This window comes from Bos indicus x Bos taurus, chromosome 18 (assembly GCF_003369695.1).
Source record: "Bos indicus x Bos taurus breed Angus x Brahman F1 hybrid chromosome 18, Bos_hybrid_MaternalHap_v2.0, whole genome shotgun sequence".
NCBI lineage: Eukaryota > Metazoa > Chordata > Mammalia > Artiodactyla > Bovidae > Bos > Bos indicus x Bos taurus.
In genome coordinates, this window is record NC_040093.1 from 14186816 (window position 1) to 14258904 (window position 72089).

The following is a 72089-nucleotide window of genomic DNA, read 5'->3' on the forward strand; positions in this document are numbered from 1 at the left end:
CCATCCTAAAGAAAATCAGTCCTGGGTGGTCATTGGAAGGACTGATGTTGAAGCTGAAACTCCAATACTTTGGCCACCTCATGCAAAGAGCTGACTCATTTGAAAAGACCCTGATGCTGGGAAAGATTGAAGGCAGGAGGAGAAGGGGATGACAGAGGATGAGATGTTTGGATAGCATCACGCACTTAATGGACTTGAGTTTGGGTAAAGTCCGGAGTCAGTGATGGATGGGGAGGCCTGGCGTGCTGCGGTTCATGGGGTCGCAAAGAGTCGGACACGACTGAGCGACTGAACTGAACTGAACGACCCCATGGAGAAATAGAGATCTGAAGAGGTGGTCTCTAGTCCAGAGTTTCAAAATGAATTAAGTGGTGGGCCCAGGATTTGAACCGACAGCAATCAAGAATAACTCGGAGCCATTGTGGGAATTTTAAGCCAAGAAGTCAGGTTGGTGTTTTGAGAACGCCCTCTGGTGGCTGGGTGGAGCACGGTCAACTGAGTTAGTAGCTACACTGGCCCTGATCTGAGGTGGGGGTGTAGCTCAGTGGTTAGAGTGTATGCTTAGCATGCACGAGGTGCCAGGTTCAAATCCTGGCACTTCCATTTAGGAGTTCCTGCTTACTAGGAGCCTTTGGAGAAAGGCAGAAGAACCCACCTTGGTACTCTTTCCTGAGAAATCCCCCGAACGTTAGTTCCCTGGCTCTGCAGAGTACTCCTGTTTTAATATTTGGCTAATGCAACAAAAACATTCAAGTAAATTCTGCTGTATAACATTCAACTAAATTCAGCTGTGGACACTGCTTGGGTTCCAAGATGTCTTCTTGAAGGAGGTGACATTAGAGCAGAGCTTTAAAGGACAAGTAGCCAAGGCCTGAGGGAATCCCCCTTGTTCTGGGAAAAGGGTGCATCTTTGTGTGGGAGGGAGCCTGGCCAAGCAGGCTGGGGAAATAGGTCAGGACCCATTTGGGAAAGTACTCTGGCTCTGGGACTTTGTCTTGAAACTTAGTTTGGACCTGCAGATTTCCTATACCATTTAGCTTCTGCTGTAACAATGCGTGTGACAAACCAGCCCTGACCCTCAGTAACATTCATTTAGCTCACAAGTCTGTGGTACCAAAGCAATTTAGGCTGAGCTTGGCTGAACCGTTTTCCTGGGCTCAGCTGTGCTTACCCACAAGTCTGTCTGGGGCAGGGTTGGGGGTGGGGGTGGGGTGTCAGCTGTTGGCTGATCTAGCCTGGTCTCATGGCAACGTAAGTACAGGTTCAAATGGGTGGGGGCCCCTCAGTTAAGACATAGGCTGGAGATTGGCGCTCTGTCACTTCCAACTCATCCTGCTGGTGAAAGCAGGTCACACAGCCAACTCAGAGTCATGTAACTACAAAGTTACATGGTAAAGAGCGTGAATACAGGGAGGGGTGAGTTATCGGGGGCCAACAGTTATCATCAGCTCAAAGATCTTGGGCTCTGCTCCCCAGGAGGAGACATCAGAGCTTGTCTGTGAGAGGACCCCAGAGGGCTCCCGTGTCATGGCTCTTTGCAGAAAACTCTCAGGCTCAGGGTGGACAGGGTTTATGTGGCGAAGGGAACAAAATAGAGAGAATGGCAGGGGGAAGAAGCTGTTGTGTCTGCATTTCTCATTTGGGTGCGGCTGTCTAGAGGGAGCTGGCGGGAAGCTTGGAAGCCATCCACATTTGCTGGCTGTTGATGCCTTATTTTATCATATCATTGCATTATCTGTTTTCTAAAAATATTTATTTATTTGCTTATTTTTATTTGGCTGCCCTGGGTCTTAGTTGCAGCCTGAGCAATCTTTTACTTGTGGCATTTGAACTCTTGGTTACAGCATGTGGGATCTAGTTCCCTGACCAGGGATGGAACCTGAGTCTTAGCCACTGGGCCACCAGGGAGGTCCCTGAATTATCTGATTTGAGGTTTTAAATCTAAATGTATTAATTTAGATCTATTTATCAATCAATTATACATGGGCTATGTTTTTCTGAATTTTTGTCTTCAGCTATGAAGGCTTGCTTTGTAAATAAAGGTACAGATGAGGGATTCATGCATCCTAAGATCTTTGGAGTCATTTCGAAATCTTTCCTCCTAGTTCTTGTGTAAGCTTTGAGCTCTGCAAACCCGCATTCCTTCCTGTGTGCCCTGTGGAAGCCACTGAATCATCCCAGCAGTTCCCTATAGCCAGATATGATTACCTCCGTTTGACGAGTGAAGAAAATTGCGTGGTTTCCACAAGTAAGTTTCCCAGAACTTTTGCTGCTTATAAAAATGATTGGACCCAGATGATTCTAGAACATCAATTTTTTTTTTTTTTTTAAAGCGAGGCTCACTGGGCTGTCACCCGCAGAATGGAGACAGCTGTCTGGGCACAGAGGCCTGACCAGGATGCAGGCACACTCCCATCTCTCTGGCAACAGTTTGTAGAACGGAGGGGCTGGTCTTCTCTGCAGCTCTCATTCTTACAGGAATTGCGGGTGTGGGTTTTTCCTGACTCTTGATCTGGAGTAGCCTCCCTATTCTCAGGGCTCATAGGCTTTGAGAAAGTCAAGTCTGGAATAACAGCAATCCTTTTACAGCTAATCTGGCAAGCCCAAGCCCAGTCTTTCACAGTTGGAAGCTGTATCATGCATTTGGCCTTTCCAAGTGGCCCTAGTGGTAAAGAACCCAGCTGCCAATGCAGGAGACGTGAGACTTGGGTTTGATCTCTGGGTCAGGAAGATCCCCTGAAGGAGGGCATGGCAACCCACACCAGTATTCTTGCCTAGAGAATCCCATGGACAGAGGAGCCTGGTGGGCTGCAGTTCATAGGGTCTCAAAGAGTCGGACAGGACTGAAGCAACTTAGCACACAGCACACATCATGCATTTGGAGTATTAATTATTTTCCCTATGTTTTACCATCTAGATGTTTTAACATCTATTTCTGCTTTATTGACTATGCCAAAGCCTTTGACTGTGTGGATCCCAATAAACTGTGGAAAATTCTGAAAGAGATGGGAATACCAGACCACCTGATCTGCCTCTTGAGAAATCTGTATGCAGGTCAGGAAGCAACAGTTAGAACTGGACATGGAACAACAGACTGGGTCCAAATAGGAAAAGGAGTACGTTAAGGCTGTATATTGTCACCCTGCTTATTTAACTTATATGCAGAATACATCATGAGAAACGTTGGGCTGGAAGAAGCACAAGCTGGAATCAAGATTGCCAGGAGAAATATCAATAACCTCAGATATGCAGATGACACCACCCTTATGGCAGAAAGTGAAGAGAAACTAAAAAGCCTCTTGATGAAGGTGAAAGTGGAGAGTCACTTCGTGGGAAATAGATGGGGAAACAGTGGAAACAGTGTCAGACTTTATTTTTCTGGGCTCCAAAATCACTGCAGATGGTGACTGCAGCCATGAAATTAAAAGACGCTTGCTCCTTGGAAGGAAAGTTATGACCAACCTAGATAGCATATTCAAAAGCAGAGACATTACTTTGCCAACAAAGGTTTGTCTAGTCAGGGCTATGGTTTTTCCTGTGGTCATGTATGGATGTGAGAGTTGGACTGTGAAGAAGGCTGAGCACCGAAGAATTGATGCTTTTGAACTGTGGTGTTGGAGAAGACTCTTGAGAGTCCCTTGGACTGCAAGGAGATCCAACCAGTCCATCCTAAAGGAGATCAGCCCTGGGATTTCTTTGGAAGGAATGATGCTAAAGCTGAAACTCCAGTACTTTGGCCACCTCATGCGAAGAGTTGACTCATTGGAAAAGACTCTGATGCTGGGAGGGATTGGGGGCAAGAGGAGAAGGGGACGACAGAGGATGAGATGGCTGGATGGCATCACTGACTCGATGGACGTGAGTCTGAGTGAACTCCGGGAGTTGGTGATGGACAGGGAGGCCTGGCGTGCTGCGATTCATGGGGTCACAAAGAGCCCGACACGACTGAGCGACTGATCTGATGTTTTACCAATCAGAACTCAAGTTTCTTGATCCTTATCTCAAAGCAGTGGGAGGTACAGGGGAGGTCCCAGCCACACAGAGATATTATTCTGGCCCAGGGCCAAGGACCTGGGTTCGGTGTTGGGCTTTTGTAACACTGATGATGTTCCAGGCTCTTCCCACTCCTATCACTGCACCCAGCTTGGAGCTGGAAGGACATTATCAGCCCACACCCTGGCACCCTCAGCCTGTGCCCAGCAACCTCCTGGGAAGGCTGCCCATGTGCAAGGACAGCCCAACGATGAGAAAGTACTTCCAGACAGAGACTTGAGCCAGGGTGAGTTCTGAGAGTCCCATATGTCCACTTTTTGGCAACTGCAAATATTGCTGCCAGGAACATTCTTGTCAGAGTCCTTTGGTGGACATACTATGCACTCCTATTCAGTATGTAGGCAGGGCTGCAAGTGCCAGGTTAAAGGATATGTATATATAGCGGAATACTGAGAAACAGTTTTCTCAAGTGGTTGTATACACTTACTGAATTTTGAACCAGGGGATTGTATTTCCTGTTTAAATAAGAAAAATTGAGATGTACAGCTACAAACACCACCAAATTGCCCAGACATTGCTTACATTGAGTGTATTAGTTTCCAATCGCTGCTATAACAGATGACCACAATCTTAATGGCTTAGAATAACACAAGTTTATTATCTTACAGTTCTGGAGGTCAGAAATCTTAAATAGGTTTTCTTGGGCTAAAATCAAAAGCCATTTTCTTTCAAAAGGCTTGAGACTTCCCTCGTGGTCCAGTGGCTAAGACTTCATGCTCCCGTTGCAGGGGGCCCATGTTCAGTCTCAGTCAGGGAACTAGATCCCACATGATTCAACTAAGAGTTTGTGTGCTGGAACATGTCGCAACTAAGACCCGGTGCAGCCAAACACATAAGTATTTTAAAAATGAAAAGAAAAAAAAGGAGGTTCTAGGAAAGAATCTACTCCTTGCCTTTTCCAGTTTACAGAAGCTGCCTGCGTTCCTTGGCTCCCAGCCACATAACTCTGATTTCTGCTTCTGTCAACACATCTCCTCTGACTCTGACCCTCTTGCTTCCCTTGTATAAAGACCCAAGCAGTTACCCTGGACCTTTCCTGACAACTGTCAGGATAATCTTCCCATCTCAAGATACTTGAGTTAATCATACCTGCAAACCTCCTTTTGCCACACTGGATCACATAGTCACAGGTCCTAGGGATCAGGACGTGGAAATTTTAGGGGGCATATTCTATCTCCTGGGCTTCCCAGGTGGCACTAGTGGTAAAGAATCCACCTGCTTAATGCAGGAGACAAAAGAGACATGGGTTCAATCTCTGGGTCTGGAAGAGCCCATGGAGTAGGAAATGGCAACCCATTCCAGTATTCTTGCCTGGAGAACCCCATGGACAGAGGAGCCTGATGGGCTACAGTCCATGGGGTCACAAAGAGTCGGACATGAGTGAAGCAGTTGAGCCCGTGCATATGCATTCTATCTCCTACACTGAGCCACAGAGTTTTGATACCAACAGAAAGACTCGTGTAGCCCTCTGGGTCACAGATCTGAATCAGCACTGGCTGTGTTGGCTGTGAGTGGGCCATCAGGCTCTGGCAAAAGAACACAGAACCCAAAATGGCATCTCCTGCTTGGCAAGGCTCTCCGTACCCAATTGGTCCCTACAGAAGTGGGTTGCCAGGTCTTCCCCTATTCATTACTGAGATTTCATCTCAATATTACTCCGATAATGACTTTGAGCTCTTCTTTTTTTGGGGGGGGCCACACTGCCCAGCTTATAGGAATCTTAGCTCTTCGACCAGGGGTCAAACCTGTGCCCCTGCAGTGGAAGGGCAGAGTCCTAACCACTGGACCACCAGGGAAGTCCCTGAGCTCTTCTTCTGTACAAGGTGATGTTCTAAGAGCTTCATGGAGACTAAGGCATTTCACATGAACGAACAACAACAACCACACTACAGGTTATGATTATTCTACTGTACAAATGAGGATACTGCGGCACAGAGAAGTTAATGAATATTTCCAAGGTCACACAGCTAGGAAATGACAAAGCTGGGATTCAGTCCCTTGTTTTGAAAGGGCTACAGTCCTCTGTAATGAGGCCAGCATCGATGCACAGCATTTCTACCCTAGGCCTATGCTCTCCTTTCTGGGGCACACAGCCCTCCACCTCCAGGAATATTTCTAAGTGAGCAATGTCATCTTCAGTTGCTTTTCCCTTCCAGAGACTTGATCAGAGTCTTGAGGGAGGAGAGAGCCACCTTGTGGTGAGACAGGACATCTGAGAACCTGGGCCCCAATTCTCCATGCGTGCTATCCACTGGACCAGTCCTGCATTCTGCTGTTTCATGTCTTGAATGTACCAACGTATTAGTTTATTCTATTCATTAAAATTTGTTTTAAATTTACATTTTTAATTATTGTATAACTTAGAGCACAAAACTGACGTGTACAGCTCAATATATACATATACTTATAAATACAAAATAGACTGTAGCCTGCCAGGCTCCTCTGTCCATGGAATTATCCAGGCAGGAATATTGGTAGCCATTCCCTTCTCCATGGGATCGTCCCGACCTTAGGATTGAACCTGGGTCTCCTGCCTTGAAGGCAGATTCTTTACTGTCTGAGCCACCAGGGAAGCCTGGTTATATATTACATTACATAAACATATTATATACTAAATATGTATATTACATATTATATACTATATAATTATATATCATATTTTTATAGTTATCTCTATATAATTATAATTATATAATATATTATACTATATCATATAATTATAAATATATAATATATAATAACATACTTAATATACAATATTTAATATATATTATATAATATATTACATGTAATAATAAATGTAGATGTATAATAAATAATATATTATATATTATAAATATATAATATAATATAATACATATAATTATATATATTATATATAAATGTATAATTTATATATAAATAAATATGAATATATAATAAAATATATAATACCTAGATATATAATAAACAATATATATAATATGCTGCTCCTGCTGTTAAGTCACTTCAGTCGTGTCCGACTCTGTGTGACCCCGTAGATGGCAGCCCACCAGGCTCCTCTGTCCATGGGATTCTCCAGGCAAGAACACTGGAGTGGGTTGCCATTTCCTCCTCCAATGCATGAAAGTGAAAAGTGAAAGTGAAGTCGCTCAGTCGTGTCCGACTCTTAGCGACCCCATGGACTGCAGCCTACCAGGCTCCTCCATCTGTGGGATTTTCCAGGCAAGAGTACTGGAGTGGGGTGCCATTGCCTTCTCCGATATATTATTTTATTGTATTATTTTATATAATTAATTATAATATGTTATTATATATTATAATATATAATATTAATGCATTGTATATTGTATATTATATAATTATATTATTTTATTTTATTATGTATTATATTATATAATATATATTATAATATAAAGAATATATTTATAACATATTATATAATATGTGATATTAGTGCGGTAGCAGATTGGAAAAAAATGTTCATTTTCCTTCCCTAGGAACCCAGGAAATGCAAACTAAGAATAATATATTACCTTGGCAACTTTTCAAACAAGGGAGGAAACTAGTCAGAAATGAGCAAACTTCATTCAAGACAAAATTTTATAATATGTTATAAATATATTCTTTATATTATAATATAATATATATTATATAATATATACATAATAAAATAAAATAATATAATTATAATATACAATACATTAATATATTAATATTATATATTATAATGTATAATATAATAACATATATAATTAATTATATAAATAATACAATAAATAATATATAAATATATCAAAATATATCATATATAAAGTATAATAAAATAAAATAACATATAAAATAATATAATTATATATATTAATATAATATTAATATATTATATATAATGTATAAATATATACATGTATATTATATAAGTATATAATATTGTATAATTATATAAATATATAATCATATACTTATATAATTATATATTTATAATTATAATTCATATTTATTATATATATAATATATAAATATATTTTTATATAATATAATTGATATATTAATATATAATATACTCTAATATATTGTACATTATATAATATATATTATATTACATATATTATATAATATAATACAACATATAATATATTATATTATATATAGTATTATATATAAAATAATACATATAGTATTATATTATATAGTATTATATATATATATATACTATATACTTATGTTCATTCATGTCACCACCGCCGAGGTCCAGATGTAGAACATTCTAATCATTCCAGAAGGTTTCCTTGTGCCTTCTTCCAGTCAGTAACACCCAGGGGTGACTTTCTGAGTTCTATCACCATGAATTGGTACTTATATAAAAGGAATCATTCAGTTATGTAGTCTTCTGTCTCTGACTTCTTTCACTCAACATTATGTTGTAAGATTCAACCATGTTATTGCATGTAGCTGTACTGTTATTTTTTAAGTTGCTGTGAAGGGAATTCCCTGGTGGTCCAGTGGTTAGGACTCGTTGCTTTCACTGACAGGGACCCAGGTTCAATCCCTGGTCGGGGGAATAAGATCCCCAAGCTGTGAGGTGAAGCCAAAAATATACATATTTCGGTGAAGCATTTCATCTTATGAATGTAACCACATTTATCTACCCAAGTCTATTGTTGATGGACGGCTTCCAAAGTAGCACTAGTGATAAAGAACTTGCCTGCCAATGCAGGAGATATTAAGAGAAGTGGGTTCGATCCCTGGGTTAGGAAGATAACCTGGAGGAGAGCACGGCAACCCACTCCAGTATTCTTGCCCAGAGAATCCCATGGACAGAGGAGCCTGGAGGGCTGTCCATAGGTTCCATAGGGTCACAGAGTCGGGTGCAACTGAAGCGACTTAGCACACATGTACACACTGTTGATGGATATTTGGGTGGTTTCCAGTCTTTAGTTATTATGAATAAAGCTGCCATGAACATGCCTTGTCCATGGATATAAGCATTCATATTTCTTGGATGTATACCCAGATGTGGAATTACAAAGTCACAGGGCAAACACACGTTAGTCTCAGTAGATCCTGCCAAACTTTTTTTCCAAGTGCTTACTAGTATTTTTCAACTCCACAATGTAATTTTTTTTTTTCTGTGACATGCGGCATGTGGGGTCTTAGTTCCCTGACCAGGGATTGAACCTAGGCCCCCTGCGGTGGAAGCTCGGAGTCTTAACCATTGGACCACCAGGGAGGTCACCTATTATTTCTGTCTTTTAAAATGAGCCAGAAACTTGAGCCATGTGTCTTGAGACATGCTGAAGAAATCAAAACACTGCTTTAAAATTTTGTCTTGAACTAAGTTTGCTCATTTCTGAGTAGTTTCCTCCCTTGTTTGAAAAGTTGCCAAGGTAATATATTATTCTTAGTTTGCATTTCCTGGGTTCCTAGGGAAGGAGAATGAACATTTTTTTCCAATCTGGTACCGCACTAGATCATTTATTTGTTGTTGTTCAGTTGCTAAGTTATGTCCAACTCTTTGCGATCCCACGGACGGCAGCACTCCAGACTTCCCTGTTCTTCACTGTCTCCCAGAGTTTGCTCAAATTCATGTCGGTTGAGTCAGTGATGCTATCTAACCATCTCATCCTCTGCTGCCCTCTTCTCCTGCCTTCAATCTTCCCCAGAATCTGTTTTTTTTTTTTTTTTTTCCATTGAGTCGGCTCTTCCCATCAGGTGGCCAAAGTATTGAAGCTTCAGCATCAGTCCTTCCAGTGACTATTCAGGACTGATTTTCTTTAGGATTGACTGTTTTGATCTCCTTGCCATCCAAGGGACCCTCAAGAGTCTTCTTTAACACCACAGTTCAAAAGCATCTCAGCGCTCAGCCCTCTTTATAGTCCAACTCTCACATCCATACATGACTACTAGAAAAACCATAGCTTTGACTATATGGACCTTTGTTGGCAAAGTGATGTCTTGTGCTTTCTAAAGTGCTGTCTAGGTTGGTCATAGCTTTCCTTCCAAGGAACAAGCGTCTTTTAATTTCATGGCTGCAATCACCATCTGCAGTGATTTTAGAGCCCAAGAAAATAAAATCTGTTACTGTTTCCACTTTTCCCTCTTCTATTTGCCATAAAGTTATGGGGCCACATGCCATGATCTTAATTTTTTGAATGTTGAGTTTTAAGCCAACTTTTTTACTCTCTTCTTTCCTTTTTATCAAACAGCTCTTTACTTTCTCTTCACTTTCTACCATTAGAGTGGTATCATTTGCATATGTGAGGTTGGTGATATCTCTCTGGGTAATCTTGATTCCAGACTGTAATTCATTCAGCCCGGCATTTCACCCCGATGTACTCTGTATATAAGTTAAATAATCGGATTAACAGTATATAGCTTTGTCTTACTTGTTTCCCAATTTTGAATAGGTCTGTTGTTCCATGTCTGGTTCTAACTGTTGCTTTTTGACCTGCATACAGGTTTCTCAGGAGACAGGTAAGGTGGTCTGGTATTCCCACCTATTTAAGAATTTTCCACAGTTTGTTGTGATCCATGCAATCAAAAGCTTTAGCATAGTCAATGAAACAGAAGTAAATGTTCTTCTGGAATTTGTCTCTATCATCCAAGGAATGTTGGCAATTTGATCTCTGGTTCCTCTGCCTTTTCTAAACCCAGCTGGTACATCTCAAAGTTCTTGGGCATACTGCTGAACCGTATCTTGAAGGATTTTGAACATAACCTTCAGTTCAGTTCAGTTCAGTTCAGTCGCTCAGTCGTGTCCGACTCTTTGCGACCCCATGAATCGCAGCACGCCAGGCCTCCCTGTCCATCACCAACCCCCGGAGTTCACTCAGACTCACGTCCATCGAGTCAGTGATGCCATCCAGCCATCTCATACTGGCATGCAAAATGAGCATGATTGTTCAGTAGTTTGAACATTCTTTGCTAGTTTGAACCTTTATGGGTAACGCCATTGTTCAAAGACCTGGGTCCACCGCTAGGGGGCACCACCTGACCAGGTGAATTCACAGAGTTCTGCTCCAGGGCTTACCATTTAGGTGCAAACCTGTAGACTGTAGTGTTAAGACTCTGCCTCTCTTCCCTTAGGATAATTTTTTTTTTTTAATCAAGACTTTCTTTCCTAAGTGTCTCATCTGGATTTAGCACATAAATTTGAACCCTGGAGGAATCATGAAGTGGCCGAGGACACGTTATGGAAGGTGACCTTATGATGGTGACCAAAGTTATTGAATAAATATTTCCTGAGCACCTACTCTGTTCCAGGCACTCTTCCAGTCACTGGGGCTACAGCAGGGATGGAATAGACAGACATCCCTGCTCATGTGGGGGTTGTTTTCCCAGGAGGGAGATGCTAAATACTGTGAGCAAGTATAAACAGATGGGGAAGCAGGAGTGCCTGGGTTGGGGAAGATGGTTGCAGCTTTATTTTATTTTTTAAAATAATTTACTTTATTTTTTATATTTATTTGACTGAGTCAGGTCTCAGTTGCTTTTGTTGCTCCATAATAATTGTAGCGCTCAGGCTTATTTGGTCCGCGGCATGTGGGATCTTAGTTCCTTGACCAGGGGTCAAACCTGTGTGCCCTGCATGGAAAGGCAGATTCTTTTTATTTATTTCTTTATTTGGCTGCACTTAGTCTTAGTGGAGAAGGCAATGGCACCCCACTCTAGTACTCTTGCCTGGAAAATCCCATGGGCGGAGAAGCCTGGTAGGCTGCAGTCCATGGGGTCGCTAAGAGTCGGACATGACTGAGCGACTTCACTTTCACTTTTCACTTTCATGCATTGGAGGAGGAAATGGCAACCGACTCCTGTGTTCTTGCCTGGAGAATCCCAGGGACGGGGGAGCCTGGTGGGCTGCCGTCTATGGGGTCGCACAGAGTCAGATACGACTGAAGCGACTTAGCAGCAGCAGCAGCAGTCTTAGCTGTGGCATGTGGGATCTAGTTCCCCAAACAGGGATCAAACTCGGGCCTCTTGCAGTGGGAGTGTGCAGAGTCTGAGCCACTGGACCACCAGGGAAGTCCCTGCAGTTCTAACTAGGGTGGTCAGAGAAGGTCTGCTTGAGAAGGGCACATTTGTGTGAAGATGTCAAGGAGGTGGAGGCGTGGACCAGAAGGAACACCGAGTGCAAAGGTCGCGAGGTGGGAGTGTGCCTGGTGCCTTAGAATGGGAGGCAGGCTGGTGAGGCTGGAAAAGAGGGACCCAAAGGACGCGACTTAGGAGAGGAGGGCAGAGAGAGAAAAAGTTAGCACAGAGTGTGGGACCTTGCAGGCTGCTGCAAGAACTTTGACCTTGACTCTGTTTAGACTTTTTTTTTTTTTTGGCGGCACTTCTTGTTTTGCAGGATCTTAGTTCCCCAACCCGGACCCAGGCAGTGAAAGCGCTGAGTCCTAACCACTGGACCAGCAGGGAATTCCTTAGACTTTTTGTTTATTTTTGGCTGCACTGGGTCTTCGTTGCTGCGCATATGGACTGTCTCCAGTTGCAGCGAGCAGGGGCTACTCTTTGTCTCGGGGCTTGTGATTCTTACTGCAGTGGCTTCTCTTGTTGGGAAGTACAGGCTCTAGGCACACAAGCTCAGCGAGCTCAGTAATTGTGACTCCCAGGTTCTAAAGCACAGGCTCAGTAGTTGTGGCCCACGAGCTTAGCTGCCCCACAGCATGTGGGATCTTCCCGGACCAGGGATTGAACCCGGGTCCCCTGCTTTGGCAGGTGGATTCTTATTCACTGTGCCACCAGGGAAGCCCCCTAGACTTATTTATTTATTTATTTTCCCGGAGATTGGAGAAAGATTTATTGCAGGGCCAAACAAGGAGATGGGTGGCTTGTGCCCCTCCCCCAAACCCCAAACTCCCTGGAGGCCTTTCAGCAAAGCATTTTTAATGGCCAGGTGAGGGGGTGTCACAGGGTATACAATCAGCTTGAGGACAATTCTCTGATTGATGGTGAGGTAACAGGATCATGTCACAGGGATTAACATTATCAGTCCTCAGACTCCAGTAGACCTGGGGTCAGTGTCATCAAGTGGTCAACATCTTCCACTTGGTGGGGTTTTTATTTCTGTAGCACAACTCAGGAAATGTGCATCAGATACTATTATCTAGGTACTTCAGAGAGGAGCTAAAGCAGAGGACATGGGGAAAGGGCATGCTCCCCCTCAAGGCCCCATAGTGTCCTGCTTGGTTATAGAAGCAAAAGGTGAAGGGTGATTTAACAAATTTTAAACTTGATATGCAAAAGTCTATGGCCAAATATACAATGTATTTTTTTTTATCAGTACCTTTGCTCATGCTGTTTCCCATCTGAAGCATCCTCTCTGGTTATATAATTCCTATACATGTTTGAAGGCTCAGTTCTAGACTTTACTCAAAAGAGCCTTCCATGACCTCTGTAGGACCCCTCCCTCCCTTCTGTTGCATAATCAGATGGGTAATCTATGCTAAAAAAGATTAGACTTAGTTTTTAAAAGGGTCTCTCTCTCTGGCTGCTGTGTTGAAAATAGAATGGGATTGGGGAAGGGGTAAGGTTGCAGCATAGAGATCGCTACAATAATCAAGGATCAAAAGGGTGGTGAATTGGACCAAGGAATTGGCAGTGAAGGTCATGAGAAGTGGTCAGATTCTAGAGGAAACCTGATGGTTAGATATGCTAATCGACTGCGTGTAGGTTAGGAGAGGAAGAGAGGAGGGTCAAGCATATCTCCAGTGATGTGGTCTGAGCACACTTTGAAAAACTTTTATTTTGGATGATTTGAAACATATACATAAGTAGACAAAAATAGTATAGGAAACTCCCAAACCCGGACCCAGGCCATCAAAGCACTGAGGCTTTCACTTCAACAATTGTCACCTTATGATTCCTTTTATTTCTTATATGCCTCCACCCGTCTCTATCCCATATTACACTGACGCAAATGTCAGACTTCGTTTCATGAAATTTGTAAATCCTTTATTCTACTTATTTCTTCAAAAATGTGAGCTCCCTGCCTTTTTTGTTCTTTTTAAATTGAAGTACGGCTCATTTATAACATTGTGTTCATTTCTGCTGTGGAGCAAAATGATTCAGTTACACATATACACGGTTTTTCGTATTCTTTTCTATTATGGTTTATCACAGGATAGTGAATACAGTTCCCCACGCTATACAGTAGGACCTTGTTGGCTATCTATCCATTCTATATATGATCATTCGCAACTTCTAAGCCCAAACCGCTACTCCATCCCACCCTGCCTTTCCCCTGGGCACCCGCAAGTCTGTTCTCTGTGGGTCTGCTTCTGTTTTCCAGCTGTGTTAATTTGTGTCATATTTTGGATTCTGCATGTAAGTGATATCCTGTGATATTTGTCTTCTCTTTCGGACTTTGTTCCCTTAGTATGATAATCTCTAGGTCCATCCATGTTGTTGAAAATGGCATTATATCATTCTTTTTTTATGATTGAATAATATTCCATTGTCCCTGGAGTAGGAAATGGTGACCCACTTCAGTATTCTTGCCTGGGAAATCCCATGGACAGAGGAACCTGATGGGCTACAGGAGACTGATAGGGTCGCAAAGAGTCGGACCCAACCTTTCGACTGAACAACAAAGGGAAAAAGTAGGTGATTAAATCGTGAATCCCACTTGGGGATTGTAAGTAGAAAAAAGATGGGAGACCCCTGTAAGTTAATGATTACTCAAGAAAGCAGGTTTGTCCAGATATGTTAAGCTCCTGTCCCTTTAAAAATAAACATGCCACACAAAATTATTAAATATTTATTATAACATACAATATTATTATATTATCAATATTATTATACATAATGTTGACTATACAATAACAACAGTTGGTTCTCACAAAGACCACCAGAGTCTCAGTAGTGCCACAAAAGAGAAAATTAAGTAAGGCTATTTGCGATGGGTTTTTCTAAGCAAGGAAGTAGCTAAGATTAAGCCAAGATTATGGCACAATAATTTAGGGTTGGTGAACACAAGGAAACGACAATCTTGCAACAAGCCTTGATAAGCAAACTTTTGTGTAATAAGTGAACTCGTTGCCTACATGAGCGATTGTTATCCTGAAAAAGGACCTGTTTGCCCAGGTGAATAAACTGTTTACTTAGATAAAGTGGTTTGCATGAATTTCCTGGGGGTAAATAATGAGTTATGTATTATTTTACAGACATCCTTCTGGGTAAGATTTTCTTGGAACAAACCATTAAGTCACGTTGAAATGCATAGTTCCAAATGCATAGTCTAAGAGAATTTAAAATATTTACAGGTTAAATAGCCAATCAAGGAATGGATTTCCTTACCTGTCTCATAAAAGTATTTTTCCTGGTTTTTCAAGTCAGGAGCCAAGTGAGTTTTACATACTGCACTTGATCTTGTGTGTTTAAGTCTCTTTTGGAGGTATGGCTTCCTTCCTCTCTCTCCTTTAATCCCATTAAAATTGTTTTTTTTATTTATTAATATTTATTGCTGCGGCTGCACTGGGTCTTAGCTGCAACATGCAGGATCGTTAGTTGTGACACGCAAACTCTTAGTTGCAGCATGTGGGTTCTAGTTCCCTGACCAGGGGTTTAACCTGGGTCCCCTGCATTGGGAGCTTGCTGTCTTAACCACTGGACTACCAGGGAAGTCCCAAACTAAAATTAATTTTTGACAAAGCCGGTCACTATCTTTCAGAGTTTCTGCAGTCTGGGTTTTGCCGATCATATCCTGTGCTGTTGTTTAACATGACGCTTTGCCCCGTGAATTCCCTTTTACTTGGCAGTTAGAAATGCTGATCTAAGCCACTTAAATAACTCTGGCAGACAGTGGAAACGTGACAGAGTGAGAAGCACCAGGAATCTGTCTCTCCAACCTGACAACAACTGCACCTGCAGAATCTGCCTGATATAACTATTTTGGAACTCTGGCTTCCCAGGTGGCTCAGTGATAAAGAATCCGCTGGCCAATGCAGGAGACGCGGCTTCAATCCCTGGGTCGAGAAGATCCCCTGGAGGAGGAAATGGCAACCCACTCCAGTATTCTCTCCTGGGGAATCCCACGGACAGAGGAGCCTGGCGGGCTACAGTCCAAGGGGTCGCTAAGAGGTGGACACGACTGCGCATGCTCTCACCACACCAGCGTCTGTCGACAGGCTTAACAGCTTCCACGGGAAGGCTTGATGTAAATTGTGGTTCATTTCAGTCGATTGCACAGTAGCAGCTACTCATCCACCACCCCCACTCACGCGACAGGCTGCTGTTCCTGTGTTCCTGGAGCTATTTGCCTGCTTGCCCTCCAGATAGCGGAGATCTGTGTTCTGATCGCTGAGCGCTGCTTCCCCCGCCACCCCACCCCACCACCTATTTCAAAAGACTCTTTAATATTTTCTTTTACATTTGAGCCTATTTTTTCTAAGTGCAAGTGTGACTGATAAAAACCATTTTAAGACCCACTCGTGGGTTGTGACCCACAGTTTGAAAGCCACTGTTCTTCTAAGCTTTCATGATCACTTGCTTGAAGTACTGCAGTTTCTTCCCAGCTTGCCTCCGTGTCTCCTGTCCAGCTTCCAGGCAGCTATCTTTCTAAAAGGGACAAACCGAAGGCTTTCTTGTTGACTCAAAGGTAAAGAATCTGCCTGCAATGTGGGAGACCTGGGTTCAATCCCTGGGTGGGGAAGATGCCCTGGAGAAGGGAATGGCTACCTGCTTCATTGCCAGGGAAATCCCACAGACAGAGGAGCCTGGCGGACTACAGTCCATAGGGTCACAAAGAGTTGGACACGACTAACACTTTTGAATACACAACACCCAACACTGTGCAGATGAGATTGATGGCAGTGTATGAGCCACATATATTCACAGTTTTGGGGAGGAGGACATTGCACATCACGTGGGGTTTGCACTTTGGTGCAGAGTGAATAAGCAGGGGCTGCAGGAGGCAGGCTTTGTAGTAACAAGAGGTGGCAGTGTCCCCTGGTTCTTTGGTTTGATGGAAAAATCCGGTCTTGAAAATTCATGAAGTTGATACAGGGGGGTAATATGCATATAGATGAATCCCTGGGAGATGTCTGGGACTTTCTGATTAGTATCAAGAACATTCAGTCTGTAAAAGGGAAGAACTCATTGTCCACCTCTCCTGCTGACTGGATAATAGGCCAGACTAGGGGACCCAGTACAAGCACCCAAGGAACTTACCGTAATACCCTCCAAGTCCAATCATGTTGTTGCAAACAACAACATTTTATAAAAATGCCCGAGTACTATTCTATTGTATATACATCCCACATCTTTTTTACCCATTCATCTGATGGACATTTAAGTTGCTTCTGTGTCTTGGCCACTGTAAGTAATGCTGCTGTGAACACTGGGCTGCAAGTATCCATCGTTGGCCTTCCTGTTGGAATGAAGAGGGATATCACTGAGATTTTCTTTATGTCTAATGATACTGAACATTTTTTCACGTGCCTATTGGCCATTTGACGGAGAAGGCAATGGCACCCCACTCCAGTACTCTTGCCTGGAAAATCCTATGGACGGAGGAGCCTGGTAGGCTGCAGTTCATGGGGTCGCTAAGAGTTGGATATGACTGAGCGACTTCACTTTGACTTTTCACTTTCATGCATTGGAGAAGGAAATGGCAACCCACTCCAGTGTTCATGCCTGGGGAATCCCAGGGATGGGGGAGCCTGGTGGGCTGCCGTCTGTGGGGTTGCATGGAGTCGGACACGACTGAAGTGACTTAGCAGCAGCAGCATTGGCCATTTGAACATATTCTTTGGTGAAGTATCTAGTCAACCTCTTAGAAAGAAAAGAAAGAAAGAGTTAGTCACCCAGTCGTGTCCTACTCTTTGGGATCCCATGGACTGTAGCACACAAGGCTTCTGTGTCCATGGGATTCTCCAGGCAAGAATGCTGAAGTGGGTTGCCATGCCCTTCTCCAGGGAATCTTCCTGACCCAGGGATCGAACCCTGGTCTCCTGCATTGCAGGCGGGTTCTTTACCATCTGAGCCACCAGGGGAGCATCAGTCTCGTAGCTTAATTTTAAATTGGGTTATTTTTCACTTTATTATTGAGGTGTAAATGTTCTCTACATGCTCTAGTACAAGTTCCTTATCGGACACCTGACCTGCAAATACTTTCTTCCTGTTCTGGCAGTTTTCTTTTCAGTTTTATGAAAACCAAAGCATAAACAATTTAATTTTATAAAGTCCAATTTACAAACATTTTCTTTTGTCGTGCGTCCTTTTAGTGTTATATATAAGAACTCATTTCTTAACCAAAGGTCTTAAAGGTTTACTCTTAAATTTTCTAAGAATTTTACAGTTTCACCTTTAAAAATGAAATCTATGGCTCATTTTGGCTTAACTTTTGTGCATGGTGTGAAGAAGGTATCCAGCTTACTTATTTTGCATACAAATATGCTTGTCTCAGCACCACTTGTTGCAAAGATTATAATATTATTCCTGACACGTTGAACTACCTTTTTTTCCTTGGCCGTGCATGGCAGCATGTGGGATCTTAGTTCCTTGACCAGGGTTTGAACTCCCACCCCCTGCATTAGAAGTGTGGAGTCTTAACCACTGGAACGCCAGGGAAGTCCCACATTGAACTATCTTGATAGGTTATTGAAGATCAGTTGCAAATGGGAAGGATTAATTCTGGACTTTCAATTAGATAGAGTTCCTTGATCTAAAAAATAAAGACTAATAATAACGTTCATTTTTTTTTTCTATAACTTATTCTCTACTTTTCCTTGTCATAGCTGGTGATACCTAATATTTCAGACACATCTGAGATGTGCTGAATTTTTGGTTTGTTTTTGGTAAAAGTGTCAAGATGGGTTTTATTTTAATTTTTTTAATTTATGTCTTGGCTGCAGCACACAGCATGTAACATCTTAGTTTCCCCACCAGGGATTGAACCCGGCCCTGGCAGTGAAAGCACCTAGTCCTAACCACTGGATTGGCAGGAAATTCCCTTAGAGATTGGTTTTAAATCTTTTTTTTCTGCCAATGCTGTAGACTTGTCGTTACTCCTCAGCTAGGAATGCATGTGTGTGTGTGTGTGCATGTTTGTGTATATGCTACGTGTGTGTATAATTGGGCCCTTTTTCACTTGTGTAAATTCAGTGCCATGAACAAGTCTGTGAAGGGTATGAGAATGGACGTTCCCCAAGCGCAATATTTCCTTAAAATCTACTTGGAGAGTCAAAAAAGGAGCCTTCTTTGCTGTTTCTCTGGGACCAGAAGGGAACATCTTCTGATTCCCATTAACTGCATAGCTCTTACAACGTCCCAGTTTCCTTTTCTAAATTTTTAATATCTATTGGTTGGTTTTGGCTGCGCTGGGTCTTTGTCGCTGTGTTGACTTTTCTCTAGTTGTGGCGAGCAGGAGCTACTCCCTAGGTGCGGTGCCCAGGCTTCTTTCTCATCGTTGTGGTTTCTCTTGTTGCAGTATACGGGCTCTGGGCCCCACGGGCTTCAGTAGTTGCGGTGTGTGGGCTCAGGAGTTGCAGCTCTGGGGCTCTAGAGCCCAGGCTCAATATTTGTGACGCTCGGGCTTAGCTGCTCTGTAGGGTGTGGGATCTTCCTATACCAGAGATGGAACCAGTGTCTCCTGTATTGGCAGGCAGGTTCTTCACCACTGAGCCACCAGGGAAGCCCCTGGTTTCCTTTTATTTGTTTTTAATGGAAGTCTTTTTAATTAAAATACTTTTTATGTTTTAAGTTTAAAATTATTTATTTTATGTCCTGGTTTCAAGTGAGGCTCTGCGTCTCTGGCCTTAAATCACAGAGGACAAATATTCTATCAACACGGCCTTCCTGCGCAGTGATTAAACACCTGTGTACCTCTTCCCTGGATGGTGAACGGAAGTCCGTCACTAGGTCTCGTGGATTCCTTAGGCACTGGGTGTTTTTAACCAGGATAAAATTGAGTGATCAGGACCTTTCAGGCCCTTCATTATTTCTAACACACGTAAATTTAACCTTCTTTCAATCAGGCCCAGTTAGCGACGGAAACGTTTGTCTAAAATTCCTGTTTGTTTTAAAAAGGAGAGTGGTCCTGTTGATAAATACCAAGGATGTGTCAGATTCTGTACTAGTACTGAGGTCAGGGAAAACACAGTCCATCCTGGCCCTTCTCCAAATTACTGCCCCACCATGGAAGGTAGGCAGTTTAATTTTAAGGAAAGAAAGGATGAACTGGAAAGAAAAGACATGATCCAGACTGCTTATCCTATGGAGTCAGAGAACAGGTTCAGGAAGGAATAACAACATTTCAGCTAAGTTGGGAAAAGACAAATCTTTTATGACAAGGAGCAGTCCTCCATACCTTTTGGGACCCTCCTCCCCCCACCTCAGATCTTACCACCAGGTCTTCATCTGTCAATCAAGCCCCCAGGAAGGACAATTGTGATGTGTATTGATTTTCCACTGGGACCCCAAGGAACGGAAAGGAAAACAAGAAGATCCTGCCTGGTTAACCTGAGCACGTTGAGACCCTCCCAATCAGGTTTCTTTGTGGACGAAAAAAAAAGAAAGACCACCCCTGCTGAGAAAGTGGTTTATTGATTGGATCCACGCATAGGGGGAACATGGTGGAGATGTAGGGAAAGGATTTCACCTCTGGCTTTCAGAGCATCATCTTCATGCTTGAGAGTTCTTGATTTTCTTCACTGAGGTTTCAAAGGCTGGATTGCATCCATGGCCAAGGGTGGATGCACTGGACAGTGACTGAACATAGCTTTGGGGTCAAGGTTAACGAGTCAGTTTTGTTTCTCAGTCAGTCCCACGGAGGGCAAAGGTCTATGTCTCCTTTGCTCTCTGCTCTTTCTATCTCGATTCCTGCTGTCTCATGCCTGCTCCAAGATTATGTTGTCCTGTCTCCGCCCCTCTCTCACTTTCTCTTCCACCTCATCTTGGCAGTGATCCTCCCCAGATCCTCCTCCTTCCATTTGTCATCCTGCAAACTCTCTTTCTCCTTCCCTGTGGGACTCTCCTCTCTCCATTGTTTGCAGTTTGCCTTTGTCTCTCCCTCTGTTTCCATCTTTTGTCCCCTTTCTCCTCTTCATCCTCTCTGCAAGCTTCTCCTCGTGAAACTCTGCTCCTCACTCTTCCTCCTGCGTTTTTCTCCCTCATCCCCTCCCTCCACCTGCCTCCTCTCTCCTCAATGGGCATCTGACTCCACCTCTTTATCCAGCTCTGTCTCTTCCCTGCTCACCCCTGTCTCTTCCCACCCTCCCCAGATACTCTTACCTCTTTTTATGGCTAGCAATACTTCCAAGCTCTGTCCTTGTCGTAGTTTGGAGAGAGTGAGCACCAAGACATCCACATACTCCCAATTTTTGTGCAAGTCTCATATTTCTTGCCTCCATAGATAAAGGGGAAGACACATTTAGCATAGTCTGAAAAACAGAAGGAATGGGTGAAACATTAATTGCGGGAGGGTTATTTTTAATCATATCAAGAGAAAAGGGGGCTTCCCTGGTGGTGCATGGTAGAGAATGCCTTGCAACGCAAAGGACATGGGTTCAAACCCTGGTCTGAAAGATCCAGCAGGTAGAGGAGCTGTTAAGCCCAGGCACCTCAACTACTGAGCTGACACCCTGCAACTACCGAAGCTTGTACTCCTAGAAACCTGTGCTCCCCAACAAGAGAAGCCACCGAAATGAGAACCCCACACACCAATGGAGAGTAGACCCCACTCACCGCAACTAGAGAGGAACTGGGCATAGCAACAAAGACCCAGAGCCGCCCAAAAAAAAAAAAAAAAAAAAGGAGAGAGAGAGAGAAAGGGACATGAATGGAACACAGGGGGCTGGATCAGGAGACACCTGAGACTACCCTCTCAGTTCAGTTCAGTTCAGTTCAGTCACTCAGTCGTGTTTGACTCTTTGCGACCCCTTGGACTGCCACATGCCAGGCTTCCCTGTTCATCACCAACTCCCAGAGCTTGCTCATACTGGTGTCCAAGGCTTCCCTCTAGGAGGCAATTTGGACTTTCCCCCTTCATCTGGGAAGCCAGGTGCTTCTCACCCGAGGACAGGCTGCACACTTACCTCTCTGAGCACAGTATTTCCATCTTCCTACATAGTCTGCATCGAGGGAACACCACGGGAATAAGGAACCATGCACTGTGCAGTCAAAATGCTTTCTGTTTCTATAGACGAATGGGAAAACGCATTCTTCGTCTGAAAGAAGAAAGGCATCGTTCCCTTCTTTCGCACTTAGGGCTTCATGACGTCTGTGGTAACTCTGGCAAAATCTCCATCCAAGCCTGCCCATCAGCCCCAAACCTGCTGTGTACAGAGCCCCTCCTAAGCATCGGGGATGCCAAGGTCAATGTGGCGTGGTCCCTCCCTCAGGGACTGGGAAGGCTTCTCTAACTTTGGACAGTTTCTACTTTATTTATTTTTTGACAGTGAAGAAAATTTTATTTAGAAATATAAGCCTGTCTACGTGCTGTTCTGTGCTTAGTTGCTCAGTTGTGTCTGTCTACAGATACAGAGAAAGTGGTATAAACAGTGACTGCTAAGTTGCTTCAGTTGTGTCTGACTCTTTGAGACCCTATGGACTGTAACCAGCCAGGCTCCTCTGTCCATGGGATTTCCCAAGCAAGAATACTGGAGTGGGTCGCTGTTTCCTTCTCCAGGGGATCTTCCCCACCCAAGGATCGAACCTGTGTCTCTTAAGTCTCCTGCCCTGGAAGGCAGGTTCTTTGGAGAAGGCAATGGCACCCCACTCCAGTACTCTTGCCTGGAAAATCCCATGGATGGAGGAGCCTGGTAGGCTGCAGTCCATGGGGTCGCTAAGAGTCGGACACAACTGAGCAACTTCACTTTGACTTTTCACTTTCATGCACTGGAGAAGGAAATGGCAACCCACTCCAGTGTTCTTGCCTGGAGAATCCCAGGGACGGGGAGCCTGGTGGGCTGCCGTCTATGGGGCCGCACAGAGTCGGACATGACTGAAGCGACTTAAGCAGCAGCAGCAGCAGCAGCGACACCTGGGAAGCTGTAAAGAGTGACTAGCCGACATGTTAAAAAGATATAATTTGGGAGGTTTTGTGTACTGAGATGAATTTGGGGGAGTTTCTACTTTAGCACCTGACACCAGCTCTGAAGCCTGGGCCCTATGTTCAGAGTCCAATCCCACCATTTACAAGATGTTCACCCCCGATGCTGGTTTGGATGCCCCTGGGAGTATGTGTGCGACTGAGGGTAGCGTTAGCTCCTGCTTGTAGTGTATCTTTGGAGAATCCCCGTCACGGTTCCCCTGCCACACACGTTAGCTTGTTGCACTGGACTGTCCTTTTGTTGTCATTCTCTCCCCTTGTTGATTGTCTTGGGTATCTGCCCCAGGAACACTACCTTCAGGTAATTCAGCAGGACCGTCTTGGGTAGGTTCAGTAGAAACACCTTCGTCCTGATCTGGAAGAAAAGCAGGAGAAAAGGAGACTGCTGGAGGAGGAGCAGGAACAAAGCAGGGTCAGGGTTTGGTGGGACAAATTGAGAGAGTAGCGTGGACATATATACACCACCGTGTGTAAAATAGATAGCCAGTGGGGAGCTGCTATACAACGCGGGGAGCCCCTCCCAGCACTCTGCTGTCAACCGAAAGGGATAGGATGGTGGGTGGGGTGGGAGGGAGGCTCAAGAGGGAGGGGACATATATATATACATATATATGCGCATATGTAAGTGTGTGTGCATGCTGAGTCGCATCCAACCCTTTGCAATCCCATGGACTGTAGCCCTCCAGACTCCTAAATCCATGGCATTCTCCAGGCAAGAATACTGGAGTGGGTTGCCATCTCCTCTTCCAGGGGATCTTCCCAACCCAGGGATCGAACCAGTGTCTCCTGGGCCTCCTGCATAGGCAATCGGATTCCTTTACCACTAACCCCAATGGATGCCTATATGCATATATAAATATATATGTATATATGCGCACACACACATATATATGGGCTTCCCTCCTGGCTAAGATGGTAAAGAATCTGCCTGCAATGCGGGAGACCTGGGATCAATTCCTGGGTTGGGAAGATCACCTGGAGGAGGGCCAGGTAACCCACTCCAGTATTCTTGCCTGGAGAATCCCCATGGACAGAGGAGCCTGGTGGGCTACTGTCCATGGGGTCACAAAGAGCTGGACATGACTGAGCAACCAAACACACACACACACACATCTATCTATCTATATATATATATGCACCTATGGCTGACTGGAGACGTTGTATGACAGAAACCAACAAAGCACTGTAAAGCAATTATCCTTCAATTAAAAATAAAAAACCAAAACCATGATAACAGAAAAATAACAACAACCAAAAAAGAACGAAACAGGGCCACAACTGGAATATCATCTGTAGTGGGACCTGCCCTGCATCTCTAACTTTTATCTTCTTGTATATTTTGAAGTGCTTGTTCACCCTGAACAGATAAACTTGCTGACTAGAAGGCTAAGAGAACAGGTGAGGGAGAGACTGACCCGTTCTCACTGCTTGCCTATGGACCCACATGGATTCAGCTACGAAGCACAGACACTGCTGTAGCAGACAATGCACAGGACCAGCCTGGAGACCACACTGTCCTTGTTTCCCATGACATTACAGAAAAAGTCTGAATGGACTTTTTGGCCAACCCAGTATTTCAAATAGTTAGCTCTACAAAGATAGAAATACTCATTTGGACAAGATAACCAACCCTGGTGTAGGTTGCCCATGCCTGGGACAGTGCAATGGAGATTTAGGAATGAGGCAGCTCCCAAAAAGGCCTTTGGCTTTACTGCGAAACTCACCTGGGTTTCAGTGTCACGGAGTTGGTGGAAAATTAATAAAATGTGAAACTCTTCATAGCGTCTTGCCCTTGGAATATACTCAAGAAATGCGATACATATTTGTAACCACTATTATTATTATCATAACTTTTACACATCAATCCACATCTGGGGCAGGCTCTCTCTCACCAATTCTAGCCCATCTCCCTTCTCTCACCTCCATTCACAGGGTCCAGTTGTAGAAACACAGACACGCCAGCCCAAATCAGAAAGAGCCTCAACTGCAGTGCCATGGTAGCTTGCTCTCCTGAGACTGACCAGCATCCATCTGCTCCTTTTGTAACCGGTGACCTCAACATCCTTCAACCTGATAAGAATCAAGCTCACCTGGATGATGCTTGATCATTCCCCAGCCTGAGAGCATGAAGTTCAAGTTTATCTCTCAGATGGAAACTACAGGACATTGGCTGGCAGTTTAATGTCTCCAAGCCTCAGTGGTTTGAAAGGCATTTAAAAGGAGACCTAGGTCCAGTGGTTATGAATTTAACGAGGCAGCAGTGAGCGATAGCAGGAAGCGAGGTCTTAATTCTCTGCCCAGGACTTGAACCTGGGGAGCCTGGATGAGAACCAGGAATCCTAGCCATCTGCCAGCAAAGGGTAGACTCTAGAAGCAATTTTTCCCTGGATCTTTGCTCCCAGTGAAAAATGCATTTGTCATGGAGGCAAAAACTTTGAATGCAATACAAAGTTTATTGTTAGAGACACAGCACAACAAGTGGGAGAGCACACGGAAAAACAGTTTAGTTAAGATAGAAGCAAGGCAGAGACACACAACCAGAGAGAAAGGGTGTGGGTGTCTGCTTTAGTGAAGAGGAGCAGCAAAGAGACTAAGTCATTTATATAAGTGAATTCTTCAGGGTGTGTGTTTATCTTTAGCCAATTATCTGGTTTCCTTTTCTACACCTAACCTACCCTGGGGCCCTCCCCTGGGTGCTCATGCACCCCCTCAGCCAGGATGGATCTCAAGTGAAGGCTTCTGGGAGGAGCAAGACTCATTATGGCCTCCTGTTATCTCCTGACTTTTGACCCACAAGGAGCCTTTCTGTGCACATGGAGTGGCTCACTTGTTCCCAAAAGTGGAGGGTTGGGAGTGTGGAGATCCCTTAATCCTTTACTCAAATAGGGTTTTTCCTGTCTTTGTCCTTGCCTTGATTATTACCTTGACAATTGCCATGAATCTTAAGGTGTTTACAAGAGACAAAGGCTGGCTATTAACCTTGTTTCTATTGTTACTTCTATTCCTGAGGGCAAAAGGCGGTTGATGGTAAGTGCCTTAACTGGAGCTCATCTGTCTCCTGTCTCAGAAAATGCGATCAGTTCTAAGTATCCAGCCTGAAGCCCACTTCTTCATATCCCATGAAATGCAAACAGGAGGCTAGTTGTAAATATCTAACCTGGAACTCATTGATCTCCTGCCTGAGTTAAGGCTCCATGCTTCCGCTGCAGGGGACATGGGTTCAGTCCCTGCTCAGGAAGTTAAGATCCTGCCAGCCACATGGAATGGCCAAAAAAAGAGACAAACATGCTACTGACTTCCCAGTTGTAGAGACGACTGATAGTACATGGTGTGAACTGTTTTAGAGTCAGGTAAAATATTTGTTCAGTTCAGTTCAGTTCAGTCACTCAGTCGTGCCCGACTCTTTGTGACCCCATGAATCGAAGCACGCCAGGCCTCCCCGTCCATCACCAACTCCTGGAGTTCACGCAGACTCACGTCCATCGAGTCAGTGATGCCATCCAGCCATATCATCCTCTGTTGTCCCCTTCTCCTCCTGCCCCCAGTCCCTCCCAGCATCAGGGTCTTTTCCAATGAGTCAACTCTTCGCATGAGGTTAGGTATGCCTAATCAACCAGTTAAAGCAAGCAGAGTGCCGTGTGACTCTGTAGATGATACTTTTGGATATTTTTTGAGGGAAACTAAGAAACATAATGACTTGATTGGTTGCTCCTAATGTCACCGTACTAAATGGTGAAAGAAGAAGGTGAGCTCAGGAATTCAAACTTTCAGCCCAAGTGCTGCCTAAATGACTTGAGAGTTTCTTGACGCCTTTCTCCTAGAGCTGCATGGCTGAAATCTGGAAATCAAACATAGAACCTCATCGCTCAGTCGTGTCCAACTCTTTGCGACCCTACTCCTTGGAAGAAAAGCTATGACCAACCTAGATAGCATATTCAAAAGCAGAGACATTACTTTGCCAACAAAGGTCCGTCTAGTCAAGGCTATGGTTTTTCCAGTGGTCATGTATGGATGTGAGAGTTGGACTGTGAAGCAAGCTGAGTGCCGAAGAATTGATGCTTTTCAACTGTGGTGTTGGAGAAGACTCTTGAGAGTCCCTTGGACTGCAAGGACATCCAACCAGTCCATTCTGAAGGAGATCAACCCTGGGTGTTCTTTGGAAGGACTGATGCTAAAGCTGAAACTCCAGTCCTTTGGCCACCTGATTCAAAGAGTTGACTCACTGGAAAAGACTCTGATGCTGGGAGGGATTGGGGGCAGGAGGAGAAGGGGACGACAGAGGATGAGATGGCTGGATGGCATCACTGACTCGATGGACGTGTAGATTCCCAGTATTAGGAGGAGGATGGAGGTAGGCAGGCTGCCCAAGAAGTGGACCATTGACTCTACCCCTTACCATTCGGTAGTACTGGGAGGATCAAGAGAAACAGCCATGCTCTTCTGATCATCCTCTATCCAGCCCACCTTAAATATTAAAAAAGAACCCAATACATAACACCCAACACTGCACAGATGAGGTTGACAGCAGTGTATGAGCCACATGTATTCACAGTCTGGGGGGGAGGACATTGCACATCACATGGGGCCACCCAGGGTTTGCACTTCGGTGCAGAGTGAATAAGCAGGGGCTGCAGGCTTACTATTACTACAAAGCAGGCTTTGTAGTAACAAGAGGTGGAGGTGTCCCCTGCTTCTCTGGGTTTGAAGGAAAAATCCAGTTATGAAAATTCATGAAGTTGATGCAGGGGGGTAATATGCATATAGATGAATCCCTGGGAGATGTCTAGGACTTTCTGATTAGTATCAAGAACATTCAATCTGTAAAAGGGAAGAACTCATTGTCCACCTCTCCTGCTGACTAATCAATAGTCCAGACTATGGGTACCCAGTGTGAGCACCCAAGGAACTTTCTTATATTCTTGTTTTGTATTTCTTTTTAAGCATATGTATTTTTTCTTTTTGTTTATTTATTTGGCTGCTTCAGGTCTTTTAGTTGTGGTGCACAGGCTTAGCTGCCCATCAACATGTGGGATCTTATCTCCTTGACCAGGAATTGAATCCAAGTACCCTGACGCTGAAGCTGAAGCTCCAATACTTTGGCCACCTGATGGGAAGAGCCAACTTATTGGAAAAGACGCTGGTGCTGGATAAGATTAAGGGCAGGAAGAGAAGAGGGAGACAGAGGATGAGATAGTTGGATGGTGTCACTGACTCAATGGACATGAGTTTGAGCAAACTCGGGAGACAGTGAAGGACAGGGAAGCCTGGCATGCTGCAGTGAGGCTCCAAGTTTCTGGCCTTAAATCACAGAGGACAAATATTCTATCAACACAGCCTTCCTGCACAGTGATTAAAAGTCTGTGTACCTCTTCCCTGGATGGTGACCGGAAGTCCATCACTAGGTCTCCTGATTCCTTAGATAGGCACTGGGTGCTTTTGAATAGGATAAAATTTTGTGACTAGGCCCTTTCAGACCCTTCATTGTTTCTGACACTTGTGAATTTAACCATCTTTCAGCCAGACCCAGTTAGTGATGGAAATAATATTCGTTTAAAATTCCTGTATGTTTTAAAAAGGAAAGTGGCCCTTTTGATCAATACCAAAGGTATGTCAGGTTCTGCACTTAGGAGTGAGGCCACCCACGATGAACACAGTCCATCCTGACCCTCCTCCAAATTCCAGTCCCCCGTGTAAGATGGGCAGTTGAATTGTGAGGAGAGAAAAGATGAACTGGGAAGACATGATGGGGACTCCTTATACAGGGGTATCAGAGAATAGCTCCAGGAAGGAATAACATTTCAGCTAAGTCTGGAAAATCTTTATGACAAGGACCAGCCCTCTATACCCTATATGGGATCCTTCTCCCACCCGACCTCAAATCTTACCAATGGGTCTTCACCTGTCAATCAAGCCCCCAGGGGGGACAATTGTGATATATACTGATGTTCCACTGGGACCCTGAAGAAGGGAAAGGAAGATGAGAAGATCCTGTCTGGTTAACCTGAGCACACTGAGACCCTCCCATCTGATACACAGGTTTCTTTGTGGGACAAAGACCACACCTGCAGAGAAAGTGTTTATTGATTGGAACCACGCATAGGGGGAACATGGTGGCGATTCAGGGAACGTATTTCACTTCTGTCATCAGAGCATCACCTTCATGCTTGAGAGTTCTTAATTTTCTTCACTGATGTTTCAAAGTCTGGGTTGCACCCATGGCTGTGGGTGGATGCGCTGGACAGTAACAGCATGGTCCCGGGGTCAGTGGTAATGAGTCTAGTTTTGTTTCTCAGCCAGTCCCACAGAAGGCAAAGGTCTGTTTCTCCTTTGCTCTCTGCTCATCCCATCTCAGCTCCTACTGTCTCATGCCTGCTCCAAAGACTCTGTTGTCCTGTCTCCGCCCCTCTCTCACCTTCTCTTCCACCTCGTCTTGGCACTGATCCTCTCCAGATCCTCCTCCTTCCATTTGTCATCCTGCAAACTCTCTTTCTCCTTCCCTCTGGGACTCTCCTCTCTCCATTGTTTGCAGTTTGCTTTTGTCTCTCCCTCTGTTTCCATCTTTTGTCCCTGTTCTCCTCTTCATCCTCTCTTCGTGTTTCTCCTCGTGAAACTCTGTTCCTCCTTCTTCCTTCTGCATCTTTCTTCCTCATCCCCTCTCTACACCTGCCTCCTCCCTCCTCACTGGACATCTGACTCCACCTCTTTATACAGCTCTGTCTCTTCCCTGCTCACCCCTGTCTCTTCCCATCCTCCCTGGGCATTCTTACCTTATTATTATTATTATTGCTAGCAATACTTCCAAGCTCTATCCTCATCGAAGTTTGGAGAGAGTGAGCACCAAGACCTTTTAGTAACACTCCCAGTTTTTGTGCAAGTCTGATAAGACTTGTTTCCATAGATAAAGGGAAAGACACATTTAGCATAGTCTGAAAAACAGAAGGAATGGGTGAAAACATTAATTGTGGGAGGGTCATTTTTAGTCTCATCAAGAGAAAGGGAGGTTTCCCTGGTGGTCAATGGTTAAGGATGCCTTGCAATGCAAGGAACATCAGCTCGATCCTTGGTCTGAAAGATCCCATAGGCAGAGGAGCAATCAAGCCTGGGCATCTCAACTACTGAGCCAACCGGATGCACCTAATGAAGCCAGCACCCCTTTAGCCTGTGCTCCTCAACAGGAGAAGCCATTGCACCGAGAAGCCCACACACCAACGTAGAGTAGACTCCACTCGCTGCAACTAGAGAAAGCCCTTGCGCAGTAATGAAGACCCAGAGCAGCCAACGAGAGAGAAAGAGAGGAAGGGATGTGAATGGAACACCTGGGGCTGGGTCAGAAGGTGTCTGAACTTTCCATCTAGGAGACAGTTTTGACCGTCCCCCTTCACCTGGGAAGCCGTGGGCTCCTCCTATGAGGACAGTCTGCACGCTTACCTGTCTTAGTACAGTATTTCCATCTCCCTGTGTAGTCTGCACTGAGAGAACACCAAAGGAATATGGAATCACGGGATGTGCAGTTGAAAAACTTTATGCCCTTATAGGTGAACGGGAAAACACATTTCATATCTGAAAGAAGAAAAACAGTGTTCGGTTCTTTGTCTCTTAGGGTTTCGTGATCTCGTGGTAATTCTGGTAAAGTCTCTGTTTCAGCCTCCCAGATACAGAGCTCCCTGCTAAGCATCAGAGATGTCAAGGTCAGTACGATGTGGTCCCTCCTTCAGGGATTAGGAAGGGTTCTCTAACTTTGGGCAGTGTTTGCTTTATTAACTTTTTTTGACAGTGAAAAAATTTTATTTAAAAAGATATGCCCATTTATAGATACAAAGAACTAGATGTAAAGAATGACCAGCTGGCATGTTAAAAATATATAAATTGTGAGGACAGGTGTACAGGTGTGAGTTCGGGCAGTTTCTACTGCAGAAGTTTAGTGACGCCAGCTCTGAAGCCCAGACCCTGGGTTCAGATTCCCGCCACATTATCTACAGATGCCTCAATCCTCATGCTGTCTGGGGATGCCCCCTTGGGGGACGTGCACAGAGGCCCCCTCCCGTGACTGAGAGGGTGCCTGTAAAGTACCCCTGGAGAATCCCCATCACAGTTACCCTGCCGCACATGTGAATTTGTTGCACTGGACTGTGGTTTGTTGTCGTTCTCTTCCGCTGTTGATTACCTTTGGTTTCTGCACCAGAAGCAATGTCTTCCATTTCTTTAGGAAGAATGAAGTAGTCCTCAGACAGTTGCTGATCTGGAAGAAAAGCAGGAGCAGAGGAGATGGACGGAGGAGGAGCAGGAACAAAGCAGGGTTAGGCTTAGGTGGGGCGAATTGAGAGGATAACTTCGATACATACACACCACCCTGTGTAAATTAGATAGCTAGTGGGAAGCTGCTGGTATAACACAGGGAGCCCAGTGGAGCACTCTGTGTTATCAACATAGAGGGGTAGGATGAGGGGTGGGGTGGGAAGGAGATTCAAACAGGAGGAGATGTATATATCCCATATGTATATATAATATATACATATTTATATATACATATATATATATATACATATTTATGGATGATTCACGTTGTGGTATGGCAGAAGCCAACACAACATCGAAAAGCAATTATCCTCCAATTAAAAATAAAAAAACAAAAACAAGATAACAGAAAAAAGAGCAACAACCAAAATAGAACAAAGCAGGCCACAACCAGAATACCTTCTGTGGTAGGACCTGCCCTGCATCTCTAACTTTTATTTTGTTTTATGTTTTGAAGTCCTTGTTTACTCTGAACAGATATACTCAGTGACTAGAGGGCTAACAGAACAGGTGAGGAAGACGCTGACCTGCTCTTATTGCTTAGCTACGGACATACATGAAATCAACCACAAGGTCAGACTCAGCTGTGTCACGCTGTTCATAGGCTATGCCCTGAGCCCACACTGTCCCTCTTATTTCATACGACGTTAAGGGAAAACACAGACCAAACTCAATATTTCAAACAGTGAACTCTTCAAACATCAAAAACTCTTCATTTGAACAATGTAACCAACTCTGGTCTAGGTTGCCCATGTCTGGGACAGTGCCATGGAGATTCAGGGGTGAGATAGCTCTCAGAAAGGCTTTTGGCTCTGCTGGCAAACTCACCTGGGTTTCAGAGAGTTGCTGGAAAATCAAATAAAATGTGAAGCCCTTCATAGCATCTGACCCTTCTGGCATATTTAAGAAACGGTAGATGTATTTGCCATCACCATGGCCACATGATGTGAACAGCTGACTCTTTGGAAAAGGCCCTGATGCTGAGAAGGATTGAAGGCAAAAAGAGAGGAGGACGGCAGAGGATAAGATGGTTGGATAGCATCACTGATTCAGCAGACATCAACTTGGGCAAACTCTAGGAGACATTGAGGGACAGGGAGGCCTGGCGAGCTGCAGTCCATGGGGTTGCAAAGAGTGGGAAACCACTTAGCGACTGAACAACAAAAAGATTATTGTTATTATGACTTTTGCACATCAATCCACATCTGGGGCAGGGTCTTTCGCACCACTTCTAGTCTGTCTCCCCTCTCTCACCTCCAATGACAGGGTCCAGTTGTAGAAACATAGACGCGCCAACCCAAATCACAAAGATTCCCAAACACAGGGCCATGGTAGCTTGCTCTCCTGTGGCTGACCAACATTGATCTGCTTCTTATATAACCGGTGACCCCAACGTCTCTTCAACCTGATAAGAATCAACTTCACCTGGACGGGGCTTCATCATTCCCCAGCCTGAGAGCGTGCTGTTCAAGTTTATTTCTCAGATGGAAAGTACAGGACATTGGCTGGCAGTCTAATGTCTCCAAGCCTCAGTGGTTTGAATATACATTTAAAAGGAGACTAAGGTCCAGTCCTTATGATCTCAAGGAGGCAGCAGAGGGTGCCAGCAGGAAGCGAGATCTTAATTCCCTGCCCAGGAATTGAAGTAGCCTGGATGAGAACCTGGAATCCTAGCCATCAGACAGCAAAGTCTAGACTCTAGCAGCAATTTTCCCCTGGGTTTTTGCCCCCAGTGAAAAATCCGTTTAACAGAGGCAAAAACTATAAATGTGGGTGCAAAGTTTATTGTTAGAGACACAGCACAACAAGTGGGAAAGCACACAGTGAGAAAGTTTGTTTGATTAAGACAGAAGCAAGGCAGAGATGCACACCCAGAGAGAAAGCGTGTGGGTGTCCCCCTTAGCGAGGAGGACTGCGGTAAAGAGGTGGTGACGTCATTTATATAAGTCAGTTCTTCAGGGGCTTTGTTTATCTTTTGCCAGTTATCTGGTTTATTTTCCTACACGTGACCTACCTTGGGATCCTCCTCTGGGAGTGCATGCACCTCTCAACCAAGACAGATCGCAAGTGAAGGCTTCTAGGAGGAGCAAGACTCATTATGGCCTGCTGTTATCCCTGACTTTTGACCCATAAGGAGCCCTTTTGCACACCTGGAGTATCTCCCTTGTCCCAAAAATTGAGGGAGGAGAAATCCCTTAATCCTTTACTCAAACAGGGTTTTTCCCCTCTTTGTCCTTGCCTTGATTATTACCTTGAGTATTGCATCACTGTTTTCTCAAGGTATTTACAAAAGACCAAGACTTTCTATTAATCCTGTTATTTCCGTTCTAGAGAGCAAACAGGAGGCTGATGGTAAATGCTTAACTGGAGTCCATCTATCTCTTGTCTCAGAAAACCTAACAGTTCTAAATATCCAGCCTGAAGCCTTCTTCTTCATACCCCATGAAATCCAAACAGGAAGCCAGTTATAAATATCTAACCTGGAACCTATCTCCTGCCTGAGTTAGGGCTCCATGCTTCCACTGCAGGGGGCATGGGTTCAACCCCTGGTCAGGGAAATAAGATCCCACAAGCAGCATGGTGTGGCCCAGAAAAGACTCTACTGACTTCCCAGTCATAAACAGACCACTGATAGTCCATGGTGTGAACTGTTTTAGGATCAGGCAAAATATCTGTTAGATATGCCTAGTCAATCACTTATAACAAACAGGGTGTTGTGTGGCTCTGTAGATGATGATTTTGAATGTTTTGGGGGAAACTAAGGAGGGCTCAGAGGTTAAAGTGCATGCCTGGAATGCGGGAGACCCGGGTTCGATCCCTGGGTCAGGAAGATCCCCTGGAGAAGGCAATGGCAACCCACTCCAGTACTCTTGCCTGGAGAATCCCATGGAGGGAGGAGCCTGGTAGGCTACAGTCCATGGGGTTGCAAAGAGTTGGACACGACTAAGCGACTTCACTCACTCACTCACTCACTCACTCAAGGAATACGATGACCTTGGTTTGTTGCTCCTGACATCAGCACACAAAATGGTGAAATAAAAAAGATGAGATCAAGAATTCAAACTTTCAGCCCAAGTGCTGCCTAAGTGACTTGCGAGTTTCTTGACCCCTTTCTCCTAAAGCTGCAGGGCTGAAATTGCTGGAAATCAAACACAGAGCCTCATCCGGCCATTGGCTGATTTGGCAGCTTGATTACAATGCAAGTTGAAACCTCAACCTCTCAGGGTGCCTACTCTTTTTTTTGTTGTTGTTGTTTGGGTTTTTTTTGGTCCCCCTTTGTGGCATGGGGGTTCACTAGTTCCATGACCAGGGATGGGACCCAGGCCTGCAGTGGAATCCTGGAGTCTTAACCACTGGACCACCAGGGAAATCCCTCTATACGGTTTTTATTGTTGTTAGTATATAGGATTTATGATATATATCTTATTTATTTTTTTATTAAATAACTTTTATTGCAGTGTAGTTGCTTTGGTCTTCCTTGGTGGCTGCTCAGTGGTAAAGAATTGTCCTGCCAATGCAGAGGACATGAATTTGGTCCCTGGGTTGGAAAGGTCTCCTGGAGAGGGAAACAGAACTCAGGCTAGTATTCTTGCCTTGGAGATCCCAAGGTCTGAGGAGCCTGGCAAGCTACAGTCCATGGGGGTCACAAAAGAGCTGGACACGACATAGTGGCTAAACAGTAACAACATAGTTGGTTTGCCATGTTGTGTTAGCTTCTACTGCAAAGCAAGAGGATATATATGCATATATGTATGCATATGCATATGTATATATATATATATCCCCTCCTTTTTGAATTTCCCTTCTCCTGAGCCATGAAATTAAAAGACGCTTACTCCTTGGAAGGAAAGTTATGACCAACCTAGATAGCATATTCAAAAGCAGAGACATTACTTTGCCAACAAAGGTTTGTCTAGTCAAGGCTATGGTTTTTCGTGCGGTCATGTATGGATGTGAGAGTTGGACTGTGAAGAAGGCTGAGTGCCAAAGAATTGATGCTTTTGAACTGTGGTGTTGGAGAAGACTCTTGAGAGTCCCTTGGACTGCAAGGACATCCAATCAGTCCATTCTGAAGGAGATCAGCCCTGGGATTTCTTTGGAAGGAATGATGCTAAAGCTGAAACTCCAGTACTTTGGCCACCTGATGCGAAGAGTTGACTCATTGGAAAAGACTCTGATGATGGGAGGGATTGGGGGCAGGAGGAAAAGGGGACGACAGAGGATGAGATGGCTGGATGGCATCACTGACTCGATGGACGTGAGTCTGAGTGAACTCTGGGAGTTGGTGATGGACAGGGAGGCCTGGTGTGCTTCGATTCACGGGGTTGCGAAGAGTCGGACACGACTGAGCGACTGATCTGATCTGATCTGATCTCCTGAGGACAGGAGTCCCTGTCTCCTGTTTTCCTCTTTTTTTTAATTTATAATTTTTACTTATTTACTTGTTTTTGTCTGTGATGGGTCTTCATTGCTCCAGCAAACAACAACAAAGGACTTTTCACTAGTTGTGACAAGCAGGGTCTACCCTCTAGTCCCAGTGCTCAGGCTTCTCCTGCTGCCACGCACAGACTCTAGAGCACAGATCAACGGTGGTGGCGCACAAGCTTAGTTGCTCCGAGGCATGTGGGATCTTCCCAGATCAGGGATCCGTCTCGTGTCTCCTGCATTGGCTGGCAGGTTCTTTACCACTGAGCCACTTGGGAAACCCTTCCTAGCATCTTTGAGTGTTAAAAAAAAAAAAAAAAAAAAAAAACTTGTGAAATTCCCCAGCGATGGAATGGTTAAGACTCCGCCCTTTCATTGCCCTGGGCCTGGGTTCAATCCCTCGTCTGGGAACTATGATCCTACAAGCAGCAAGGCAAAAAACCAAACCAACAACCAGACCAGAAACCATCCCAAACAAAACAACAACCAAAAACCTCTTGTTTTTGTGTGTGAAAACCTGGACTCATCAAGAAATTTATAGCAGATCTGAGTGATAGAGACAGATGTAGACAAAAATAGAAACAACGGGAGTAAGGGAGAAATAAAAAGGAAAAATAAGGCAGGTTTTTTTTTTTTTTTAAGTGTGGAATGTGGGAATAAAAACAGTGAGAGTCATAGCAGACTGCCAGTATTAGGAGGAGGATGGAGGTATGCAGGCTGCCAGAGAAGTGGACCTCCTGCCCCTTGCAGCTCAGTAGTACTGGCAGAATCATGAGGGAAAAAGCCATGCTGTTCCGACCATCCTCTATCCAGCCCACCTTAAATATTAAAAGAGAACCCAATACACAACACCCAACACGGCACAGATGAGGTTGACAGCAGTGTATGAATGAGCCACATATATTCACAGTCCGGGAGAGGAGAGCATTCCACATCAGGTGGGCCACCCAGGGTTTGCACTTAGGTGCGGAGTGAATAAGCAGGAGCTGCGGGAGGCAGGCTTTGTGGCAATAGGAGGAGGAGGTGCCCCCTGGTTCTCTTGGTTTGAAGGAAAAATCCAGTCATGAAAATTCATGAGGTGAATGCAGGGGGGATAATATGCATATATCCTGGGGGATGTCTAGGACTTTCTGATAAGTATCAAGAACATTCAATCTGTAAACGAGAAGAACTCATTGTCCATCTCTCCTGCTGACTGGATAAATAGTCCAGGCCATGGGACCCAGTGTAAACACCCATGGAACTTCCTTTTATTCTTTCTTTTTTTAAGTCTATATTTTTTCTTTCTTTCTTTTCACTTATTAATTTGGCTGTTTCGGGTCTTCAGTTGTGGCATTCAAGTTGAGTTGCCCATCGACATCTGGGATCTTAGTTCCCTGACTAGGGATTGAACCGGTACACCCTGTGTTGCAAAGCAGATTTTTAGCCCCTGGACCATCAGGGAATTCCCTATTCTAGTTTTTAAGAAGAGCTTTTCTGAGTATAGTCTGCATGCCTATCAAAAACCCACCTGTCTGATGTGTACAGAGCATTGCAGAAAGAAATTAAGAAGACATAAAGCCATAGAAAGACATTCCATCTTCATGGATGAGGAGACTTAATGTTGTTATGATGGCAATACTCGACAAATTGATCTTACTATCTTTTCTGCCCCTTTCTTCTCCTGCTGATATTCCTATGTGTGCATGTAGCTAAACGGGATAGTGGCCCATGGATTGCCAAGGCCTTGTTGAATTTTCTTCATTCTTGTATTTTTTTTTAAATTGTGCTTAGTCGCTCAGTCCTGTCCGACTCTTTGCGACCCCATGGACTGTAGCCCACCAGGCTCCTCTTTCCATGGGGACTCTCCAGGCAAGAGCACTGGAGTGGGTTGCCATTTCCTCCTCCAGTTTTTCAGATTGGATTGTCTTTATTGATCTATCACCAAGCTCACTGATTCTTTTGTTAGCTCAAGTCTGCTGTTGGGGCCCTCTAGTGAGTTTTTTTGTTGTTGTTTTTGTGCTTTCTAACTAAGGAATTTACATTTGATCCTTTTGGGAAAAAATTCTAATTATTGGTATTCTCTATTTGATGTAACAATATCATTAAATTTTCTTTTAAATCTATTTGTTGTTTTGTTCAGTTGCTCAGTCATATCCAACTCTTTGTGACCCCATGGATTGCAGCATGCCAGGCTTCCCTGTCTTTCACTATCTCCTGGTTTTCTCAAACTCATGTCCATTGAATCGGTGAGGCCATCCAACCCATCTCATCCTTGGTTGCCCCCTTCTCCTCCTACCCTCAATCTTTCCCAGCATCAGGGTATTTTTCAGTGACTCAGCTCTTCACATCAGGTAGCCGAAGTGTTGGAGCTTCAACTTCAACATCAGTCCTTCAAATGAATATTCAGGGTTGATTTCCTTTAGGATTGACTGATTTGATCTCCTTACTACCTGAGAGACTCTCAAAAGTCTTCTCCAGCACCACAGTTCAAAAGCATCAGTTCTTCAGCCCTCAGCCTTCTTTATGATCCAACTCTCACATCTGTATATGACTACTGGAAAAACCATAGTTTTGACTATATGGACTTTTTATTGGCAAAGTAATGCCCCTGTTGTTTAATACACTTTTATAGATTTGTCATAGCTTTTCTTCCAAGGAGCAAGGATCTTTTAATTTCATGGTTGCAGTTACCGCCCACAGTGATTTTGGAGCCCAAGAAAATAAAAGTCTGTCACTATTTCCAGTTTTTGCCCCATCTATTTGCCATGAAGTGATGGGACCTAATGCCATGATCTTCATTTTTTGAATGCTAAGTTTAAGCCAGCCTTTTCACTCTCCTCTTTTCACCTTCATCAAGAGGCTGTTTAGTTCCTCTTCATGTTCCGCCATTAGGGTGTCATCTGCCTATCTGAGGTTATTGATACTTCTCCTGGCAATCTTGATTTCAGCTTAAGCTTCATCCTGGCATTTTGCATGATGTACTCTAGCCTCAGATATGCAGATGACACCACCCTTATGACACTAAGATGCTTGTTCCTTGAAAGAAAAGCTATGACAAACCTAGAAAGTGTATTAAAAAGCAGAGACATTACTTTGCCCACAAACTTCTGTATAGTCAAATCTATGGTTTTTTCAGTAGTCACGTATGGATGTGAGAGTTGGACCAGAAAGAAGACTGAGTCACGAGGAACTGATGCTTTAGAACTGTGGTGTTGGAGAAGACTCTTGAGAGTCCCTTGGACTGCAAGGAGATCAAACCAGTCAATCCTAAAGGAAATCAACCCTGAATATTCATTGGAAGAACTGATGCTGAGGCTGAAACTTCAATACTTGGGCCACCTCATGATGAAACAACTGATTCATTGGAAAAGACACTGATGTTGGGAAAGATTGAAGGCAGGAGGAGACGGCGAGATGGTTGGATGGCGTCACCAACTCAATGAACATGAGTTTGAGCAAGCTCTAGGAGATGGTGAAGAACAGGGAAGCCTGGTGCACTGCAGTCCATGGGGTCACAAAGAGTTGGACATGACTGAGTGACTGAACAACAAAAACTCTGCTACAAGTTATAAAAGCAGGGTGACAAAATCCAGCCTTGGTGTACTCCCTTCCCAGTTTTGAACATGTCCGGTTCTAACTGTTGCTTCTTGACCTGCGTACAGATTTCTCAGGAGACAGGTCAGGTGGTCCGGTATTCCCATCTCTTTAAGAATTTTCCACAGTTTCTTGTGACCCACACAGTTAAAGGTTTTAGGGTAGTCAATGAAGCAGAAATAGATGATTTTTGGAATTCTCTTTCTTTTTCTCTGATACAACAGATGTTGGCAATTTGATCTCTGGTTCCTCTGCCTTTTCTAAATGTAGCTTGTACCTCTGGAAGTGCTCAATTCAGGTACTGTTAAAGCCTAGCTGGAAGAATTTTGAGCATTACCTTGCTAGCATGTGAAATGAGTGCACTTGTGTAGTAGTTTGAGCATTCTTTGGCATTGCCTTTCTTTGGGATTGGAATGAAAACTGACCTTTTCCAGTCCTGTGGCTACTGCTGAGTTTTCCAAATTTCCTGGCATATTGAGTGCAGCACTTTCAAAGCATCATCTTTTAGGATTTGAAACAGTTCAACTGGAATGCCATCACCTCCACTAGCTTTGTTCATAGTGATGCTTCCTAAGGCCCACTTGACTTCACACTCCAGGATGTCTGACTCTAGGTCAGTGACCACACCATCGTGGTTATCCGGGTTATTGAGACCTTTTTTTGTGTAGTTCTTCTGCGTATTCTTGCCACCTCTTCTTAATCTTCTGCTTCTATTTTGTATATCACTGGTATTTTCTTTATGTCTAATGATGTTGAACACTTTTTCATGTGTCTATTAACCATTTGTACATATTCTTTGGTGAAGTATCTATTCAGTTGCTTTAGCTCATGTTTAAATTGTGTTGTCACTTTATTATTGAGGTGTCAGTATTCTCCACATGTTCTAGATTCAAGTTCTTTATCTGATACCTGACCTGCAAATACTTTTCTCCCATTCTGTCAGTTTTCATTTCTCTGAAAACTAAAGCATAAATTTAATTCTGATAAAGTCCAATTTATAAACCTTTTCTTCTGTCATTTGTCTTTTCAGTGTTACATATAAGAACTCATTTCTTAACCCAAGGTCTTGAAGATTTACTTGTATCTTTTTTCTAAGAATTATATAGATTCAGCTTTTAAAATTAAGCGTATGACTCATTTTGACTTTACTTTTGCATATGGTATGAAGTAGGTATCCAGTTTATTTAGTCTGCATGCAGATATACTTGTCTTGTAGAGAAAGGATTGGCAACTCACCCCAGTGTTCATGCCTGGAGAATTCCATGGACAGAAGAGCCTGGTGGGCGATGGTCTATGGGATCGCAAAGAGCGAGTGACTGAGCAACCATCACACACACACACAATATGCTTGTCTCAGCACCACTTGTTGCAAAAAGTATAATATTATTCTTGCCATGTTGAGCTATCTTTTTTTTTTCCTTGACCACACCTCGTGGCATATGGGATCTTAGTTCCCTGATCAGGGTTAGAAATCGCACCCTCTGCACTGGAACTGCAGTCTTAACCATTGGACCTCTAGGGAAGTCCCCACATTAAACTACCTTGATGTGTTGTTGAAGATCAATTGCAAATGTGAAGGATTATTTCTGGACTTGCAATTAGAGTTCACTGATTTAAAAAATAAGGAATGAAAATAAGGTTCATTTTTTATATAACATTTTCTATTTTTTCTTTGGCATGGCCAGTGATATCTAATATACCAATTATTTAGCATGTATTGTCTGAGATGTGCTAGTTTTTTGGTTTGTTTTTGGTAGAAGCATCAAGATTGGTTTTATTTGTATTTATTTATTTATGTTTTGGCTGCACCAAGCAGCATTTGAGATGTTAGTTTCCCCACCAGGGACTGAACAGTGAAAATGCTGAATCTTAACCACCAACTGCCAGGGAACTCCCTTAGAGATTGGTTTTAAATCTTTTTTCTGCCTATGCTGTAGACTTGTCTTTATTCTTCAACTGGGAATGCATGTGTCTGTGTATGTGTGTGTGTGATCTTTCCATTTTTCAGTTGTGTGATTTCAGTGCCATGAACCACTGTGTGAAGGGCTTGGAAAAGACTTCACCCAAAGGCCAGTATTTCTATATAATCTGTTCAGAGAGTCAAAAATGGAAGCTTTTTTGCTCTTTATCTAGGACCAGGAGAGATTTTCTGATCCCTATTAACTGCATAGCCCTTACATTGTCTGGCTTTCTTTTAAAAAAAATGTTTTTTAAGTTATTTATTTTATTTTTGGTGTGCTGGTTCATCCTTGCTTAGCAGGCTTTTCTCGAGTTGTGGCGAATTGGGACTACACTCCAGTTTCGGTGGGCAGGCTTCTCAATGCAATGGCTTCTGTTGTTGCGGAGCACAGGCTCTTCTGTGGTTGCAGCACGTGGGCTCAGTAACTGTGCTCCCGGACTCTAGAGCACAGGCTCAATAGCTGTGATTAGGCTTAGTTGCTCCAAGGCTTCTGGGAGCTTCCAAGACCATGGATCAAACCCATGTCTCCTGTATTGCCAGGCAGATTCTTTACCACTGATCCGCCAGGGGAAGCACTGTTTTTTACTTACTTGTATATTTTTATTAAGCATTTTTTTAACATCTTAATTTATTCATTTTTAATTGAAGCATAATTGCTTTACAATATTGTGTTGGTTTCTTCCATACATCATCACGATTGTTTCCTTTTACTTATTTTTATTAAAACATTTATAATGAAAACTTTTTATTTATTACCTTAAAATGTATTTATTTATTTTTATGTCCTGGTTTTAAGTGAGGCTCCAAGTTTCTGGCCTTAAATCACAGAAGACAAATATTCTGTTGATACCTCCTTCCTGCACAGTGATTAAAAGTCTGTGCATCTCTTCCCCAGATAGTGACTGAACATCCATCACCAGATCCCGAGGATCCTTAGATAGACTCTAGATGTTTTTGAAGAGGATAAAATTTAGTGTTTAGCCCCTTTCAGGCCCTTCATTATTTCTGACACCTATGAATTTGACCTTTGTTCAGTCAGACCCTGTTAGTGATAGAAAAAATATTTGTCTAAAATTCTATTTGTTTTTTTTTTTTACAAAATTCAAATCAAATTTAATTCTCCCACCCAGATTATTCACTTATTTTGCAGCATTTCCTTTTGATTTTAAAAAATTAATTAATTAATTTTAATTGGAGGCTAAATACTTTCCAATATTGTGGTGGTTTTGCCATACATTGACATGAATCAGCCATGGGTGTACATGTGTCTCCCATCCTGAAGCGTCCTCCCAACTCCCTTCCCATCCCATCCCTCAGGGTTGTCCCAGTGCACCGGCTTTGAGTGCCCTGTTTCATGTGTCGAACTTGGACTGGTGATCTATTTCACATATGGTTATATACATGTTTCAATGCTATTCTCTAAAATTCTTTTTTTGTTTTTAAAAGGAGAGTAGTCCTTTTGATAAATGCAAAGGATGTTAGGACTGAGGCCAGGGCAAGCACAGTTCTCCTTGTTCCCTTCCTGTCAATTATAGTCCACCTGGAAAGATGGGCAGTTTAACTGTAAGGTGAGAAAGGATAAACTGGGAAGACTCCATTGGGCCTCCTTATACTGGGGAATCAGAGAATAACTCCAGGAAGAAATAACATTTCAGCTATGTTGGGAAAAGACAAATCGTTTATGACAAGGACCGGCCCTCCATACCCTCTGGGACTCTTCTCCCACCCCACCTCAGGTCTCATCACTAGGTCTTCAGCTGTCAATCAGGCCCCCAGGAGGGACAATCAATTGTAATGTGTATTGATGTTCTAACAGGATTCCGAGGAAGGGAAAGGAACACTGGAAGATCCTGCCTGGTTAACCCGAGCGTGCTGAGACCCTCCTATTTGATTCATAGGTTCTTTGTGGGACAAAGAAAGACCACATCTGCAGAGAAAGTGGTTTATTGATTGGACCTATGCCCAGGGGGAACATGGTGGAGATGCTGAGAAAGGATTTCACCTCTGTCATTCAGAGCATCACCTTCATGCTTAAGAGTTCTTGATTTTCATCACTGAGGTTTCAAAGGCTGGATTGCATCCATGGCCAAGGGTGGATGCACTGGACAGTGACTGAACATAGCTTTGGGGTCAAGGTTAACGAGTCAGTTTTGTTTCTCAGTCAGTCCCACGGAGGGCAAAGGTCTATGTCTCCTTTGCTCTCTGCTCTTTCTATCTCGATTCCTGCTGTCTCATGCCTGCTCCAAGATTATGTTGTCCTGTCTCCGCCCCTCTCTCACCTTCTCTTCCACCTCGTCTTGGCACTGATCCTCCCCAGATCCTCCTCCTTCCATTTGTCATCCTGCAAACTCTCTTTCTCCTTCCCTCTGGGACTCTCCTCTCCATTGTTTGCAGTTTGCCTTTGTCTCTCCCTCTGTTTCCATCTTTTGTCCCCTTTCTCCTCTTCATCCTCTCTGCAAGCTTCTCCTTGTGAAACTCTGCTCCTCACTCTTCCTCCTGCATCTTTCTCCCTCATCCCATCTCTGCACCTGCCTCCTCCCTCCATCTCACTGCAGCATCTGACTCCACCTCTTAATCCAGCTCTGTCTCTTCCCTGCTTACCCCGTCTCTTCCCATCCTCCCCAGAACACACTCACCTTTTTTTTTTTTTGCTAGCAATACTTCCAAGCTTTATCCCGGTCATAGTTTGAAGTGAGTGAGCACCATCTCCTCCAGAAAAAACTATGCACCCGTGTGCAAATTTCATAGGATTTCTTGCGATAGATAAAGGGGAAGACACATTCGGGTTCGTCTGAAAAAATAGAAGGAATGGGTGAAAACATTAATGGTGGAGGGCTTACCAAAAGAAAAGGGGGCTTCCCTGGTGGTCCAGTGGTTAAGAATGCCTTGCAATGCAAGAGACACTGGTTCCATCCCTGGTCCAGGAAGAAACCAATGCTGAGGAGCAATTAAGTCCAGGCACCTCAACTACTGAGCCCACACACTGCAATGAGGGAAGCTGGTGCACCCAGACCCTGTACTCCACAAGAGAAGCCACCTCAGTGAGAAACCCACACACCAACGAAGAGCAGCCTCCACTCGCTGCAACTAGAGAAAGACCACGTGCAGCAACAAGACCCAGCAGAGCCAGGAGAAAAATGAGTCGAAAGGGAGATGAATGGAACACAGGGGGTGGGTCAGAAGAAGCCTGAGTCTTCCATCTAGGAGTCAGTTATGAACCAACCCTCTTCATCTGGGAAGCCACATGCTCCTCACATGAAGACAAGCTGCACACTTACCTCTCTCAGTACAGAATTTCCAGTTTCCTTGATATTCTGTATCGAGGGAACACCATAGTAATACGGAATTTTTGCGCGTGCACATATAATACTTTTTGCCTTTATAGGTGAATGGGAAAGCACATGCAGGACCTGGAAGAAGAAAGTCCTTGTTCCCTTCTTTGACTCCTAGGCTTGCATGATCTCTGGTAACTCTGGAAAATTCTCCATTCGAGACTGTCGTCTACAGAGTCCCCCGCTAAGCCCTGGGCATGTCAAGGTCTGTCTATCATGGTCCCTCCCTCAGGGACTAGTTAGATTTCTTTAACTTTGGACAGTCTCTACTTTAGCATGTGGCAGCAGCTCTGAAACCCAGACCGTGGGTTCAGGTTCCGGTCCCACCATCTCTACGTGCTCACCCTTGATGCTCTCCAGGGTTACCCCCCTGGGGAATGTGGACACCTGCCTCCTCCTGTGACTGAGAAGATAAAATTCACTCTTGCCTGTAAAGTATCTTTGGAGGATCCCCATCACAGTCACCAGGGCACAGGTGTTAGTTTATTGCATTTGATTGTTGTTTTGCTGTCATTCTATCCCTTGTTGATTACCTTCAAAAACTGCATTAAGATCGTTGGCTTTGCTCAACAAGCTAGGAAAAGGTTTGTCGTCATACGGCATCTCCTCTAGAAGAAGAGCAGGTGTGGAGGAGGTTGATGGAAGAAGAGCAAGAACAAAGTAGGGTTAGGTTTAGGAGGGAGGAACTGCCTCCTAAAGGAGTAGCATTGACATATATACACTTCATGAGTGAAATAGCTAGCTAGTGGGAAGCTGCTGTATAACACAGGGATCCCAGCCTGGCGCTCTGCGCTGTCAACCTAAAGGGGTAGGATGGAGGGTGAGGTGGGAGGGAGGCTCAAGAGAAGGGCAAATGTATATACTTATGGCTGATTTGTGTTGTGAAATGAACACAATATTGGAATGCAATTATCCTTCAATTAAAAAAAAATAACAAGAAAGTAACAACAGCAAAAGAACATAGCAGAGCCACAACTCAAATATGACCTGTAGTGGGGCCTGCCCTGCATCTCTAACTTTTATTTTCTTTTATGTTCTGAAGTCCTGGTACCCTGAATGATAGACCTGATGACTAGAGGGCTAAACAGAACAGGCGAGGGAGACCTTGTCACGTTATACACGTGTCTATAGATACAAAGAAATAGATGTAAAGAGCGGCTAGTTGACATGTTAAAAGTATATAAGTTGTGAGGGTTGGTGTACTGATGTGAATCTGGGGAGTTGCTACTTTATCATGTGATACCAGCTCTGAATCCTGGACCCTGGGTTCAGATTCCAGCCCCACCATCTACAGAGGCATATCCCTGATGCTCTCCAGATAAGCCCTCTTGGGGAATGTGCACACCTGCCTCCTCCCGTGACTGAGAGGGTAAAACTAGCTCCTGCCCTTAAGTGTCTTTGGAAGAGCCCATCACAGTTACCAGGACACACACGTTAGTTCGCTGCATTTGATTGTTGTTTGGTTGTCATTCTCTTCCGTGGTTGATTACCTTGAGGATAAATGGTGCGAGGCAAAAATGTAGTAGTGTAAATTTCGGGAGGAAGGTCATACGTCTCTGTCGGCAGCTCATCTAGAAGAAAGGCGGGAGCAGAGGAGATGGATGGAAGCGGAGTAAGAGCAAAGCAGGGTGAGGGTTAGCTGGGATGAATTGAGAGAGGAGCATTGACATGTACACCACCATGTGTGAAATAGAGAGCTGGTGGGAAGATGCTGTATAACAGAGGGAGCAGAGGATGGGGTGGGGTGGGAGGGAGGCTTGAGAGGGAGGGGAGATATATATACATATATATATATATATATATATATATATATATATTTGTGGCTGATTTGCATTGTCATACGGCAGAAATCAACACAACATTGTAAAGCAGTTATCCTCCAATTAAAAATAAAAAACAAAATAAGAACAACAAAAAAAGTAGCAGCAACAACCAAAAAAGCCCAAAACAGAGCCACAACCAGACTATCGTCGGTAGTAGGACATGCCCTGTGTCTCTTTTGTTTTCTTTTCTATTCTGAAGTCCTTGTTTACTCTGAACAGATACACTCGATGACTACAGGGTAAACTGAACAGGGGAGGGAGACCCTGACACATTCGCGTTGCTCCCCTGCCGAGACACACGGATTCAACCACAAAGTCAGACACTCACTGTTCTTTGGACCTGCCCTGAGACCACACAGTCCCTCTTACTTGGTTGGCCCAAAAGTTGGTTCTGGTTTTTCCATACAGTGGTATGGCAAAACAAGAAGCAACATTTTTTGGCCAACCCAATATTTCAAACAGTCAACTCTACAAACATCAGAAACTCTTCATTTGAACAACATAACCAACCCTGGCGTAGGTTGCCCATGTCTGGGACAGTGCAATGGAGATTTAGGAATGAGACATCTCCCAGAAAGGCCCTTCGCTCTGTTGCCAAACTCACCCGGGTTTCAATTTCATAGAGTTGCTGGAAAATCAAATAAAATGTGAATGTTATAGCAGCTGGCCCTTCTGACACATTCAAGAGATGGCAGCGGTATTAGTCACAGTATTATTATTGTCATGACTTACTCATCAGTCCGTGTCTGGGGTGGGCTTCCCTGGTGGTTCAGCATTAAAGAACTCACCTGCCATTCCAGAAGGCGTGGGTTTGCTCCCTGGGTCGGGAATATCCCCTGGGGAAGAAATGGCAACCCACTGCAGTATTCTTGCCAGGGAAATTCCATGGACAGAGAACCTGAAGGGCTACAGTCAAGTGGGTTGCAAAAGGGTCAGACACGACTGAGCGACTAGCACTGCACAATCGCCGTGTCTGGGGCAGGGTCTTTCTCACCAATTCTAGTCTGTCTCCCCTCCCTCACCTCCATTCACAGGGTGCAGTTGTTGAAACACAGACGCACCAGCCCAAATCAGAAAGAGCCCCACTCGCGATGCCATGGTAGCTTGCTCTCCTGTGGCTGACCAACGTCGATCTGCTTCTTATTTAACCGGTGACCCCCACGTCCCTTCAACCTGATAAGAATCAACCTCACCTGGTAGATGCTTGATCGTTCCTCAGCCTGAGAGCATGCAGGGCAAGTTTATCTCTCCGATGGAAAGTACAGGACATTGGCTGGCAATGTCCCCAAGCCTCAGGGGTTTGAAATGCACTTAAAACGAGACCTGGGGCTCTGTCTTCCACTGCTGAGGCACAGATTTGATCCCTTGCTGGGAACTAAGATGCTGCAAGTCACACCATGTGACCAACAAATAGGAAAAGACACTAACGAACTCCCAGGCTTAAAGTGACTGATCTCAGAGGAACAGCGGTGAATAGTCCTCTAGAGAGACCTTAGCTCCCTGCCCTGGAATTAAACCTGCGTCACTTGGATGAAAACTAGGAGTCCTAGCCACTCTACTAGCTTAGGCTAGAGTCTAGAAGCTAAGGAGCCCTGGCTCTTGCCCCTGTTTGAAAGCAAGAAAGTTTCCAGGAATCAAAAACTGTCAAAATAAGTACCAAGGTTATTATTAGAGACATTGCACAACAGATGCGAGACCACACAGAAAAACAGTTTGTTTATGCAACTCAGAAGTTAGGCAGAGATGCACACCCTGACAGACAAAGGGAATGAGCATCCTCTCCAATGAGAAGAGTGTAGTAGGTCAGCAGTTAGGCAGAGATGCACACTCTGGGAGTAGTGCCGGTGACCTGGAGGAGGAGTGTGAGTACAGAGGTGACGTGCACCACTTTTACAGGACAGTCCCTCAGGGTGTCTGTTCACATTTGGGCAATTATCTTGTTTCTTTCTTCACAGCTGCCTGGTCCATGGACCCTCTGCAAGATGTGTGCTTAACTTTTTGCTAAGATGGATCCCAACACAGAGGCCTATGGCTGCTTGTCTACACTTATTCTGGAGTGGGGCCGCCTCCCTCTTTGACTCCAAGAAGCCTTTCTGGACAAGTGCAGACGGGGCAGTCAGCCTTGACTTCTTGACCTCAGGAGTGGGCACCTTATCTCTTTGTTTTAGCAGAGCTCAGCTCCTGCCTCTAGCTTCGTCCTTGGAGTGTCTGAATTTTACTTGAATTTTACTCCACTTGATGAATACCAGGTGTCCAGCCCAAAGACCCACTATCTCCTACCTTAAGATGACTTATAGTCCATGGTGCGAACTGTTTTAGAATCAGGCAAAATGTCTGTTAGATATGCCTAATCAACCACTTACAACAGTCAGGGTGCTCTGTGACTCTGTCGGGGATACTTTTGAACATTTGAGGCGAACCTAAGGAGTATAATGGCCTTGGTTGCTTGCTCCGAACGTCACTGGTGAAAGAAAGAGGGGAGCTCAGGAATTCCAATTTTCAGTCCAACTGCTGCCTAAATGACTTAAGAGGTTCTTGATCCCTTTCTACTATAGCTGCTGGGCTGAAACTGCTAGAAATCAAACATAGCACCTCATCCTGCCGTTGGCTGATTTGCCAACTTGATTCTAAGACAAGTTGAACTGTCAACTTCTCAGGGTATCTACCGGTTTTTTGGTTTGTCTGTTTTCGCTGGGCCTCGCTGCCTGGTGGCTCACTAGTAAGGAATCTGTCTGCCAGGCTGGAGACATTGGTTCCATCACGGCTCTGGGAAGATTCCACTTTTCCCAGAGCAACTAAGCAACTAAGAATGGGGTTTCTTAGTACAACGACCAGCGGAAGCTCAGAGTGCTAACCCCTGGACCACCAGGGAAATCCCTGTCTCCTTCTTTTGTTGTTGTCAGCATACAGCATTTATGATATAGAGCTTATTTATTTTTATTAAATAACTTCTATTGCGGTATAGAAGTTATTCTATTGCTTTAGGCTTCCCTGGGGGCTCAGTGGTAAAGAATACCCCTGCCAACACAGGGGACGCAAGTTCGATTCGTGGATTGAGAAGATCCCCTGGGGAAGGAAATGGCAACCCACTCCAGTATTCCTCCCTAGGAAATCCCATGGGCAGAGGAGCTTTGAGGGCTACAGTCCAAGGAGGTTACGAAAGAGTTAAGACATGACCTAGTGACTAAACAACAGCAACAGCAACATACTTGCTTTACAATCTTGTGTTAGCTTCTATCGCATAGCAAAATACATCAGCCATATATATCTCCACTCCTTTTTGGATTTCTCTCCCATTAGTTTTATTTATACTTTTTATTTATTTAATTATTTTTTTTTTCTTCCATTGGGTCTTCGTTGTAGTTCGGGCTTTTCTCTAGTTGTGGCAACTGGGGGCTTGTCTCTAGTGGGCAGGGGTGTCTCACTGTGGTGGCTTTTCTTGCTGCAGGTCACAGGCTCTAGGGCACTCAGGCTTCAGTAGGTGCAGCTCTTGGGCTCTAGAGTAGGCTCGTAGTTGGGACATGTGAGCTTAGTTGCTCTGGGAAAAGTGGGATCTTCCCAGACCAGGATGGAACCAATGTCTCCAGCATGGCAGACAGATTCCTTACTACTGAGCCACCAGGGAAGCCCCTGGTTTCCTTTTTATTAAAACATTTTCGGTTAAAACTTTTTATTATTTAACTTAAAAATTCTGTTTTATTTTTACCTCCTGGTTTCAAGTGAAGCTCTGAATTACTGGCCTTAAATCACAGAGGACAAACATTCTATCAATACCTCCTTGCTGCACAGTGATTAAAAGCCTGTGTATCTCTTCCCCGGATGGTGACTGAAAGTCTATCACCAGGTACCAAGGATTCCTTAGATAGGCACTGAGTGGTGTTTTTTTTTTTTTTAATTGAAGGACAATTGCTTTATAATATTGTGTTGGCTTCTGCCATACCTCAGTATGAATCAGCCATAAGTACACCCTCCCTCTTGAACCTCCCAGCCCATCCCACCCCTTTAGTTTGTCACAGAGCCCTGATTTGGGCAAATCCCCACTGGCTATCTATTTTACATACGGTCATGTATTTGTCTCCATGCTATTTCTGTTTGTTCCACCCTCTCCTTCCCCCACTGTGCCCACAAGTCTGTTCTCTCTAAGTCTCCATTGCTGCCATGCAAATAGGTTTCATCAGTACCATCTTCTAGATTCTATACATATGCATTAGTATACAATATTTGTTTTCCTTTTTCTGACTTATTTCACTCTGGCTACCTCCTCCAGTATCCTGGCCTGGAGAATTCCATGGACTGTATAGTCCACTGGGTCACAAAGAGTCGGACACGACTGAGTGACTCTCACTTTGTTCCCAGGAACCACCTTATTAGAACCGACTCAAATGCATTCCTTTTTATGGCTGAGTAATATTTGGGTCCGTCTAGTCAAGGCTATGGTTTTTCCAGTGGTCATGTATGGATGTAAGAGTTGGACTGAGAAGAAGGCTGAGCACCGAAGAATTGATGCTTTTGAACTGTGGTGTTGGAGAAGACTCTTGAGAGTCCCTTGGACTGCAAGGACATCCAACCAGTCCATCCTAAAGGAGATCAGTCCTGGGTGTTCATTGGAAGGACTGATGCTAAAGCTGAAACTCCAATACTTTGGCCACCTCATGCGAAGAGTTGACTCATTGGAAAAGACCCTGATGCTGGGAGGGATTGGGGGCAGGGGAAGAAGGGGACGACAGAGGATGAGATGGCTGGATGGCATCACCGACTCAATGGACATGGGTTTGAATGAACTCCGGGAGTTGGTGATGGACAGGGAGGCCTGGCGTGCTGTGATTCATGGAGTTGCAAAGAGTCGGACACGACTGAGCGACTGAACTGAATATTCCATTGTATGTGTGTACCACAGCTTCCTTATCCAGTTATCTGTCAGTGGACATTAAGGTTGCTTCCATGTCCTAGCTCTTGTAAATAGTGCTGCAATGAATACTGGGTTATATGTGTGTGTGTTTTTTTTTTTTTTTTTATGGTTTTCTTTGGGTATATGCCCAGTACTGAGATTGAAACGGAGCAGGACTCTATGATCCTTCACCACCCGCTCATGCCTTCTGCCTGCCTTTTGCCTGTGGAAAACTCTAGTCAAAGAACAAGTCTAATCAGAGAAATAAGAAATGCTGAAACAAAGGAAAACAGTCTAAGGAGACTAAATAATAGTAACGTAGTCATTAAGCATAGTCAAGGACCTTTAGTTCTTTCTCAAGGGCTGTAGATAATATTCTGAGTCATATCCTGTGGGCTGACTTATAGATAGCAAAACAGCAGGTGGAGAAGTTCACTGCATGATGACCAGACTGTACCCAGGACTTGAGTTGGCAGAATTCCAAGAACTGATCACAAAGACTTGGGGACAAATGGACCCTGGAACTGAAGATTAACTGTACCTAAAACACTCAAGATGATGCTGGTCAGACCACTGATGACCGATTTGAAGATGACTCTTAGAGATGACTGCACTGTTTCTGCATGTAACCCCCACACACACTTTGTCTATAAAACCCTCACCCCCTACTTGTCAGGTGGGGAGTCGGCCTTCCGACAGATGTCCGCCACGCTACCACCCCCAGGTGCAGCATCTGAAATAAGCAAACTTTCTTTTCACCAACCTGGCCTGTTTCCTGGCTTTTGAGCGGCAAGCAGCCAGACTCCCCATGCGTACCTTTAGGTAACAAGATACAGAAAGGTCATATGGTAGGTTTATGCCTACTTTTTTAAGGAATCACCATACCGTCTTCAATAGTGGCTGCATCAATCTACATTCCCACCAACAGTGTAAGAGGGTTCCCCTTTCCCCACACCCTCTCCAGCGTTTATTGTGTGTAGAGTTTCTGATGATGGCCTTTCTGACCGGTGTGAGGTCATACCCCACTGTAGTTTTTATTGACGTGTCTCTAATAATGAAGGAAGTTGAACATCTTTTCATGTGTTTGCTAGCCATCTGTATGTCTTCTTTGGAGAAATATCTGTTTAAGCCATCTGCTCACTTTTTGATGGGGTTGTTTGCTTTTCTGGTATTGAGTTCCATGAGCTGCTTGTATATTTTGGAAATTAATCCTTTGTCAGTTTTTCATTGGCTGTTATTTCCTCCCCACGCTGAAGGCTGTCTTTTCACCTTCTTTACAGTTTTCTTTGCTGTGCAAAAGCTTTTAAGTTTAATTAGGTCCCATTTGTTTATTTTTGTTTTTATTTCCATGACTCTAGGAAATGGATCATAGAGGATCTTGCTGTGATTTATGTCAGAGAGTGTTCTGCCTGTGTTTACCTCTAAGAGTTCTCAAGTTTCCAGTCTTAAATTTAGGTCTTTAATCCATTTTGAGTTTATCTTTGTGTCTGGTGTTAGGAAGTGTTCCAATTTCATTCTTTTACATGTTGCTGTAAAAGTTTCCCAGCACCACTCACTGAAGAGACTAATCCTTCATTGTCTATTCTTGCCTCCTTTGTCAAGTATTGGAGAAGGCAATGGCACCCCACTCCAGTACTCTTGCCTGGAGAATCCCATGGAGGGAGGAGCCTGGTGGGCTACAGTCCATGGGGTCCCACACAGTCGGACACGACTGAATGACTTCACTTTCACTTTCACTTTGTCAAATATAAAGTACCCGTGGGTGCATGGGTTAGTGTCTGGGCTTTCTATCGTAGTCCATTGGTCTGTATTTCTGTTTTTGTGATAGGTACTGAGTGATTTTTTAGGATAAAATTTAGTGATCAGGCCTTTTCAGGCCCTTCATTATTTCTAACACCTGTGAATTTAACCTTCTTTCAATCAGGCCCTGTTAGTGATGGAAAAAATATTTGTCTAAAATCCCTATATATGTGTTAAATTCTGCATTTAGGACTGAAACCAGGGCAAACACAATCCATCTTGTCTTCGCCCACCCCAATTACAGTCCCCTTGGAGAGATGGGCAGTTTAATTGTAAGGAGAGAAAGGATGAACTGGGAAGACATGATGGGACTCCTTATACTGTGGAATCAGAGAATAACTCCAGGAAGAAATAACATTTCAGCTAAGTTGGGAAAAGAAAGATCTCTTACGACAGGAACGGGGCCTTGGTATCCTCTGGGACTCTCCTCCCATCCCACTTCTGGCCTTACCACCAGGTCTTCAGCTGTCAATCAGACCCCTAGGAGGGACAATTGTGATGTGCTTTGAAGTTCCATCGGGACCCCAAGGAAGGGAAAGGAAAACAAGATCCTGCCTGGTTAACCGGAGCACACTGAGACCCTCCCATCTGATACACAGGTTTCTTTGTAGGACAAAGGCCACACCTGCAGAGAAAGTGTTTATTGATTGGACCCATGCCCAGCAGGCACAAGGCAGAGATGTAGGGAAAGAATTTCACCTCTGTCGCTCAGAGCATCACCTTTGCTTGAGAGTTCTTGATTTTCTCCACTGAAGTTTTGAAGGCTTGATTGCATCCGTGGCCATGGGTGGATGTACTGGACAGTAACTGAACATAATTTTGGAGTCTGTGTTAATGAAGTCTGTTTTGTTTCCCAGTCAGCCCCACAGAGGGCAAAGATCTGTTTCTCCTTTGCTTTCTGTTCATCCCATCTTGGCTCCTACTGTCTCAGGCCTGCTCCTAAAACTGTGTTGTCCTCTCTCTGCCCCTTTCTCACCTTCCTTCCATCTTCTCTTGCTACTGATCCTCCCCAGATACTCCTCCTTGCATTTGTCATCTTGCAATCTCTCTCTCTTCTGGATTCGCCTCTCCACTTCTCTCGCATTTCGCCCTTGTCTCTTCCTCTGTTTCCGTCTCTCCTTCCCCCTTTCCTCATCCTCATGTCTGTATCGCTCTCCTCGTGAACCTCTGCTCCTCACTCTTTGCCCTGCATCTTTCTCCTTCATCCCCTCTCTCCCCCTGCCTCTTCCTTCCTCGCTCTGGCATCTTACTGCACCTCCTTACCCAGCCCTTCCTCTTCCCTGCTCACCCCTGTTTCTATCCATCCTCCCTGGACACTCTTACCTCTTTTTACTGCTAGCAATACTTCCAAACTCCATCCTCATCATAGTTTGAAGAGAGTGAGCACCAATAGTTCATAAATGTACTCCCAATTATTATGCAAGTGTCATATGACTTGCCTTCATAGATAAAGGGAAAGACACATTTGGCATAGTCTGGAAAAATAGAAGGGATAGGTGAAAGTATTAATTGCAGGAGGATTATTTTTAGTGTTATCAAGAGAAAGTGGGGCTTCCCTGGTAGTGCAGTGGTTAAGAATACCTTGCCATGCAAGAGACTCTGGTTCCACCTCTGGTCTGGGAAGATTCCACACACCGAGGAGGAAATAAGTATGGGCACCTCAACTACTGAACCCACGGGCTGCAACGACTGAAGCCCTTGTGCCTAGAGCCTGTGCTACCCAACAAGAGAAGCCACCACAGTGAGAAACCCACACACCAGCAAAGAGGAGACCCCACTTGCTGCAACTGGAGAAAACCTGGGCCCAGCAACAAAGACTGAGCAGAGCCCTCCCCACCTCCCCCCAAAAAAGAGAGAAAGGGACAGGAACGGAACACAGAGAGCTGGATCAGGAGACGCCTGAGGCTTCCCTCTAGGAGGCAATTTGGACTTTCCGCCTTCATCTGGGAAGCCAGGTGCTTCTCACACGAGGACAGGCTGCATGCTTACCATTCTTAGTACAGTATTTCCATCTTCCTGTATAGTCTGCATCGAGGGAACACCACAGGAATAAGGAACCATGCAATGTGCAGTCAAAATACTTTTTGTTTCCATAGATGAATGGGAAAACACATTTATTATCTGAAAGAAGAAAGACATTGTTCGCTTCTTTGGCACTCAGGGTTTCATGATGTCTGTGGTAACTCTGGCAAAATCTCCTTTCACGCCTGCCCATCAGCGCCAAGCCTGCTGTGTACAGAGCCCCTGCTAAGCATCGGGGATGCCAAGGTCAGTGTGGCGTGGTCCCTCCCTCAGGGACTAGGAAGGCTTCTCTAATTTTGGGAAGTTTCTACTTTACTGTTTTTTGATAGTGAAAAAAAAAAAATCATTTGGATATATACACCTGTCTGTAAATACGAAGAAATACAAATGAAAAGTGACTAGTTGACATGTTAAAAATATACAAATTGTAAGGACTGGTGTACAAATGTGACTTTGGACAGTTTCTACTTCAGCATGTGGCACCAGCACTGAAGCCTAGATTCCGGGTTCAGATTCCAGCCCTGCCACGTACACATAGTTCTGCTGTCTGGGATCGCCCCCTTGGGGGACGTGCACAGCTGCCTCCTCCCATGACTGAAAGGGTGCTATGAGCTCCTGCCTGTAAAGTATCTCTGGAGAATCCCCATCCGTTCCGCTGCCGCACATGTGAATTCGTTGCCCTGGACTGTGGTTTGTTGTCATTCTCTTCCGCTGTTGATTACCTTTGGTTTCTGCACCAGAAGCAGGGTCTTTCTTTTCTTTAGGAAGAATGACGTTGTCCTCAGACAGCTGCTGATCTGGAAGAAAAGCAGGAGCAGAGGAGATGGACGGAGGAGGAGCAGGAACAAAGCAGGGTTAGGCTTAGGTGGGACGAATTGAGAGAGTACCACTGGCATATCTACACCACCCTGTGTAAAACAGACAGCTAGTGGGGAGCTGCTATATCACGCAGGGAGCCCAGCCCACCCTCTGTGTTTTCAACCTAGAGGAGTAGGATGGTGGGTGGGGCTGGAAGGAGTCGCAAGAGGGAAGGGATATATATATATATATAAACTCTGTAAAGCACTTATTCTCCAATTACAATTTTTAAAAAACAAACACACACAAAAAATAACATGAACAACTAAAAAAACCAAAAACAAAACAAAGCAGGGCCATGACCAGAATATCATCTATAGTAGGACCTGCCTAGCATCTCTAACTTTTATTTTCTTTTCTATTTTGAAGTCCTTGTTTACCTGAACAAGATACTCGAAGACCAGGAGCTAAGCAGAACAGGGGAGGGAGACCCTGACACGTTCTCACTGCTCCCCTATGAACATCCATGAATTCAACCGCAAAGTCAGGGTCTGCTGTAGTGCACTGTTGATTGGACCTGCCCTGAGACCACACTGTCCCTGTGACTGGGTTGGCCCAAAAGTTGGTTCTGGTTTTTCCATATGATGTTATGGCAAAACCAAGTGGACTTTCTTCTTGGCCAACCCAAGATTTCAAACAGTCAACTCTACAAACATCAAAAGCTCTTCATTTGAACAAAATAACCAACCCTGGGAGTAGGTTGCCTGTGTCTGGGACAGTGCAATGGAGATTCAGGAATGAGGCAGCTCTCAAAAAGGCCTTTAGCTTTGCTGTCAAACTCATCTGTGTTTCAATTTCATAGAGTTTCTTGGATATTAAATAAAATGTGAAGCCCTTCATAATGTCTGTCCTTTGGGACGTACTCAAGAAATGGGAGATGATTTGTCACTGCTATTATTATTATTATTATGACCTTAATTATCAGTCCATGTCTGGGGCAGGGTCTTTCTCACCATTTCTAGCCTGTCACCCCTCTCTCACCTCCATTCACAGGGTCCAGTTGTAGAAACATAGACACGCCAGCCCAAATCAGAAAGAGCCCCAAACGCAGTGCCATGGTAGCTTGCTCTCCTGTGGCTGACCAAGTCATTTTGCTTCTTAAATAACTGGTGACCCCAACACCCCTTCAACCTGATAGGAATCAACCTCACCTGGTCAGTGCTTGATCATTCCTCAACCTGAGAGCATGCTGTTCAAGTTTATCTCTCAGATGGAAAGTACAGGACATTGGCTGGCAGCTAAATGTCACCAAGCCTCAGTGGTTTGAAATGCATTTGAAATGAGACCTAGGGCTTTGAATTCTGCTTCAGGGGTACAAGTTTGATTCCTGGTTGGGGAACTAAGATCCTGCAAGCTGCGTGGTGTGGCCGAAATAAAAGACACTAATGACCTCCCAGTTGTAAAGAGACCACTGATAGGCAAAACATCTGTTCAGTTCAGTTCAGTCACTCAGTTGTGTCTGACTCTTTGTGACCCCATGAATTGCAGCACGCCAGGCCTCCCTGTCCATCATCAACTCCTGGAGTTCACTCAGACTCACGTCCATCGAGTCGGTGATGCCATCCAGCCATCTCATCCTCTGTCGTCCCCTTCTCCTCTGCCCCCAATCCCTCCCAGCATCAGAGTCTTTTCCAATGAGTCAACTCTTTGCATGAGGTGGCCAAAGTACTGGAGTTTCAGCTTTAGCATCATTCCTTCCAAAGAAATCCCAGGGCTGATCTCCTTCAGAATGGACTGGTTGGATCTCCTTGCAGTCCAAGGGACTCTCAAGGGTCTTCTCCAACACCACAGTTGAAAAGCATCAATTCTTCGGCGCTCAGCTTTCTTCACAGTCCAACTCTCACATCCATACATGACCACTGGAAAAACCATAGCCTTGACTAGATGGACCTTTGTTGGCAGATATGCCTAATCAATCACTTAAAATAACAAGCAGGGTTCTATGTGACTCTGTTGATAATACATTTGAACATTTGGGGAGAAACTAAGGAATATAATGACCTTGGTTGGTCGCTCCTAATGTCATCAGACAAAATGGTGAAAGAAAAAGATGAGCTCAGGCACTCACACTTTTAGCCCAAGTGCTGTCTAAATGCCTTAAGACTTTCTTGACCGCTTTCTCCTAGAGCTGCTGGGCTGAAATTGCTGGAAATCAAACATAGAACTTCATCCTGCCATTGGCTGATTTTCCAACTTGATTGCAAGTCATGTTGAACCCGTAGTCACTCAAGTTGTCTTCTGGTTTTCTTTCTGTTTGCTTGTTTGGCTGCATCTCATGATACAGAGGTTCTTAGTTCTACAGCCAGGGATGGAACCCAAGCCTGTTGCACTTGAAGCTCAGAGTCTTAACCACTGGCCCACCAGGGAAGTCCCTGTCTCCTGCTTTTGTTCTGCTCTCTGCTAAGTCGCTTCAGTCGTGTCCGACCCTGTGCAACCCCATAGACGGCAGCCCACCAGGCTCCCCCGTCCCTGGGATTCTCCAGGCAAGAACACTGGAGTGGGTTGCCATGTCCTTCTCCAGTGCATGAAAGTGAAAAGTGAAAGTGAAGTTGCTCAGTCATGTCCGACTCTTAGCGACCCCATGGACTGCAGCCTTCCAGGCTGCTCCGTCCATGGGATTTTCCAGGCACGAGTACTGGAGTGGGGTGCCATTGCCTTCTCTGACTGTCTTCGTTAGCATATAGTATTTATGATATAAGCTTATTTTTTTATTAAATAATTTTTATTTCAGTATAGTTACTTTGGGCTTCCCTGGTGGCTCAGTGGTAAAGAATCTGCCTGCCAGTGCAGGAGACACGAATAGATCCCAGGGTCAGGAAGATCCCCTGGAGAAGGAAATGGCAACCCACTCTGATATTCTTGCCTGGGAAATCCCAGGTGCAAAGGAGCCTGGTGGGCTGCAGTTCATGGGGTCACAAAAGCGTCGGTTATGACTTACTGACTAAGCAACAGCATCATAGCCGCTTTACAATGTTGGGTTAGTTTCTACTACATAGCAAAATGAGTCAGCCATACATATGCACATATCCGCTTCTTTCTCGATGTCCCTCCCATGAGTCCCTGTGTACTATCAGGATTCCCAAGTGTCTCATTGGTAAAGAATCCTCTTGCCAATACAGGAGACCCACAAGAGGCAGGAAATAAGGGTTCAGTCCCTGGGTCGGGAAGATCCCCTGGAGAAAGGAATGGCAAGCCACTCCAGTATTCTTGCCTGGAGAATTCCATGGACAGAGGAGCCTGTCGGGCTACAGTCCATGAGGTCGCAAAGAGTCAGACTCAACGGAGTGACTAACTTTCACTCATTCACTCAGACAAATATCATATGATATCACTCACATTTGGGATCTTTTTTTTTTTTTTTAAGATATAAACGAACTTATTTACAAAGCAGAAGCAGAGTGTATACAGTTTGAAAACAAATGGTTACCAAAGGGGAAACATGGAGGCTGGAGGGATAAATCAGGAGCTTGGGATGACCGCATTCACCCTGCTCTATATAAGATAGACGACCAATGAGGACCTCCTGTGTAGCACGGGGAACTCTATCCAATACTCTGCGATAACCTGTATGAGAAAAGAATCTAAAAGAGAATTAATATATGTATATGCATAACTAAATAACTTTGCTATACGCCTGAAACTAACACAACAGAATGTGTGCTCAGCCACTTCAGTTGTGTCTGACTCTTTGCCACCCTATGGGCTGTAGCCCACCAGGCTCCTCTGTCCATGGGGATTCTCCAGGCAAGAATACTGGAGCGGGGTCCCGTGCCCTCCTCCAGGGGATCTTCTCGACCTAGGAATCGAAATCACGTCTGCCTGCATCTCCTGCATTGCAGGTGGATTCTTTACCCACTGAGCCACCTGGGGAGCCCACATAACATAGTAAAACAACAACACTCCATAAAATTAAAATATTAAATAAATAAAGGATTTGTTCTTTCCTGACCTATCTGAAATGTTATTTCTGTCTGGAAATATATTGGGACTCCTCAGTATGAGGATCTCTGGTCAGGTCTTGCCAGTTTTCTCACTTCCTTCTTGCAGTTAAATTGTCCCCCTTCCCCAGTGGACTGTAATCTTTGGAAGAACAAGATGGACTGGGCTCTCTGCCCTGGCATCATTCCTTAATGTAGAATGTGGCACAAATTTGGTCCCCTGATGTTTTTCAAAGGGCATGTTGCCCTTTTAAAAAAAATCAGATATTCTGGAGAGCAATGTATGAGTTAGTAGCTGAACTTGAATAAGACAAAGTTAAATTCACAAGTGTCAGAAATAATAAAGGACCTGGAAGCCAGAGCCTAATCTTTAGAGGCTGTGGGAGCTGGTGATGACCTTTAAGTCACCATTCAGGTGAGGTTGCCATTCTTGGCTTCTATGATGTGGAGACTGATAACTGAGACTAAAACTAAAAACCTGGAGAAGAGCACAGCAACAATCCAGTATTCTTGCCTAGAGAATCCCATAGACAGAGGAGCCTGGCGGGCTGCAGTTCATAGGGTTTCACAGTGTCAGACACAACTGAAGCGACTTAGCGCGCACAAAACTAAAAACCAGGTGATATTAAGGGCTATCCAGTTAGGGAACCTAGAAAAACTTCACCTGTGTGTCCAGAAAAGCAGCAAAGAAATTTTCATTTTTGTCACTCTAAATGGATTACATAGAAACATTTATTTAGGGACCTGCCCGGCAGTCCAGTTGTTAAGACTCTGAAGTTCCATCCCTGGTTGGGGGAACTAAGATCCCACATGCTAGCACTGTGTGGCCAAAAAAAAAAAGAAGAAATATTTCTTTAAGGAAATACACTGAATATCAGTAGAACAGCAAAAGTCTGTGAGATTTGGAATAATGCTCTGCATGCACCTCCAGCTCTGGGTGATGAAAGTAACATTAACTGGGTGTAGCAAAAAGAAGGTTCCTGGGCTTCCCTGCAGGCCAGTGGTTAAGAATCCACTTTGAAATGCAAGGGACACCAGTTCGATCCTTGCTTCAGGAAGATCCCACATGTCTCAGGGCAACTGAACCCATGCACTGCAAGTACTGAGCCCATGGGCCACAATTACTGAAGCCATCACACCATAGAGCCCGGGCTCTGTGACAAGAGGAGCCAGAATGATGAGAAGACTTCAAGCAGTCCTGGAGAATAGTCCCTGCTTACCAAACTAGAGAAAGCCCTCACTCAGCAAGAAAGACCCTTAAAAATAAAAAAATAAAAAATAGAAGCCAGATTCTCTCATCCCCCTTGTCCAGCCAACAACTATATAGCATCATTGTCAGTGGGGCAGGCTTCCAGCTTTACTCACCCCACTCAATTCCGTGTCGCAGATGGATAGAGGGAAATTTCAGGCAGGTGCGATCAAGAGGCTAGAGGCTGTCTCCTCCAACGCAACTTCAATCATGGGGCTGAGGAGCCATTCAACAATAGCAAGCTGAGAATACAGGGATCTCCATCACCCTTACTCCAGCCTGCTTGTAGTGAAGATTCTACACGCCAGGAGAAGCAAGCCAAGAAGACCAGAGGCTACCACCCCTGCCAAGTGTCCTGTTTGCCGGGAGCCGGCAGTGAGGAGCTCCACTCGTGGCAAAGGTTGTGAGGAAGGAGGCTCAGCATACGCAAAGGCGGGATCGAGCCTCAGGAGTCCCCCTGGAAATTCTCGAGCATCTACCCCCAAAACCAGAGTCTGCCTACTTTCTGCTTTGTGCTCTCACCTACACCTCTGACTTTACGGGAGGCTGTCCCCCACTACCTCTCTATGAAAAAAGAAATAACTTACAGCTCCAGTTAATAATTCCTGCGTGTGACAGTGTTTCAACCTACAAATTCCTTTGGAAGTCCTCTAGCCTGCCTGAATAGGTTTTTCCGGCCACATGTGATTGTTCAGAGCCTCCCAACTGTGAGAGGCATGAGATGTTCTAAACTGTCTAAATACAGATTCTTTTGAGCAGTTAAAAGATTGATTAGAAATTGTATTGGTGAAGGGTTTTTCACTTGTTGGGCCAATGTTTGCTGCTAAGTCTCCATATCCCTTACCTACTGTGTCCTTGGCAGTGTATTGATTGATATAATTGGTGTATAGAGATGTAAGTAGTAGCCTCAATGTTTGTAACCTTGGACCCTTGGGTTAATTGTTTTCTTGATTGAGCCCACCACACCTTTGCCCTATAGGAATGCAACTTTATCCAATGCTTTTTGGAGGCTGGTGCCTGACTTTAGAATAATCACCTTTAGAGAAAAATAAGTTTCCTAAAATGTTAACAGGCTTCCTGGCCAGAAGATGATGTAAATCACCTAAACTTTTGCATATGATAAGTTTGAAAGCCTGGCTTTGATTAGGATCAGGAACTGCTGTCCTTGCATGACTCTACCCCTTCCCCCATTATCCTCTATGCATAACTTAAGGTATAAAAACTACTTTGGAAAATAAAGTGCAGGCCTTGTTCACCGAAGCTTGGTCTCCCCATGTCGTTCTTTCTCTCACCTTCTGGCTGAATTATTCAGCCTCTTTTCTCCACTAAATTTTCTCACTGAGCTATCCTTATTTAACCACTCTTTATATCTTTAATTAACATTTAAGTAAGCAATTGTTTCCTGATCCTCGCCGACGCCATCCCCGCTTCGAAACCCCTGACTCCACCGGGGCTGGCCCCCGGCACCTGTTAATAATAAAGCAGGTGTGGCATTCTAAAAAAATCTCTCCACTGTCTTTGCCTCCAGCTCCCAAACTGTGGCTCAGAGATACAGATAAGAACAAAGAGCTTTAAGGTTCTACCCACAGAAAGTGACTTTATTTGGAACAGAAAGGGAAGCTGGGGGTGGGGGGTGGGGGGTGGGGGGTGGGGGGGAGTTCATGACTAAGGACACTCTGCAAACAATGCAGATCAAAAATAATTTTTTTTGATGAAGGCCATTTTTTAAGTCTTTGTTGAATTTGTTACAATATTGCTTCTGTTTTATGTTTTGGTGGGGTTTTTTTTGGCTGTGAGGTATGTAGGATCTTAGTTCGCTGCTGCTGCTGCTAAGTAGCTTCAGTCGTGTCCAACCAGTGCATACCCTTCAGTGGAAGGTGAAGTCTTAACTGGACTGCCAGGGACATCCCCAACAATGGAGATTTTGGTGGTAAGCAATAAAGAGGAGACTAGTAGCCCCACCGTGTCAACTAATTAAACCCTAGGCTCACTGTCTAACAAAAGAGAACTAGGGAAAGAGATAACTAACAGGAGTCCTCTGGGGTCAGGACAAACTCAAAGCTTGGCCTCAGAAATGACCCTTGACTGAATTTAATAGAGTCTGAATGTAAAGCAATTTCTATCCCAGGCACTGTCAAAAACAATAGGATAGGTGCTTTCCTGGTGGTCCAGTGGTTAAGAATCCACCTGCCAATGCAGGGAGCACGCGTTCCATCCCTGGTCCGGGAAGCTTTCACATGCTTGGGGCCAGCTAAGCTCATGGGCCACGATTACTGAGCCCTAGAGCCTGTCCCCTGCAGCAGGGGAGGCCACAGCAATGAGAAGCCTGTGCACTGCAGCAAGAGAGCAGCCCCTGCTCACTGCAACGAGGCAGTAGCCTGTGCACAGCAGCAAAAGCCCATTGCAGCCAAAAATAAATTTAAATTAAAAAAAAAAAAAATAGAATAATCAGCCAGAAACTAGTGGAACCTAAGGGCTGGGTGTGATAACCAGAGAGATTGAGGGAAAGACAGACGGCTTTGGTAGAACCACTGTCTTTCCAGGTAGACTGTGTGTATGCCCAAAGGAGGTGCCCTCCCAAAGGGAAGAGTAACATCAGAGGCTCTCTGCAGAGAAAATAGACATCACTGAAATAGTCCAGTCAAGTCACTGAACAAACAAAAAGACAAGCAAAGAACAACAAAAGGAAGCCTTGTTGTTTATTATTATTGCTGGTTATAATCAGTATTCAGAGTAGGGACAATATATTATATAAAATGTTCAGGTTTCAATAAAAATGTTGGACACTTATAATGATACAAGAAAGTATGACTCTTGTACAAAGTTGCAGGTTACAAAATAAATGTAAAAATCAATTGTATTTCGATACACTGGCAATGAATACTCTAAAAACAAAATTAATAAAAATATCAAAGATAATAAAACACTCGTTCAGTTGCTAAAGAAGCACAAGAGTTATTTTAAAAAATCAGAAAATATTTCTGAAAGAAATTAAGAAAGGCCTAAATAAATGGAAAGACCCCATGTCCATGGATTGGAAGACCTAAAATACTGTTAAGATGGCCCGTGCCCTTGCGCTTCGTCACTCAGTCGTGTCCGACCCTTTGAGACCTCAGGGAGGGACTGTAGCCCGCCAGGCTCCTCTATCCCATGGGATTTCCCAGGCAAGAATGCTGGATTGGGTTGCCATTTTCTTCTCCAGGGGATCTTCCTGATCCAGTGATTGAACCCACGTCTCCTGAATTGCAGGCAGATTCTTTACTGTCTGAGCCACCAGGGAAGCCCATTAAGACGGCAATACCCCCTAATTGATCCAGAGATTCAACTCAGTCCTTATCAAAACTCCAGCTTTCTTCTTACTCTAAAATGTGTATGGAAACTCAAGGGACCCAGAATAATCTAAACAGTCTTTTTCTTTTTTTCAAGATTTGTGGTTTAAAGTCATTTATTTTTTTTTTTTACTTTGGCCATGCCACACAGCTATTGGGATCTCCGTTCCCTGACCAAGGATTGAATCTGGGCCATGGCAGTGAAAGCCCAGAATCCTAACCACTAGGTCACCAGAGAACTGCCCAAACTAGTCAATTTATACAAGTGATATTTTGCTACAAAATAATTTACTTACTTTTAAAAAATACATATAGTGCAAATTTAATGTGTTGCACACCTAAAGATTATGTCTGCCACATTTTGTTTATCTGTTCCCCTGGTCATGGATATCTGAGTTGCCTCCGACTCCCTACAAAAATGCACAGAGGGATTATACAAATTGTAGTTCTAAAGCTTTTAGTGTGGAGCAAGGAACGGATAAATTGCCCAATAAATGATTATTGTCTTCATTAACATTAAACAATAATAAAAGAATCTGAACAACTCATTTTGCAACCCCTGATCAAAATCAACTCCCATTCTGACATTACTGCCCTAAACCAGGATGTGCCCACCTGGCTACTAAAACATCATCACAAAATAGAGGAATTTTCAAATTCTTACCTTTCTGCAGTGCTCATCCTTCTCAGACTTCTGCCTCTCCTGTTGTCTACTCTCTAGAACTTACTGCCTTTTTTTTTTTCTCATTAGCATCAAGTTTCAGGTAATCAGCGGCAGTTGTTGATGATGGTTAGTTTTGTTGTTTCTTTTTTTAAAAGATTTCTTTGGAGAGGGTTATTGGAGGAATAAGGAGTTTAGGGTTTTATTATTCAGCCTTTACATTTTATTTATTTATTCGTTTATGGCTGCACTGTGTCTTCATTGCTTTGAGTGGGCTTTCTCTACTTGTGGCGAGCTGGGGCTACTCTTCATTGCGGTGTGTGTGGGCTCTATACTCCAGCTCAGTACTTGTATCGTACAGGTTTAGTTGCCCCACAGCATATGGTTTAGTTCTTTCCAGGCCAGGAATTGAACCCATGTCCCCTGCATTGGCAGACAGATTCTTAACCACTGGACTGCCAGAGAAGTCCCTAGTTTTGTTGTTCAAGAGGAATGTGTGTGCATGCATAGCAGAAGTTTGAAAGTGAAAAGTGAAAGTGTTAGTCAGTCGTGTCTAACTCTGCGAGTCCATGGACTGTAGTCCACCAGGCTCCTCTGTCTGTGGAATTCTCCAAGCAAGAATACTGGAGTGGAAACCATTCCCTTCTCCAGGGGAGTCTTCCTGACCCAGGAATCAAATCCACATCTCCTGTATTGCAGGCAGATTCTTTACCATCTGAGTCACCAAGGAAGCCCCATCAGCAGAAGTTTGGTTCACTTCAGTAAGCAGTTCTGGAAGACCCATACATCAAGTTGCCAGTCACATTTTATGGATGCTATTAAGTCGTAAAGCTGTCGGAAACAAAGCCTGTCCCTGAAGTGTTGTTACCTTGTCTGGGGAGGTTATACATTGTGTGGGAACAGTATGATATTGAAGGGAAGCTAGCAGGTAGGTACGCCAGGGCTCTGCGGAGGGAGATCGGTGCCAGCAAAGTCAAGAAAGGTCTGCTGGAGTTGCAGGGAGGCATCTAGTGGGACCCTCCAGGGTGGGTAAGTGGGAACAGGAGATGGAGTTTCAGAGAGGAAAGGACATGAACACAGCCCTGGAGGGAGCAATGGGTATCATGGGTGATGTGGAGGCTGACGTGGGTGGGGGAAGTAGCTACATGACAGGGTTATATTTTGCTATCACTTGTATCTGCCCACATTCCCGTTCTTTTTTTTTCCCCATATTTTTGGCTGCACTAGGTTTTCCTTGCTGCGCACAGGCTTTCTCTAGTTGCAGTGCCCGAGCTTCTCGTTGTGGTAGCTCTCTTGCTACAGAGCACAGGCTCTAGGGCATGTGGGGTCAGTAGTTGCCGCGCACCCGGGCTTAGTTGCCCCGCAGCATGTGGGATCTTTCTAGGACAAGGATGGAACCAGTGTCCCCTGCACTGCAAGGTGAACTCGTGACCACTGGACCAAGGGGGAAGCCCCCCATTCTATAGATTACTTCTCTTGCCCCGTCTCCTCTGGTCAGGCAGTAGGCCTATTACCCTAGAAATGCAAGGAGCCAAAAACACCTTTATGTTGAGCCTTGAAGTTTCAAAAGAGATTATGTAAATTGAAATGGAAGTAGATGTGATTCCAAAGGCCTAACTTTTGCTTATTAGACATGGAATTTTTAAGTTTCAGTGTAAGAATGAAGGCTTTATGGCATGATAGGTTTTTTTGTTTGTTTGTTTTTAAGCTATCCATCTTATAGAATTTCAGTTTCTTGGTCAGGGATTGAACCTGGGCCCTAGTGTTTGTTGGCGGTCAAAATCTTGGCTTTCTCTGCCCTCCAGAGAGAAATAAAAATAGAGACAGAGTTGAAAAAAATAGGTGGCTTTAATTCTCAGCTGGTGGAGGGGGAACACTAGGCTCATGCCTCAAGAACTGTGCCCACCCCACTGTGAGGAGTCTGCTGCTGCTGCTGGTAAGTCGCTTCAGTCATATCCAACTCTGTGCGACCCCATAGACAGAAGCCCACCAGGCTCCCCCGTCCCTAGGATTCTCCAGGCAAGAACACTGGAGTGGGTTGCCATTTCCTTCTCCAATGCAAGAAAGTGAAAAGTGAAAGGAAGTCGCTCAGTCATGTCTAACTCTTAGAGACCCCATGGACTACAGCCTACCAGGCTCCTCTATCCATGGGATTTTCCAGGCAAGAGTACTGGAGTGGGGTGCCATTGCCTTCTCCAGTGAGGAGTCTATGGGCTTATATAAGATGAAGGCTCGAAATCAGGGGTCAGTGATGAGGATCAAAGGTGTTAAGATCTTGTCTTCTTCCTCTTGCATTGTTTCCAGATAGTCACAGGCTGGTGTCAGGTAGCCTCTGGCAGTCTGGTGGCCCAGAAGTTGGGTCCATTGTCTTCTGTGCATTGTTACAGAGGTCTTCTTTCTGATCTGTAAGAAGAAAAAAACTACAAGGGTGGGTTTGCAGAGAGTGGTAAGCACCAGATACAGGATGTAATTAGCATAGAATCAAAGGATAAGAGGTGTGAAATGTAGCTCATGCAGAATTAGGGGTCAGAAAAGAAAATTTAGTTGCAGACTACAAATAAGAAAGTGAAAGTGAAGTTGCTCAGTTGTGTCTGACTCTTAGTGACCCCATGGACTGTAGCCTACCATGATTCTCCGTCCATGGGGTTTTCCAGGCAAGAATGCTGGAGTGGGTTGCCATTCCCTTTTCCAGGAGATCTTCCTAACCTAGGGATTGAATCCAGGTCTCCCACATTGTAGGCAGATGCTTTACCATCTGAGCCACCAGGGAAGTCACACAAATAAGAAACAAAGTAAAAACATCCCTGTGGCTCAAATGGTAAAAAAAAAATTTGCCTGCAATGTGGGAGATCCAGGTTCAATCCCTGGGCCAGGAAGATCCTCTGGAGAAGGGAATCGCTACCCACTCCAGTATTCTTGCTTGGAGAATTCTATGGACAGAAAAGCCTGGCAGGCTATAATCACTGGGGGTTGCAAAGAGTCAGACATGACTGATCTACTAACGTTTTCACTTTCAAAGTAAAAACTAGGAATGTTCAGGCCTGTTCACTGTTCTGTTTATCTTTGTTCTCAGAAAAGGGAAAGAAAAACTCATTCCTCTTTTTTCCTTTTCACTGCAAAATAGGCCCTCAGCAGTGAGAGGGCCAAGTCCCCAACCACTGGACTGGCAGGGAATTCTTATGGCATGATTGCTGAAAAACAAAAAATGGATATGAGAAGAATGTAGCTAGTGGCCTGTGGGTGGTGGGTAATAAATTCCAGGGTCTAGGTCCCATCTCTTTCCCAAGGACCTTAGGAAAAAGCAAGTCTCTATGAAATTATCTTTTCTCCAGAACTTGGAGGAATTTCATCAATTATATGGGATTCCTAGGCTGCTTCAGATTCCTGAAGGACCTCAGTGGGATTTGAGGGCAGTTGGAAGAGGCTCCAAAGTGGTTAAGAGGGATGGCAGAGCTCACAGGGCCTGCATGGAGCCCATGAACACCAGACTGGATCAAAGGCTTCCCAGTGGAAGCCAGCAGGAATTGAAGCTGAGAACCAGACATCAGTAAGAACTTGAACTTCAGCAGCACGAGGGGTGAAAACCAGACAGTCCATCCTTCCCACCAGCACTACTGCAAAGCTGTGGATAAAGAGAGTGGAAAGGAAAAGAAGCCCTGAATTGATTGATTAGAACTGAAATGAGGCTTCCCCATCTGCCTGCAATGCAAGAGACCTGGGTTCAATCCCTGGTTCAGAAAGATGCCCTGGAGAAGGGAATGGCAACCTCCTCCAATATTCTTGCCTGGGGAAATCACATGGACAGAGGAGCCTGGCAGACTACAGTCCATGAGGTTACAGAGTCAGACACGACGGAGTGACTAAGCACGAGCAGGGGATCTGAAATGACTGAGAAAACCCCGACTGAATTTATAACAATTTATTCAAACAGGTTAAGTTTCTTCTTCTTCTTCTTTTAATAATTACTTGGCCCTGCTGGGTCTTAGTTGCAGCATGAGAACTCTTGATTGTGGCATGTGAGATCTAGTTCCCTGACCAGAGATTAAACTGGGCTCCCTGCAGTGGAAGCAGAGTCTTAGCCACTGGATCACCAGGGCAGTCCCAAACTGATTAGGTTTTACCTACCACCAGGTAGCAGCAGCAGGTAGAATGGGGAATTGTTATAAACAAAAGTATCATAAAAATTAATCATACATTTGAATAGCTTATATATTTATATTATGAAATTAGAAAGTTTGCACACTTGAGTTTTTGGCCTGAGAAATTTGTTCATGCCATGTCAAGCTTATTAGCATATTATAATTTTTAAAATACTAAAACTATTCACAGGCCAAATTTTTTTAAATGGTAGCTCTCCTTCATTCACTCAGGAATGTCTTCTGCAACTGTATTCAGTGCCATTAAGAAACCAGCATCAGATTTCAATCATATCAGCTTCCATTTCAGGCTACACCTTCAGGGCTGTGTGTTTCCACAGCACCAACAGCAACGCTGACCACCTGCAACTCTCTTCTTCCATTCCTCTCAGGAAGGATTTTTGCTGGGAGAGGTAAGGCAAGAGGAAACCTTCAGCATCAATGACTCCTAAGTCAGCAACACAGAATTTCTGCAAGTAATTGAAATCCATAACCATCATCCTTGTTCAAGACTTTTTAGTTTTTATGAGTATGCAAGCAAAGTTAATAAAGAGAGCTTGGGCAGGATTCTTAAAGATCAGAGAAAGAAAGTTATTGGGTGGTACCGATTCCAGTGAAACACAAAGCAGCAGATGTCATACAGAGAGCAAGTGATCCATAAGCAGCTCACCTGCACCATCGGGGTGGCCGACCTCATCTTCCTCCCCTTCAGCTTTATCTCCATGCCAACAATTCCACTCATGCTTTAGAATATGTTCTCTTTAGATAGAAGGTATAATTAAAGGCTATCCCTCACTATTCCCAATCTAGGCAATACTAGCCAGCAAGAGTATAAGGTATCTTCAGTGCCAAATACTTCTCAGAATTATGCCAAAGTTATTAAAGAACATGGTACTGACTTTTTTGACAAGGACAGACTAATGAAAGACATCAGGGCGATTTATCAGGTTTATAATGCGCTTCAGGAGAAAGTGCCAGCAGTGTGTGCAGCCGTAGAAAGAGCGAGTGAGTTGTTGAATCTTGTCAGGCAGAAGTGAATCAATTAAGAAGACAAATCACTCAGAGGAAGAATGAAAAGGAACAAGAAAGATGATTGCCACAGGCAACACTAAGCAGACAGATGCCATCTGAAAGTGTGGACCCCACCTTCAGCCCTCAGATGCCCTATCCAGGGTTCACAGCAGAAGGCCCAAGTACAGCTGGAGATGCAGAGCCCTCAGACCCGCCTCCGCCTAATTCTGATCTTCACCCAAATAATCAAGAAAGTACTCTGAGCCATTCTCACATGGAAACTAGCATCTTTATGCCTCGACCTCAAGCCATGGACTCCTCCAGTTATGCCTCCACCAGTGCTGGACTGAAATATCTTGAAAGTGGAGCAGACCCCCTCCTTCCCACAGAGCAGCTGGAGACAGTGCAGAGTAATCAGACGACAGTGATTGTGAAAATTTGATTGACCCTACAGAGTCCTCTAATAGTGAATACTCACATTCAAGGGATTCTTGACCCATTGACACATCCTGATGAGGGCTCCAGGAATGCTCAGACCTCCCAGATTTACCTGAATGCAAGAAACTCTCCAGTTAGCAATGTTTTTCTTAATTGCTAATTGAGAGAGTTTTTGAGGACTTCCTCTTGGGGAAGAACTGCTTTTACAGACCCCTGGACTCCCCAAGACAAGAGTTTTTGGGCACAGACTTTGGAGGAACCTCCAAGGGGCCCATTCGGGGTCCTCACGTGCAGACGCAGTGTGCAAGGCTCACAACAAAGTCATTAAGATAATCAAATTGTCCGAATTCTGGTGCAATTCATGATGTACTGGTAAATTTAGGCAAAGATAAATTTATCAATGCCATTTCTGTTCTTTAAAATAATTTGGAAATTAGAGACCAAGCACAATTAGTCTATAAATGTTCTATAAACAAAAACCTTGTCTCTTACACTATCATGCCTTGAAATTTACTTTTTCAAAGGAAAACTAGTTTAGCAGCAACGTTCAAAGATTGGAACAAATCAGATGTACCTTCTTTTGTCTGCATGACTTTGTGAGATCAAAAGAGAGGGCTTTGTTTCCACTTGTTTTCTACTAGCCTGCCATGTGTTGTCACTTAAAATGGTTGCCTTAAAAAGAAAATGTAGAAATACTAATTACCAGTGAGTAATCATCCAAATAAGTATGTTATAAAATAAATTACTTATTTTTCTTTCAGGGAATTCCAATGACTGTTATGTTGCACTAGCCATGTTTATGGTCTCTGTTCTGGAGTCTTAAATGAAGGACACACAACAGTATAACAGAAAGGAGTTATGTTCTAGACCTGAGTTTTACAAGGAACAGACTCCAGACACCGTGGATTTAGCCAAGTTCGTACATAAAGGTGGTAACTTGTGTAGATCTTCTGACAAATCCTAGTGTTAGTCTTATTTATGGAAGAAAGACATCTAATAAACTGTTTGGGAAGCTTGGTTATTGAATAGAGATTCATTTTCAATCGGAATAACCATACTTTTTTAAGTTACCGTTCAGCATATAGCTGTGGAATGTGTAGAGACTTTCCTTGGGGATGCACTTAACATTTTTATTTACTGCTTCTTTTCTAGTTTTGCCCAGAATGTGTGAAACCACTACAGACGTTCATGAGTATGACATACTCCTGGTTTGGAAAAGACAAGACCCCCTCCCCCATTTATGGCAGGGTCAACCCACAAAGCTAATG

The 72089-nt window shown here is 44.3% G+C and overlaps 1 protein-coding gene, 1 long non-coding RNA gene, 1 other non-coding gene and 1 pseudogene across 3 annotated transcripts; 2 read left to right on the forward strand and 2 right to left on the reverse strand.

Annotated features, from left to right (window-relative positions):
- Positions 1-530: 530 nt before the first annotated feature.
- On the forward strand, positions 531-603 carry TRNAA-AGC. Its single transcript has one exon. It is a non-coding gene; the product is annotated as a tRNA-Ala (tRNA).
- A 19950-nt stretch (positions 604-20553) lies between these two features.
- Positions 20554-57116, reverse strand: LOC113876423 (seminal plasma protein PDC-109). Its single transcript, XM_027515619.1, has 5 exons — positions 57041-57116; positions 23376-23435; positions 22065-22196; positions 21262-21410; positions 20554-20749 (listed from the first exon to the last, which is right to left on the reverse strand). The coding sequence occupies exons 1-4, from the start codon at positions 57114-57116 to the stop codon at positions 21274-21276; spliced, it is 405 nt and encodes a 134-aa protein (XP_027371420.1). The 3' UTR covers positions 20554-20749; positions 21262-21273.
- On the reverse strand, positions 53806-56191 carry LOC113876424. The gene is made up of 4 exons (XR_003506486.1): positions 55924-56191; positions 55169-55300; positions 54503-54654; positions 53806-53986 (listed from the first exon to the last, which is right to left on the reverse strand). It is a non-coding gene; the product is annotated as an uncharacterized LOC113876424 (long non-coding RNA).
- A 9166-nt stretch (positions 57117-66282) lies between the features above and the next one.
- LOC113875304 lies at positions 66283-70981 on the forward strand (annotated as a pseudogene).
- The last annotated feature ends 1108 nt before the right edge of the window (positions 70982-72089 follow it).

Coding starts and splice junctions, on each gene's coding strand:
- LOC113876423 (XM_027515619.1), bottom strand. CDS start 57,116: ATGGCACTGCGTTTGGGGCTCTTTCTGATTTGGGCTGGCGTGTCTATG. Junction 23,436..57,040: donor ACTGGACCCTGTGAATGGAG/GTGAGAGAGGGG, acceptor CTTTTCTTCCAG/ATCAGGACGAAGGTGTTTCT. Junction 22,197..23,375: donor TCCTGCTGAATTACCTGAAG/GTAGTGTTCCTG, acceptor TTCTTCTTTCAG/ACGAAGAATGCGTTTTCCCA.